At 36.1% G+C, this 52819-nt stretch overlaps 2 protein-coding genes across 4 annotated transcripts in view; both read right to left on the bottom strand.

The window, feature by feature from the left end:
* Positions 1-4529: 4529 nt before the first annotated feature.
* Positions 4530-38185, bottom strand: SLC30A9 (solute carrier family 30 member 9). Of its 2 annotated transcripts, XM_064710323.1 has the most exons (18): positions 37963-38185; positions 36056-36232; positions 33618-33680; positions 30772-30871; positions 29896-29988; positions 29584-29666; positions 28481-28539; positions 27697-27764; positions 26266-26368; positions 24788-24843; positions 23449-23584; positions 22977-23016; positions 22458-22529; positions 21893-22000; positions 20825-20990; positions 15322-15451; positions 12433-12546; positions 4530-10919 (listed from the first exon to the last, which is right to left on the bottom strand). In XM_064710323.1, the coding sequence occupies exons 1-18, from the start codon at positions 38057-38059 to the stop codon at positions 10875-10877; spliced, it is 1710 nt and encodes a 569-aa protein (XP_064566393.1). In that variant the 5' UTR covers positions 38060-38185; the 3' UTR covers positions 4530-10874. The 2 variants fall into 2 exon arrangements, with proteins under 2 accessions (XP_064566393.1, XP_064566392.1); XM_064710322.1 differs by lacking the exon at positions 33618-33680 and having other exon boundaries at positions 37963-38183.
* Positions 38186-47308: 9123 nt separating this feature from the next.
* The window catches only part of TMEM33 (transmembrane protein 33), a 9354-nt gene continuing 3843 nt past the window's right edge, over positions 47309-52819 (bottom strand). For both annotated transcript variants that reach the window (XM_064710320.1, XM_064710321.1), the window contains exons 6-8: positions 52536-52669; positions 50517-50600; positions 47309-49128 (exon numbers count right to left, since the gene is read on the bottom strand). In XM_064710320.1, coding sequence (XP_064566390.1) covers positions 48999-49128; positions 50517-50600; positions 52536-52669 — 348 coding nt within the window. In that variant the 3' untranslated portion in view covers positions 47309-48998. The remainder of the gene's footprint in view (positions 49129-50516; positions 50601-52535; positions 52670-52819) is intronic.

Genomic DNA, 52819 nt, shown 5'->3' with positions numbered 1-52819 from the left:
ATTGAAAGGAAGTACCCATCTACAATCTTAAAACCTGGATTTTGAAGAAGTGACGTTTAAATCCCATTTTAATTCAGAATCCAGTGATGGCTGAATGTGTCCTGTTCTCTTAAACGCTTTAGAAAATCCTGGCTCCAGATAATTTGTAGAGGAATTACAGTGACAAACATTCACCATGGCAAACCACTGCTGCTGGGCTGTGAAGCCAGGGCCAGCCCACAGGCTGGTGTCAGCCACCTGAAATGGTTATTTCCATTCACATGTATATGTATGGTATACACACATATATACTATGGTATATGTGTATGGTATATACACATATATACCATGTGTATAAATGATACACATTTTATAATGGTACCAAACAGTACCATTAGAAAACAGTGCTTTTGAGTGCCTGTAATGCTGCAAAATTAACTGGGGTTGGGCAAATATTTTCTAGGTCAGGGGCTTCAGCCTGCTGCATTTTTTTTTTGGTGAAAATCACAATAAGTGAGAACCATTTTCTAATCTCTCCACCAAAGTAATTTCAGGTAATTGAGAAATGGAGGTAGAAAATCTGCATTAATCCATCTGCAAACAATTATAATTAGCTTCTCTCTGAAAAACTTTGACTTCCCAGACTTTTGGGCAAGGGCTGGAAATGTCTGAAGGTAGATCTGGAGGCAGGAGGGAACAGGGATGGGCTGTGTGCAAACCAAGCAGGGTGAAGGAGCAGTACAGGCAGGAACCCAGCAGGGAAGGCTGGCAGGGAAGAAGAGCACCTAAGTAGGGGACCAAAGGCAGCAATTGGGTTTATGAAGCTTGAAAAGAGAGATTAGGTCTGACAGCAGGGTGCATGGAAGGGGATAAGCATGAGAGGCAGTGCCTGGGGCTGGGCAGGCAGAGAGAAGGGTGCAGAAGAAGTACCTGTGATGGGGAAGAAGCAGGTCTGGGAAGTAACTGCAGTGGAACAAGCAGCACAGATGGGGAGTGTAATTCAATAATGTTGCATTTTATCACTCTTCTACTAAATACATGTTAAATATACTGGTAAGGCAATGGCTAAACTGTGCTCCTGCTGTTCAGCAGTGCTGGTGCCCTCAGAAGCATGCCCATACTGGCAGTTCTGTCTCTCCTGAGGCACGAAATGCCCCTGAAGAGAACTTTGGGGTCCAAGTCAGACACTGAACCTCATGCATATGAAGGTATTTAGTTTTTGCTTCATTTGCTTTGAACAAGCTCAGCTGCAAGCTCATATTAGTGAAGTGTTTGTAATGTTACTTTAATAAGATTACTCATGTTGCAAAGAGTTCAGCTAGGCAGGGTTTACTCTGCCTCCTTCCCTCTGCTGAGGCACTGACTGAAGCCAGTGGACTGCCACTAGCTCAGGCAGCATGGACAAATATACAATGTCTACTGATTTGCAAAGTAAGTTTCTACTTGGAAACATTCACATAATTCCCAAAAGAACATCATATCTCAAAAATAACTCATCTTTTCCTACCTGACTTACTTATGCTCATCAGTAACTACGAACAGTACCCCAGGACTTCAGTACAAGGTGAATGTGAATACAGCTCCAGGAAATCATCACATAAACCTTAGTTATTGACAGAGCAAGCCAACACCACTGATGTGCCCTGACCGTTCCTTAAGGCCTGTTTAAATCAGAGGCTCTGTCTTGGTTATTTCCTAGTGAGTTCATACATAAGCAGCTCTCTTCCCTGCTGCACCAGGAGCCCCTTGCAATTCTTGGCAGATCTCAGTATATGACCTTGCCCTGTGAATACAAACACCTTCCTCCACAGACCCTTCAACATCTGAAGCATAAAAGCAGCTTCTACTGCAAATGTATCACACTGAGGAAAAAAAAAAAAAGCCACACCAGCAGATTAATTAGCTAAGTTGAGAGAAAAAATGTCTGACATGAACTTATACAGCAATGTTGGGAAAAAGCTAAAAAACCCTTTTGTCCTTAAAAACGCTTTAAACTTTCCCAATCATCTGTCAGATGTAATTGCCTCAACCTCGGTTGTCTTTGTAGGAAAATTGAAAGAAACAGCTTTGCTAATGACTCAAAGTAGTTTCCCATTAGAAAAGTTAATATTAAATTTAGTTCCCATTTAGGAAGAGGGTCAATAGTAGAGCAGAAAAAGTCTAATTAAACCTTTCAAAAATGCTTGGTAGCAATGTGATTGAAAAGCTGTAATTCTTCTTCCAAAATTATGTGAAAACCTCAAAGAGCCAAAACCTGAACTACTTATTGATGGAAAGAGGGAATTATTATTTGCAAAAGGATAATCCAAAGAAGCAGAGCAGCAAGTTCCAACACAGTCTCTTAGCAAACAGAATGTCAAGGAAACACCTGGGTTATCTTTCCCACCTAGAGCATCAGGAAGATTGTTCCAGGCTGAGACATTTCCATGAATAAAGTTGACCTTGGCACATTTGTAAACCCGCCAAATGCTAGCCAGAGTACCACTGCACATCTCCCTCAATGATTCAGAAGTGTCCAATTATCTACTCATCAGATGGAGAACCCAGAACACAGATTTTGGAATTAGTCTTCTACACCTATAACCCTTGTTTCGAACCACCTGGAAACTGAGATTGTACAGTAAAGGTCAAAACCAATGAAATCAGTGCACAGCATAAAGGGAAAGGAGCAGAATGGGTTCAAGCCACTGCCTTACTGGAAAGTCTTTCTTGCCTCAAGGTTTCCAAGCTGTCCACATTCATTAGCATCTTCTTTCACAGTATTTCATTTTTATTTTTGCTGAGATGCTGAGAAAGTTGTCTTTCATGAGACACATCAGTGAGTACAAATCTGCAGCCAATCTATGTACAGTTACAACATGCAGAGACAGAGGCTCATGTATGAATGCATTTTTATGTGCATCAAATTCAAGATGGATTTTCTTTATGACTGACTGCCTTGGAGAAAAATAAACCCTCAAATTTAAACCCTAAACTTAATGCTTTGTGTCTCCAGAGTAGCCTGATTTAATAGCAAACTGCTGTTGAATCAGTATTTGGGGGAAAAAAATTTCTCTAAAACACTGAATATCAGTTTACACTAAAGCAGTGAATAACATTTCAGTCACCTCAGGTGTCAGAAAGAGAACCTAGAAAAGATCTTACTAAGCCCCAATTCAGCATCAGAACTGAAATCTAAATTTAAAAAAAATAATAAAATCACAAAGAGCTTGGGTAAATCAATGCACGTAATTTACTGGGAGCTGAGTTGTCACAACTTCTGTGAAAGAAGAAACTATGTCCCTTTTCCTAGGGTTTTCAAAAAAAATTTAATTCAAACACTAAAGGAAGGTGTACTTTTCATGATCTTTAAAAAGTCCCTCATAAAATATTTGCAAAGACAGACAAAACTCATTCTTGAACAGGACTTTTAAGATCACCTTCAACCAGCTGACTGCAAGGTCCCACTTCAACCCATTACCCCCAATTTAACACAATTCTTTTGGAGTGGCCTTTCAATAAATGCCACAGACAGCAAATAAAGAAAGGATTTTGAAGATTCCAGATTACATTACATGAAATGACAGAGCTCTCTCCCTCTTTCGAAGTGGCTGTGACCACTTGCTTGGTTATTCCAATAGCCCAAAGACAGCCCAGTATTTGAACTTGACCTCAAATAGACAAGAGATGAGGCCTCAAGTCTGTCACTTCTCTGCTCAGATGGATCTTGTGTCATTTGGTTCACCAGAGGAAAAAAAGCAAACACAATAAAACCATAGGAAACCAACAAACTTCCCTTGAGAAGGAGTGTCTCTAAACTATGAAATGAAACATCTTTAGCAATAGGGACATAGAGTGCATAGCCAAAATCTTTCCTGCAATATGTTACGTGACCACTTTATTTCTGATATCTGATACCATACAGACAAAAACCAATTTTTCAAATTTCTCCACTTCCTCAGCCAGATTTCTGACATTTTTGACTCTTCTTTCTAACCACATAAAATTTTTTAGCCCAATTAGAAACAGTTCTTCCCATAACTGGATAAATAAGCAGTTTTATTGGTATTAGTGATAGAAAGTGGCACTTAAGTGTACCAGACAGTACATTAAATCCTTTCTAAGCTGACTAATTTCAAGCTTTTTCTTAAGAGGCTTGGACAGCTTTGCTGGGTTTGTGAAACTATGGTTACTATGCAAGCCTAACACATAAATCTAACCTCTTCAAGGAATTCTTCACACCCTTGGCTATACACAGACATGTCACCCATCTGTAGTACTACCTTTTTTCACATCATCCTCACACCTGGATCAGGACAGGCAGTCCAAACCGGAGCCAGTGCCAGTGGGGCCTTTGAGCCAGGCAGAAAGAGCTGTCCCAGCACTGGGGAAGGGACCATCCTCTTTGAGGGCAGGGAGTGAACAGGATGAAAGGCAGAGCTGCCAGTGAGGTTCAGAGAACAAACACAGAGCTTGGCCAGCCTGGGCATGTTGCTCCCTCACCAGGCACATGCTATTGAACAGTGTGTGCCAGCATTGTGAAGGCAGAGTCAATAACTAGCACGCATAGATGGACAGAACCTTTCTTTTGTTTTGCATCCATAAAATAGTTATATACAATTGGAATTCAGAAACACAGCAAACCATCAGCTGCCTAAAGCCAGTGTTATTGCTTATTTTTCCAATACATATAAAATTGCTTAAATTAACAGAACACGACCCTTACTGGCTATGTAACATTTTACTGAGTAATTACAACTTCCAGCCACGATACAGAATGTACTGAATTCAAGTATAATTACAAAACAAAGAACATATGCAGGTAATTATTCCAATGTCTACACCTCACAAATCAAAATGACTTCCCCATACTAATAAGGAGTAACCAAGACACAGAATGAAAAAGCCAATACACAAAATGCAAGGTGTGGGGTGGAGAGGGGGCTGGCGAATCTGATTAAAAGACTGCAAAATGGAAAAATGGATTTTGACTTTGACATTGTCCTTTGAAACCTCTACCACAAGTGAAAAATCCTCAGTGTTGACTTTCAAATTTAATACCATCTTGGCAATAGCCAAAATGCTTTCCAAACAGTTTAGGCATTTTTCACTTTTCACACAGTCCTTCAGCATATTTAATTTGAAGAGAAACTTACAAAATCCCTTTTATATTACATAATTTACACATCATGGCTTTTTTCTTCTGACTTTAGATTTGAAGCAGCTGATCACAACCTCAAAAGTTTTAAACACAGTCTAAATTTAGATTACAAAAACTAAATTTATGCTAGATTATGGATCTGTACTCCACTATTTTAACAGGCACCTCTTCCCTAGAACAGAACTTTAATGCTGGCTATACAAAAATTTGACTGGGCTTGCTGTTAGTGTAACACTTCTAAAAAGTAACCACCACCTTTCATTTTAATTGGTGGCTTTTATTTACACAGGAAAAAAATGTCCACAAGCGCCCTACATAATACAGAATATTTTCTGCCTATCTATTTTAATGTGCTATAGTGTCCGTGGTATTTAAAAAACATACATCCTTTTCACATTATATTTTGAATGTTTTATCTTCTTTTCAGAATGCGATTCAATTATCCACAGACATCTCAGCAAATTGGAAAATCAAGACTAATGTATTCATCAATGACTACAGTCCACTGCAAGGATTCTGCAGACCTTAGAACAGAGCACTTTTCCCACAGCACATTCAGTATGGTGCTTCAGTCATCTTCTGTCTAAAAGAATCAAGTAATCTTCTTTTTAATTCACTCCAGCTCCCACTTCCACAAATAACATTATTCACCCTCCACTTACCAAACACATACCTCACCAACAAAAACTGAGATTACAACATCACCCTTAGCAGCTTTCAGGGGACAAATAGGTTTGTACCTGCAAGGCTGAACATCATATCAGGACATAGAGGCTCTGATTTTCAGTATAAGAAAAAAGAGCTTTTGCTGGGGGAATTACTCAACTATCAGAATATTGGTGAAAGAAAGAAAACATCATCCTACCTAGTTTTAGACATTCTAATAAAATATCATTTCTTATTGTTCTTTTCTTCTCCAGTCATTACTTCTTTTTTCTGGATAAGTTTTTTAGATTATTTTCATCCTTTCTTATTTCCAGGTGCTCAATGTCTTGGGTCTTTTCCTTCCTTGGATTCTTTTCTTTTAATCATATACTTTTAGTTTAATTTCTTCGGCTTCAGCAAAGCCTGACTGCAGCTTCTATAGACCATATATCCACTTAAAGCTTCTGTTTTATTTTCCTCAGAGGACATACATTTCAAAAACTGAACTACTGTGCTTTAGAGTCTGGATTCCTATTTCTTTTTTTATGTAATACAGTCTACTTTTGATCTTAATGATTTGTGTCTCACTAACAAGAAAGGAAAAATTACTTAAGCTATGCAAACCCTCTATTAAAAACAAGTCTTTTTGGTACATCTCAACTTCTCATTTACATTATGCAGGTGAATTGCAAGAGAGATGTTAGTGGTACTCTCTATTCAGAGACAACAATAATAGAAGCAGCACAATACTTAAGCTAGAAGGGAAAAAAGCACACTGTCATTTTATAGTCACTTCTTTAAGCCTTTAGGTATGCACAGAAGGGCAGGTTTTGTACAGGAGTCAATAGTCATCAATTGTTCTACCATGCCAAAATGCCTCAAGAACATGTGACCATAAAAGGAAACATTTTTTTTCAACCCTTAAACAATATGGTGCTCTGGTTTCCTCTCTAAGGAAAACATCTAAGTCAAGTTTAGAAACATGATTACTTCATTGATAATTTTCAAAAATTGCCACACCTTGAATAGACAAGGCCATGAAAACTCTTTGCATGAAGACTGTTTTTGATGTACTCATCACTATTAGAGATACTTCTATAATGCATATTTTTTTCTTTGCTGCAGAAGAAAGAAAAAATAGCTAAAATTATTACAAGTAAAGAGGACACAGGACTGCGATCAACGTATAATAGACAAAACATACCTAAAAATATTCCTGTACTCTCCTTTTATCAAAGAAGGGGCAGTAGAAATCTCTCAAAAATCAGTCTCCAGACACTGATGAAAAAGAATCTGACAGGATCAGAAAACTTGGTTTTGGCTAACATGGTTTGTAGCTTTCAAAGCAGTAATCACTATTCTTAACTATTAATGAACATGAAGTACAGTACAAAATTCACAGACCAAGAGTAGAATTCACCCCTGCTTTTAAAAACATAATATGTTCAAAATAGCTTCTTCCTCAAAAAGTAAGTCACTTTAAAAAAACAATAAAATCTGTGTGGGAATTCAAGGAAGGAAAAAATAAGAGTCTAAAAAGCCCTCAGTTCAAGGATAAGTCAGAGGGAATAAAGGATGTAAACTTGTCCTTGTAAAAATGTGTTCCCCCCAGTACTTCTGGACCAGAACACAAACCACCAAGCAGTCCCTGTAGCACAGTAATCCACTGGGGTGTTCACTACTAGCACTGTATTCTTCATAAATGCTTTAAAAGGGGAGGGGGAAAGGGACACCACATCAAATGCTGAATTCCAGTGTATAATGGAGACTATACTTGAAGTTCATTGCTTGGGGAAAGACAATCACTTTATCCTTTTTTATCCTTTACAGAAGAAAAACCTCTATGGAAAAATGCATTATTAGTATCCAGCCAACTTGGACTTCAAATACATTCAGATCATTCAGTATATTGGAACACTACGACAAGTTTCTAAAACATTGCAAGTTTTACACAATCATGAGTCACTGCACAGCATGTAAGAATCTTCCACAAAGCAGAAAGGGTGGGCAGCCATACTTTGAACAAAACTTGAAAAAATAGAACCTGCAAGGGCAGTCTACAGAAATAAATTATTTTAAAACACCACACCTTAATGGAAAAAATCCTAGGATATAACTTTATTGTTAGGTAAATCCTCACTTATTTTCCTTAACTCTGTAAAAAAACCTATTTTGTAATTGCATTTGTGATAAACTAAAATTCACTCCTCCACACATGTACAGTTCTTTAATCTGAAGACTCCATAATGTAAATGTAAATTTATTAGCTAATTATTTTCCTCAAAAACATTAAAATAAAAGTAAACTAAGTAGTGGACCCACATTACCGCAAAGTTTTGACTTTAAAGGCAGTTAAAGAAAAAAAGCAGTAAAAATGTCATATCTGTTAAAAACAATTTGTGAATTTTAACATACAAATTAAAATGTAACAGCTTGGAATTACTATTCTCTTCGAACCTGGGAGGCTCAATGAATCAGTACTTCCATCCAACTGCATGACATGTAAACTTCCAAGGTACTGCCAAAACCAGTCTGCCTGCCTTTTTGTAGTACATCACCATCCAGGTCACTTTAACAGAGACTGGTCAGCAGTAATGTACCCAAAAACACTCAGGTCCTGGCATCTTGACTTTAACACATGGTGATGCTATAATCAGCAAACTAGGATACAATTAACTCAATTCTTTCTTGAATATAAACAAAAGGGGTGAATGGGTATTCTTCTGACTCAAATAAGGAAACTAAGGTCAAAATTCAGATGAATTACACCTCAAATGAATAAAAAAAACCCAACATTTTAATAGACTTTTGGAGCAGATGTCTTGTAAGAATATAAGCTCATACCTCCTCTTGAAAATTATACAGGAACACTTTGCTATTGAGATAACGTTTACTAAGCTTGCAGGGAAAGTTCTGCCCACTGACACCACTCATTCATCAGTAACTCCAGCATGCAAACCACTTGGATCACATTGGCTGTCTTCACTAACCTCGGCAAGAAGAACCTTTTCCCAGTTTTACTTCTCTTCAGGTTTTTGATTTCTGAAATATCTGGTTTATTAATATGTTTATTCAAATTCAAAATGCATATAAATATTCCAGGGAGAAGAAAACAGGTTATGCATTACCAGATTCCAGTGCTCTTCATGAATAAGACTAACACCAGGAGAGTGCACACTGAGATGAGATGAATTTTACATAGAAGGGTGAGGAGAAAGGTAAATTATTTATAATGTGCTAAAAATATGCTTTATTTATTTGATATGGGAGATTTCCAAATTACCCTTAAATTGCATTTTAAATCATCAGGCTTTTAAATATACTAACTAGTTTTGCAATAGGAGAAAACCAGATAAAGTAAGCCTTCTTTTGAATCAGCCATCATAAGGTAATATGCTATAAAGAAGCCACTAGTGGATAGGGATTATGGAAAAGGGTACCAAGAAGATCCTTTCACCCACAATTACTGTACTGTGAAGCCCCATCTGTAACTTAACTCTGGAATGTTTTTCTACTTAAAACGACCAGCATGCAAAGTGCTTTGCAGTTGTCAAAAAGGCATGTTATTTTAAACTCTCATTGCTCACTGGTAAAGAGACACCTAGTATGAAAAAAAAAAAAAATACTAAAATGCTATTAGTCAAATCTGTACATATTGGTCTCCACAATTATTTGCTGCAACACTTATACTATAATCTTAAATTGATTTTTGAAGACTTTTGTTTCATATCAACATTTCTTCTTTCAGCAATTCAGCCATTACTCAGCAACTGAGTTACTAGGATGGTCTTATTGCCACCTGTCATGCATGAGTAAATCTTATTTTACATTAAAGTGCATAAAGACTTTTCCTCAGTGCTACTTAAATACGGTCATTTCACTTATATTTCAACTCACATGTTCAGTACTCATGGCCTTATTAATAAATACTGGGTCTCAAAGAATCTGATACAACTTGAGTACCTACTGCAGAAAGCCTTGAGACAATAGTACACAGCTCTAGAATTTCACATTTCCAAGTTATAAACTAATCACTTATCTCTGGATTGTTGAGGACCACTGATAGAATTACTCTACTTTCTTAAAAAAGCAAGGTCAAGTTATACAAAAATTCAGAGGAAGTGGTTCTGAATTCAGGTAATATCTAAAGGCAAATAAATTAAAAATACAATGTATTCATTTGTTTAATTATAAATAGATCATTTTTTACTATTATATATTCCAGCTACATCTCTCATATCTTCTAGCAAAGCCCATATCTGGCAATAGAGTCTATTAAAATATAAAAAGCCAAAAATGCCAGGTAACTTTTAATAAGCACTACCATAAATATCTCCAAGATCACATCTGAAGATATTTACAAATAAGAAAACAAATGTTAAAGTAGGGAAAAAAACCAAAATTTAAAGAGAGGAAATGCACCAAAATTTGTACACAGTAATTTTTCACAGTAACTCAATGTACTCTGGCTAAACCATCCAGCTGGCTCCTCTCAGGTGAAAAGCATCATTTTCCTCAAGTGCAGTAATAATGGTGGCAAAAAAAAAGTTTCCAGGTCATGGTCATTGAGATAAGGCCAGCGCCCATATGAAACAATTTATGTCATAGAAAAGAAAAACTGTGAAACAATCACACAGTTGAAAAATTACAATTTAAGGTTGGCAGGTTCCACTGGAACAAACTCTTCCTATCTAATCTTAATATCTCCCAAGAACCTTTAATGATATCTTGAAAGAAACTAAAGAAGTGCAAACAGACTGCAAAGGGACACAAATGGAAAACTACATGTGTTGTATAGTTTCAGGCAGCTGTATTTGCCTAACTAAACCTGGTTGTTAGGTTGTAAGTTCTGAATCACAGTAAATATTCTTGGACAGACTCTCCTGTGGAATTTAACTCAAGTAGCTTTTTGAAACTGATTTTTCCATGGAAATTTTTGTCTGCAAGTCTAGCACTCTTCCAGAAACAGAAGCAGTGCTAGGAGTCCAGGAAGCAGAGGGCAAAGGAAGCGAGGTATGGTGCTGAGGTTCTGCAATCCCAGAAGCTTTACAGCCCTTCATGTCATTTCTTCCCACAAAGGCAGCAACCTGGAGACTTCTCCTGTTCAAGTCTACAGTATCTCCAAATCCACATGACGAACATCAGGATTTCGTTGCTGAAATAAAATTTAAAAACAATGAATTGAAAATTTTCAAATGCAATTTTGCACATGGTTACAAGTAATGTGTTTCTGGTATGATATTATCAACTAGATAACAAATTTCCTTTTTGGGTAACATAGGGACAATTTTAAAACGAGGAAGAGTTTCAATAAACATTGTCCGTATTATAAGGCATTTTTGGAGGGCTAAGTCATCTTTTTATTTGAAAAATACTTTTCAACATCATGGATAAATTAGTTCTTATGCTTTATGAAATATGGAGGAGCTCTCAATTTTAACAAGGCAGTAGAGTTTTATATAAACTGTTCAGATACACATGAATATAAATATCTCACTCTCTTAAAGTTTTAACAGATACTTTCCTGAACAATGGGTAAGATTGCTGAAATAATTTGTTCTCTGCCATGAAGCGATTTATAAAGATTCAGAACACTGTTTCTATGAAGAAATATGCATTTTCTGATATTATAGAAATATGTTATCACCATTACATGAATTGTACGATCCATGAGAAAGTCACGACTTCAAAGACATCCAGCATGTGAACCTGACTAGTATATTTAATAAAGCATATTCAATACCAACACAATCACTATATATATATATATTTATTTTTATATATATATATATTTATATATGCCTATACCAAAAAGCAGTATCCATGTTTATAAAAAATTTAGGCATGATCCTGCTCCTCAAAAACCATGCATGAAGGACTGATTCAGATGATGCAATTAGAATCAAAAATAATATTTTGATTCTTAAATAGGACAACCCTAGGGATAGAAACTTAAACTAGAATATTCATGAAATATAACAAGCAAGGACAGACATGCTCTTGAGTAGTGTCTCGTGGCCAGAAGGAACAGTCATGGCAGGACTGCATTTATCTGGGGGTCAGTATACTGGTAGCTCTGAATTCATACCAAGAAGGTAAGACTGACAGCCCCAATACACTTAGAAAATCAAAAATGGGAACAACCCTTTCTTGCATCAGCCAGAGGATATTTAAATTGCATAATGAAAAAAAAATATATAAATATATAAGACAGCTGAGAGGCTTTTGTAAAGTAAAATAAACACTTCAACAAGAGTCAAAGATGTTGAGTAGTAGTCCCATCACACAGAAATATTTGATACAATGCTAAGAACCAGTTAAAAAACATTTCTTTTTTACAGCCAGCCAAAACAGACTTCAACAGCCTATAAGTAGTCTAGCATTCTGAGAATACAGTCAAAAAGACACATTCAAGTCTATTGAATGAAAATTTTTTCTATGTTGGTATATAATGGAACAAAAAATTTAATAAATGGATCAGTGGCAAAGTAAGGATTTGCTGGTGGTCAGAACATAGATAATAATACTACAGCAAGAAAACCTGCACTTGTAATATCAACTTCCTTCCTTCACTCATATTTCCAAATTAAATCCCAGAGAGCAGATGCAGAGATTTTGTTTAAAATAAATCACAGAATACGCACTCACTAATAAGCAGTTAAATTTACCTTCAGGTCCTTCTCAAGTCTGTCTACTTCAGCTCCCAGCGTGTCAACAATATTCTCACCATGCTTAAGCATAAAGGCTTCTAATTCTTCAAGGGTTTTCACTTGCTGAATTTCCTAGGAAGAAATTAAATTTAAGAGATTGAGATGAGGAAAAGAAAATAAAGGAATAACACTCCAGAGGGTCTTGACATATTTCAAGAGGGAGGAAAAAAAAACCTAAACAAAACACTTCAGCTTTTGCCATTTACTCTCAAAACATCATCTGTTCTTGTGTCTCAAAGACCCAGAAGAGTAGCATCTAGTTGATGAAAACAGCTGGCTCTGTCATTACACCTGCATTTAATACAAAACCTTCTTCTATCTTCAATTGACTTCATCCTTAAGTTTCCAAATAAGTTTAAAGAATTTCTTTCATTTTCCAGAAGTTTCTGAGGTATTCCTCATAGCAAGGCAGAGCAGGGTACCCCTGTGTATTCTTTCTCCATTTTCTACATTCTTGCTATTCCATTACATTGCCTTCTCTGGGCATTACATTACCAACCCATCTGAAAGTCCACAGGGATTATGACAAATACTGCTGTAAATATGACTCCTCCATAATATCAGAAACTTGAAGACAGTTGACTGGAAGTCAGACTAAGAGACCAACAGCATAAAAAAGGGAAAGAATGAGATTAAGGAAGACAGGATTTTAAACTCCACTCTCTAAAAACACTACAGATATCAGCAGCACCAAAGCAGGTACTACAGTATTGCCATAGAATGACACAATGGTTTGGGTCAGAAAGGTCCTTAAAGATCACCTAGTTGTTCCCCGACTGCCATGGGCAGGGACACTTTCTGCTACACCAGGTTACTCAGGGCCCTATCCAATCCAGCTCTAAACAACTCCAGGGATGGGGCATCCACAACTTCTCTAGGCAACCAGGTCCACTGTCTCAGCACCATGGCCACCTCAGTAAAGAGTTTTTTCTTGTATCCACTTTATGTCCATCACCTTTCAGTTTAAAGCCATGAGCTTTCCTTAGAGGTCTCACACCAACCTGTCTGGAAGCCATTTGTCCTGTAGTTTATCTCAGCTGAAGTATGTTTAGGATAAGTATGTTATTGCAAAAAGGCAAACTATGAAACAACTTATTCTTCTTGTGTATAAAAGTGCATGACAGCAACTTCTCTTCCCTTCTCACTACTCCAATACTGAAGAAGAATAATGAATTGAGCAAGCTTAAAACATACCTCAACCACAATAATCCATGGCTACAATCACAGCAAGTCTAACAAGAAAAACACCAAGGTAATCTAAATGACAGCATTTCAACAAATACTTCACAACTGTAGAAAGAATAATGTTGACAGCAGTGCTAGTTGAATGAGTTGCTTGTTTGAAAAAGTATAGGTCAAAAGGCAAGCACACTGTCTGCCTCTGACTTCAGATGGCTGAAGCCTTCTGAAAGGAGCTATCCTTCAATGACATTTTTATAGCTGACATAAGGTTACCATATGTAACAACAATGACCTGTGAAAGAAGTAGTTGCCAACCTAGAATCAATCAGGAAGATCTTTCCCAACAATACTCGAGGTATTGAAAGAACTAGTGGAGGTTGTATGCAATTGCCAAAGGGAATACCAGGTAAAGAATAAAAGCTAACAAAGCCATGAAAAGAAGACTAGTGTACTAAAAACTGCAACAGCAAAGCAACTGGCAATATAAAACCAGGCAAACTTGCAGTGTCTCAGTGGTACAAAGCTGATAGCACTCTTCCTCTCAAAATGTATTAAATTGAAGTCCTGTAGATAGATGAATAGGTCAGATATTGCACTATACATACACACACCTAATTCTTATTTTGACATTAACAGGATTTTAAAACTGGGACACTGACTTAATGATTTTAAAAATTATAATGTAAAATTTAAAAGTAAACATAACTTCTAAGGCATGCTTAATGGACAGACAAAATGCAGATATCTGCATTTCATTTTGAAAGGGTAGAAAAGAAATTTTGTAAATAAATGTACATAAGAAAGTTACCAGTGAAAACAAAAACATTGTCTTGTCAAAACATTTTGCTCACTTAAAACTCTCCTTTTAATTTAGATAAATAATTATTTTCTTCATATTTCATAATTTTGCCATATAGAATACAGCAGAGAATTAGTTGTCGCTTGAAAAGAGAGCTTAAGAAAAGCTACCCTGAACTATATTGAAATCAGAGACTGACCCTTTCTAGAGATGGCTAATTCTTAAACATCATCAAAATGCTAAATTATAATGCAGGCAATCCATATTCACACCAAGTCTGAACAGCTGGACCTGTAAACCCCAGCACAGCACCACCAACACCCAGGGCAAATGGCTCTCTCAAAACAGATGCCTATTTGCAGATGACAGCTTCTAGTTTTAACTGCAGATCTTGTAATTCAATGAATGTATTGGAATAATTATGTTCTCATCAATTTTTTTTTTACAGATTTGCATTTTCTAAAAAAAAAAAAGAATCCGAGAATGATAGAATATTGAGAGTGGAACTGACACACAAGGGTTATTGACTCCAACCCTTATATAAATGGCCAGTGCAGGGAGCAAATGCACAACCTTGGCATTATTAGCACCTGGCTCTGATCACATGAACCAATTTCAAAGGTAATGAGTTAAAAAAATAATCTGCCTTCCTCCTTCTCAGGCCAAAAGTAGGTCTTCAGCAGCACATAATACAGATCTCTCTAAGTGCATTTAAAACACTAACACAAAGCAAGAACATCTGCAACCCTTCAAAGGAAGAAGTGAAATGTATCTCATCTACTTTCAAGTCTTGGGTTTAGAGGTACTTGAAATTGGAAAGTAGGTATCAAATATTGGGGGTTACAAAAGCAATTTTTTCTACATACTTGTAGCAGCTGTTCAATATCTTGTTTTTCCAGGTAAGACCGAGTAACAACACGTCCATCAAAGTCTACTTCTGCCTTGAATCTTACTTTGCTCATTCCCATGTCTGTGGCTTTAACATCATGAATTGCTCTGAAACACATACATTTTTAAAGACAATGTAAAACAACACAGAACAAACCACTAGCTAGTTTGACTTCTCATGTTAACAATACTGCCACCACAAAATGATCCTGTAATTTTAAAAGGTCAGTCTTTAACAAAATAACCTCATTTTGCCCACCCACACTTCCATTAAATACTGATTTATGTTTAACTGGTTATATCACTTCCACAGATTTCTGCAACACCAACATATCTGTAAATCACTGCAATAAAAGACAGACAACCAGAAGCATCACAGATTCAGAACTAGACTAACAGTATATTTAAAAAATTCCACAATTAAAAATGTGAAAATTTCCCTATTCTGTGTTAAAAGTTAAAGCCCAACTTATTTTCCACTGCAGAGAATTTCTTGTGCATATACATGACACTATTCAACAGCCTTTAAGTACCCTCAATTCTGAGGAAAGGAACAATAACCTGTTGAGAATTATTGAAAGGACACATTGCAATTACAGAAGTGTCCTTTCCTAAAGTTGGTAAATGCATAATCTTTTGGAGAGTTTTCAAAAATACATCTGACTTCAGAAAAAGTTATGGATATTGTGTTTGGAACTCATTTTTGATCCTTCAGAGCTATTAATCACAACTTGTCAAGATACACCTATTTGTAAATGCTGAAAATCTCTATTTATTTAAAGGTTCCTAATAAATACTAGAACATGAAAGCTCTAATGTTTATAATTTTGGTCCCTTGAAAAATTCTGGGTTTCTGTAGCAGAGTTTTGCTCCAGCTTGTTGGACAAATTCTAATATGTGCATATAGTTAGTAAACAAGATCTTAATTTTTCTAGGATAAGAAGCAAACTGAGGACCAAGACATACTGTGATAAATTTCAAGAGTGAAATACACACAAAATAAAATACTTGACTTTTTCCTCATTATATTAACAAAAACTCAGTTTATCTTCAATGCCAAGAAAATTTTAAATTGCCACTGCAGAGCAAGTTTTCATATTTTCCCAGCAAAGTCAGAAAAAACAAGTGGACACTAAAACACAGGACACAAATCACAACAGGTTCACATTTTTTAAATTCTTGCTTCTAGCATTTTCAAAGTAAAACAAGTATAAAAGATTTCAAAGACTTTTAGTTTTATTAAGAGAAAAACGCATTCTTGACTATTTGGTAAATTCTAACACAAGAGATTCAGCAATGCAGCTCACTTGATGGAAAGTACCAAACTTGACTAAATTGTGGAATGTCACAGAATCTGTAAATTTAGCATGCCCTTTGTCTTAAACAAATTTACTCTTCCCAACTAGAAATGCTTCTTTGCATCTGAATGTTTATAAATCAGAAATAAATTCACAGGCAGTGCAGGAAGAAGGCAGAAGGCATTATGTTGGAAGGAGCCTGTTAGAATGAACAGCCAAAACAGAACAGGAGACAGAAACTACAAGACAAATAATCACAGGAAATTTTTACAGAATACTTCTTGTAATACTCAGGGTGGAGGAGAGGTAAGCATATTAAAAAAGAAACAGAACACGAACTAAATAGAGAGAAACCAAAAAATACATCTTAGCAAATATTTAAGCAGATGAAAAGAACCATCAGCTTACTGGTACCAATAAAGACTTTCCAGCTCCATTCCAATTCACACAACTGTTTTGCAGGAAGTTATCAAATCAAAACAGTATTAATCAGAGCAAACTACATGACATCAAACTATCTTATTCCAAAGAGGGTATTTAAAGTAACAGATGGGTTAATAAAGAGAATTTGGAGCCACGTGATTCAAAAATGTCGAAGACATATCAAGTGCCTATCAGAACTAAGCAAGAAGATAACGAGTGGTATTTGAGATTCTCATTAAGCAGTAGCCTGATAAAATTCAGTTAAATTAAGCATATTCTATAAATATGAAGGAAAACAGTCTACCTTAGTGCACGTAATCTGCCCAGGAAAGACAAGACAGTGAATCAGAAGGAAAAAAATCAATAATCATTCAAAAATACAGGTGTGTAAGGTAAATCTTAAGCTACAAAGGTTGTTTATGGAAGCTTCTGGATGGTTAGTAGAAACCATAAATTCTAACTAGGGAAAGGAGCAAGTTTCAAATTAATGAAAAATTTGTCAGAGAACATCAAGTTACTGGGTTTGAGCAATTGGTTGTAATATTTTTGGTTTTTGTTCAAACCAGAATGACAGATTTTCCAGCACAACAGAAGCACAACTACACAACAGCTGTTACAATGAAGTAAAATTAAAGATGAAACTGTCACTGAAAATAGCTTATGTCTAGGAATCTGTGATTAAATTCCATAAGAACAGAATCAGGACAGAGTCTGTACCACATCACATATTTTATTTCACAGTTATGAAGGGCTAATCTCCCATAGTTCAGTTAAGCTGAACACAAGAATGATTTACACACCAAAGGTGTCAATGAGAGTTAAGAATTGAATGTTTGTATAGCAAAAATAAAATCAAATCATTTTCCACCTGAGAGCAACTCTGAAAGCCTATTCAGGATCATGAGTTAAATATGGGACACAACTAGAAATTACTAAGAAAAATGAAAAGAAATGAGAAATTATAAAGTCCAGCAAGCTGAAAGGAGAAGCAGAAGAAAAAGTCACAGAGTGTGATACAAACCAACTTTTTTAAAGTATATCAAAACCAAAGGATAACATGGAAACAAGCCTGCTACTAGACAGAAATGGAAAATTGTTACTGATTAAACAGAATAGGAAAAATCATGCAGTAATTGTCTTCTTAATCTAAAAAAGCAAGATTATATTAGTACAATAAAGCACTTCCCTACTTAGAGCAGAGAAGCATACTGGATATTTAAATGAAAAAAAAAATGCTTCTAATCCAACAGGTTCCACAACTTATATTCAAGAGTTAAAAGAACTAAGAATAACTGTGGAGGCAAATTAATTTTTCATCTAGCCGTGCTGATGAGAATTAAAACAAAAACCAGATTAACAACACTGTGCCAAAATTTAAGAAGAGTAAATAAGTCCACCTATTTAAGTGAGGACAGTTTCACCTGACAACTGAAGGAAAATAGTTAGAAAGGTGGAGAGAAAAATTCTGTATTAAGAACACTAATTTCAGTCATTAAGATTTTAGGGAATATAGATCTTGTCAAACAATCTTGCTATAAAAAAAATTAAAGAATCAAAGATTTAGTTGAAAAAATATCACCACCAGAGAGACTTATTTTAATAGGACAGCAGTCAATATTGCCTGATAATCAAATACTTTGTAATTAGCAGTGGATCACAATGTTCTGGCAAGCTACTGCTGGAACAGCAACTTAAGTGTGGTGCTAACAGGGGCTGAGGGAGTAGATCTCAGAGCCCCGGGATCCTTTTGTCCATTTGGATCTAAAATACTTTCTGATGAATACTGAATGATTCCCTAAGAGATCTCCTCCTGACTTGGCAAAACACAACTGAAGGTAAACATTGCAAACCATGCCTGAAAGATTAAGGGAGGAATATTCTGGGAGCAGCAACTGCAAAAAACATTGCATTGAGAACTGAAAGCCCTGAAAGGTTGAAATAAAAAAGCAAATATTAGTCACTATTAGAAGCAGGCCAGTAATCTGGAGCTTTTTCTTTTACACTTGGTTTCAGAAGGATATGTAAGGCTACAACACACTACTACACATCTCCATTTAAGAAAATGTGAGTTTGAATGTTCAAGAAAATGCTGACACTCCTAGAAGTCCAAAGCTTATGTTGAGGAAAATATACAGGTAGCCCTTTGGATAAATACTTAATATTAAAAGGCTTCCTCTTCCTCATTTCAACTTCTATGATTTCTTTTTTCCTTATTTCAGCCTTAGGTTTGTTTTTTTCAGCCTTTTCTCCAAATCATACCTACCTATACCTGGTAACAAGCAAGGGTAATACAAGTTTACATTGCAGAGAACTGAGATTAAGATCAGATGTCATCTTAGAAGAAGTACATTACCCAAGCTAGAGACAGCAGACTTGTGGTAAGAACTCAGTCAAAGACAAACTGGACACTGAAAGAAATCAAAGCTGGTAACATCATGGATCTAAGAAAGAGATAACTGAAGACAAAGTGAATACAGAGAGTAGGATAAGCACCTAAACATGTTTCAGCTTCTAACCTCAAAAAAATCAAAATACACAGTTTCTCACAAGTCTTTATTTCTTTTATTATTTATGCTTTTTTTTAAAATTAAAGTACTTCTTGTTTTTAAAAAACGTTTACAGCAAGAAGAACATGAACTAAGTCTGCTCTGTTGGGAAGTTAGAGCCACCTACAAAATGGAATACATTATAAAATGGTATTTGGCCTAGGAAAAATTTTATTATTTCAGCCTGAGACAAACAAAAGCCACCTGTGCACTTTGGAAAAAAGAACTACAGAAGTCATGTACATGTGAACTCACCTACTCTAACATCACACTGTTGACACATTATTCACCATTCAGACTAATCCAGGGCCACCACAAATACCTAATTTACTGACATGTGTAAATTGTAACAAATAGGATTCTTGTTCGGTTTCTGGAGTGAAGGGCATGTCATCCACACTTCTTGCTTGGAACTGTGATGGTGCCAGCACTTAGTTCCTTTCAAGTACTCTGGTATCATTAACTAATGGATATGGAGTTTTTCCCTCTACAGCTCAAAAACTACTTCAAATTAAAAAAGCACTACAATACTTCAGCTGATTTACACAGAAATATATTCCTAAATAAAGATCTAAAAGAAAACAAAAAGAAGTTTGCTTCTAAATCAAGATTAATAGGGTAAGGCTAAACAGCTCATTGAAAAGCATTTAAGCAAGATTTAAAATTACTATGAGCTATCAGTTTACTACAAATTGTAGACTTGCTAAGACGGAGAAATTAGCAATGAGTTAATTTATAAGCATGTAACATGAAGAATCCATGGCATTATGTACTACTGCAGCATGTCCTGCTGACTGCTACAGAATTCCACACACTGAATATAAACAGTAACAGAATTTAAATATTTAGGTGCTAATAAACTATTCAAGCAACATAACAGTATCATTAAAGTGCTTGAATTTAATGAATTTGAAAATAGTTTAAAGTTTGTGATGGCTTTCTCATTAGGTCATTGTCAATCCCTGTAATTAATGTAACAGTTGGAATGTATCTGCAATGCTATTTTAGCTGTTGAACACCCAAGAGGTACAAGTATTATTTTACTAAAAGTTTTAGCACAGAAATAGAAGTTAGCAATAATAAAGACTCTAGAATCCCAATACAGAAGACTCTACACTAAAAATAATCTTACCAGATTTCTCTCATTACATGTTGTTTTCTTGCTTTTTGTTAGTTGTTGCTGACAGCAGAGACTGAGCTGTAGAGGTTCTTACCTTACTACAGGATCATTCTCCAGGAACTCGGTGAGCCGCTGCAGCTGCTCAGGCTCGATGGATCGTCCCAGCAGGGCTTCAGTGTTAGTGTAGATTAGAAATGCTGACACAGTTCCTAACAAAGTTCCAACACCCAGAGACCCCACACTGTCATAATAGGGGTTTCCTAAACGAGATACAGCAAATTAGTTTCACAGTGTTTCTAAAACATAGCAGAGAATTCTAATTTCACACTGAAAAGAGTTCATAGTTTTGAGGGGTTTTCTGGATTTTGCTTTTTAGTGAGATTTTTTTGGTTGGTGTGGTTTTTTCTTAGTCAATCATTTATTTTACTTTTTTCTTCTCTTAATTCAGTGGAAATTTTTTCCTATTGAGGAACATGATGAAGCTGGAACAAAACAATTTATCATAAAACAAAGCCTTAAGTCCCTCCTGTCCCTTGACCACTCCTGTCTCCTGCAGGACTAATAAATGAGTAAACTCTTGTCTGTGTTTCTGTATTAGCAAACATAAATTTATATACAAAGTTATATACACTGAAACATAGGTAGCAGCACAAAATCCAGTGGTTTTCTATCAGTAACTCAAAAATTTGCAAGTATTAACTTGCAAATTAATGTTTCTGGAATACAGTACTTAAGTTTCAAACACTTACTCATGTTCAGACCTATAGAAATAGTACTGTGTTTTTAAGTTGATGAAGGAAACTAGAAATTAAATTTTAAAATTCCTTCTATATAAAAAGTGAAACTTGCAATTAAGTCATTGGAAGCCACAAGAAACAAAATTCCAATATTTATTCTCTTTAAAAAAAATCAATACTTAAAAAGAGATGAATAAGTAATCATCCCTCTTTAGAAAATTTAACTATGCAGCAAAGATGCACTTTGAACCACTTGGCATACACATCATCTTACCTTTAGTAAAAAACAACTTAGTTTGTATGACAAAACAGCTCAAAGACCTGCTTACAGAGACCAAGTCAACCAATATAAACTAAATGCTCTGTGTTCATATCCATACATGGGAAAACATCCACATTCTGCCTGCCTCTGTGCAGAATTTTACCTGTTAAAGAAGTCAGTCCCATACAGGTAGCAGCTACAGCCACGCTCAGGACTGCTGCAGCATCCTCCAGTAACACCACGTTGGTACTAGGATCACGACTCTGCACAACTGCACACACAACACAAAAAAGTTACATTGCTCTGAAAATTTAGCTTTACTATGTTATGCATAGCACTTAAACTATACTAACAACAGCAATTTAAAAGAATAATTTATGCAATTATATAGGTGTAAACTGAATTTTTGCATATACTCACAATTCTGAAAGCATTTATACACAAACAGAACAAGCCCAATTATGGCAGCTTCTCAAAAATGTTAGAAAAATTAAAAGGGGCATTTATCATGAAAAATACCTGCACTTAGCCAAGTGTTTAACAGCACTCTTAAATCAACAGTTCTCACCTAATTTGTAAAATGTTATTTGTTAGTAGAATAGAAAACAGATCAATAAAGGGAAAATTAAAAGGGAAAACAGAAAATTGTTTCTATCATTATAGAAATACTAGTGAACAGACTGTGTTTTAAATAACACCACATACCTTACTGCTATAATGATACTTACCATATTGATAAAATGAAAGACCCTTGGCTCGAGCACTCCTCCGAATTTCATTTATAGCAACAAGCAGGGTGGCTGAAACAACAAAGGTGTTGCTGAAAATTGCTAGAGGCAGAAGGGCTTGTTTCCATTTTGAAAAGAGGAGCTTTTGGTTATATTATCATAGCAACAGATCATCAAGAAAGCTCTGATTGTAGGTACTTTGAATAAAGTATAGTTACTTTTTTTTCCACAAGTGTGTCTCCCACACAAATCAGAACAGTTACATTCATTGATAGTTTAATACCAAAAAGACAATCCATGTCTACTTTCCAAATTTTGTGTTCTTCAACTTCTTACTATACAGACATATATAAAAAAGTTTTCACATGATTCTTTTTCTTTGTTTACAAGTATTTGCAACAGAGCTCAAAATTTCACTGTGTAAGCAAAGATCAATTATTACTGTAATTACTGACATTTGTAAAATGTTATTATCTTAAGAGATTACAAATACTTAAATAGAAACTTGAAACTGCATACCTCCTTCTGATACCAATGATCCTGCTAAAATGCAGTATGCCTGTATGGAAAAAACAAGAATCAGATATGATATGATATTATATTATATGCATATTTCTACAGATCTTTTCACCACAGGCTATCCAAATGTAGCATTCCAGAACCACATTACCCACCGTGTCATGTAATTATCCCTAAACAGAAGCAAACCAGTAATAATTGGATCATGCAATATATTCCAAAACAGGCAAGCAAGACCTCTTGGAGTGGGGGGATATGAAAGGAAGATGCAGGGTTTAGAGAACAGCTCATTTTGCTGCAGGATCAACTATAGTTTAAAGATTTTTTTTTTCTTAAAACACATTTTCATCAAAAATGGTTTGAGTTAATTGTGCTGAGACTCAGACTGACTCAGGAAGAGCATTTCAGACTATGCCACTATTTTTTATTGAGTCACTGGTGTTAAATAGAATACCAAACAAGATTAGCTTACCCAGAGAAGAGATTCTACAGGATGAGGGTGGAGTAAACCTATGATCCCATGATACCAAGAAAGTCCTGCACCCATCATGAAAATGCCTACTCCACTGATCAGGGAGGCAATATAGCGCATATTTGTGAAACCATACCTAGAAGAAAGAAAAGAAAATTATTTTAGGAATATAAGTTTCTACATCTCCACAAACATGCCTCATATTAATTTTTACATGTCTTAAATTATCATCATATGAGCTGAGATCTATTTAAAACAAAGCTGCTAAATCCAACCTAATCCAAGGGGAAAAAAAAAACCTACTTGAAAAACGAAAAAGACCCCAAAATAAACAACATTTGTACCACTTTAGGATTTTAGTGAAATGCTACTTCTAAATATGAACTCTAGTTTTGTGAGCAGCCAGTCTACATAATTCATAAAGTTAATTTAATGGGAATAAAATTTACACATCTCTCAGTAGTTCAGCTAACTACAGGCATCCAACACTGGCAGTTTTTAAGTGCAGTGGAGAAATTAATGCAATATCAGAAGTTTGTGTTTATTCCTTTTTTTGGTTTTAACACCATCTACAAACAGCGCACTTCTTTTGTCTATATTGAGGAAAAAGGGAAAGGAGCAAGAGGGAAAAATGAGATATGATGAATATTTGCACAAGTTTAAGATTTAAATTTTTCAAATTTTAATGATGCAATCAATGAAAAAAAGCATAACTAATCCCATAAATTAGATGTATTTTTGAAGTAGTTCTTAAAGAATTAATGACTTGTCCAAACATGTGAGGAATAAAACTGCTCAACACTGAGAAAATATAATGGAGAGTACTGCTTATAACATTCATGAACTTGTAAGAACCTATTAAGTAATATTCCTATTACTAGATACAAACAAAGAGCAGTTTATATCAAACACATCTCCTTATGGTACAAGTAATGAGCTTGCATAAAAGCACTTTGTTGAAAAAAGGAAGAGGACAGTAATTTTTATTTTTTATAAAATCTCGTGATTCATATGAACGGTGTTTAAAAAGTAGATATATTAGTTGGAAGAGGCAGAAGAGCCCAGAACACCTTAGAGAAATAATGACAATTAAAATAAAACATAGCAAAAGTGTACTACAAAAAAAAAAACCAACACATGCACCAAGCCATTGAAGCTCCAACTCCTGGAGCTTGAAAGAAAATCCTTTTCTTATTTTATCTGTTGTAAAATCAGATATAATATGCTTCAGAAATGACAGAAAACAGCAAATTAAAAAGAACAAGGTGATGCACAAACAAGAATTGATCTTAACTGCTATATATAGTTAGCAAAATCTTTATTTACTCAAAAAGCTTACGGATGACTAGGGTCAGGTGTCCTTGCAGACTGACTGATGCCCAAAGCCAGCAATGCCTATTTAAGACAAGAGATTTAAAAAAAAATTTAGAAACTTTCTGTATCAACTGAACATGAAAGGTAAAGGCAGATGTAATTTGCTGAACTGCATATATGTTTTGCTACTGATATCTTATTAGAGCTGGAATATAATCCTCAAAATTTGTAATCTAAATTTACCACTCCCAAAAAATTGTTAGTTATACCTACATACATAATATATATGCAATTATATGGTGTGTGTATACATAATTACTGTTAATTATAATTTTAGAATCACAACTGAAAATGAACATTACATGCAATCACAAGTGTTGTTACTGTGCTTCAGTGTGAAGGAATGAAGTTGCTCAGGGAACAAAGCTATTTAAATAAATCCCTCTTGAAGAGAAACTATACTGAGACTGAGGTGTAGAAGGGTGAGGACAACATTTAAAGCAGTAACCTTACACTGCAACTTGTCAGCATATTTTGAAGGAAGAAATAACCTCTTGCTATCTAAATTGCCTACCTGGGATATATTTAATTAGGCATGTATTAAGTAGTTGATGCAGGAAGTTATAAACCTAAACCTGAATTTTGCAAAGCATGTGTTTTGTTTAAGACTATGGATAATGAAACATAGTAACAATTAGTCTTAGCAGCAGCAAGCTGCTTTGAGGAAGCAAGGCTTCTCCTGTGTTTTTCCCAAAACCACACACTCAATTATTTGGAAAAACAAAACAAACCCTCCCCATCTCAGTAGAACTTTCAACTTTGATATTTAAAAAACAGAATAGCTCTTCAATATATATAATACCACATCAAACTTGGTTCACCTGTACATTGACACACTTGGCCAAGTGAAAAAATGCACACTTTAATACTTAAATTAATGGGGAGGCCAGCCTTAGCAGTTGAATTAGAAAACACTGGAGAAAACAACATTAATTTTATCCCTGCACATTAATATTACATATCCAATTCTGAGCCTGCCACTCTACTTCTGAAAGTAAACATGCCACATATGTGGCTACTTGTGCTGTGACAGGCTGATAGGTAATCAAGAAATAGAAAAAGAAAACAAGATGCTCAAATTTTCATCATTATTCTACCTAGAGATGAATAAGTAACACAGTCTGTCATTGTATTATAGTAACTGACAGAAAAAGCATTTCTAGTTAACATTTAACCAAAACACAAACCAAAATAATTTTAGTTTCAAATACCACTCATGATCCATGAAGTAGCTGAGTACAGTTCTTATTGCAACTCCACTCTTTCAACTTATTTCTAAAAACCTTCAAAATCTACATTCTGACTTCTCCTTTTAACACTTATACAAATTTAGAATCATCCTATTTTGTTTATTCAAGTGCATTATAACTACTGTAAGTATCTGTCTTTATTCCCAGTTTTATTACAAGTACTAACTTGAGCAGAATGGAAAAAAATACTCACCTGGTTACATGTGTCTGCTAAAGAATGTATGGCTTCTGAAAACATACTTGCAGAACCCGTGTAAACCCAAGCAAGCAACTTAAAGAAAAAATTCAACCCATTTCTGAAAAGAAAGAGAAGAAATAACAGAATATTTGATGTTAAATATTTCCAGCAAAGCCAGAAGTGCAGTACAATCATGTGTTATCTGCCAGAAAGGGGTCAACTCAAATATCAGTTTAATAATTAGAGAGCTGTGCAAACAGATAATTGATAGAGATTTTCTGCATGGTTACTGTGAAAAAAGTCCTTTCAGCTAAACTTGATAAAGATACACAATTTATTTTTCAGAAATCATTAACTTCTAAGCAGTTCCAAATAAGTTACACTTCCTGAAAACTACCATCACACTCACTACTCAGAACAACTAATTGTCTACCAGTGGGAGAATACAAGTCTTTACAACTTCCTTATCTATTGTTTCAATGATTTGCCTCCTACACATCCTCCACCAATACTGTAGTGCAAGGTTCCCCACTTCATTCTCAGTCTGAGCCATTCTCAGTAGAATACAGATGTGAGACAACACACAGGAAGACAAGGCTGTCACTGGCTTATATTGTAAAAATTATCTAAGGAATTTCTCCATTAAGATGTTCAGTGTAAATTGTAAAGACATTTTTACAACTACAGGTTTACTGGAGTAAACATTGTCTTATGTTGCACAGAGGTAACTATTAACTCCAAAGTCCAAGTCTACATTCTCACTTCAAACATTATCAGAATCAGTAGGTTAATTGCTACAAACATATTGCATAGAAAATAAGACTAGAGAATTATAATATCCTCATCTATATTTTTAACATGAGTTTCACTTATTGCCAATTTTTAAAATATCTAAATAAATTAAGTGTTATAAGAAACTATTAACAACATTTTCTAGTGGCATATTTTAATGTGTGCCAGAAATTATATTCAAGGTAGAAGAAACAAACCCAGCAGCTTCTGAGAATGCAGCTTTCAATTAGAAAAGAAATAACAGTTTACAGAGAAAAGTGAATTCTTTTCTGTTGGTCATTTAGAAAATTCTTTAAAATGTATGAAAAGCTTCCTCTCAAGAAGGAGCAAGAAAAATGGACAACTTTAAATACCTGCTGCTTCAGATCCTACAAAATTTTGGTTTTTACTTTAAGAAACTATTATAGGGTAATACACTCCAAAAAAATTGCTCTTCTCTCATCAGAGATATATTCAATGCCTGACCTCCCTGTATCGATCAATGTATTCACATAAATTCTCTTCTATCTCTCAATAAACAAATAAATCTATTAACTTTAGTTACAGACACAGGCATTTTTATCTTAAATACACACACTGTTACTACTTCCAGGATAATATAAATAAATTACTTTTTATTGCATAAACAAGACTTTTTTTTTTTTTTTTACTTACATGCAAATAGCTACCATTACCACCTTCCCTGGTCCCTTGAAAAACATAGCTGCTGTACTGGAGCGTGGCTACATAAAGAAATAACAGATTATTTAATAATTAAATCTTGATCTCATGAGACACCAAACATACAAATTAAATAAAAAACTCTGCACTGCCCTGTATTGCAAAAGTTCTGAAAGGCAACTAATTTACTACTAAATGTTCAGCCAAACTGCAGTTGGATCTTATGTATTTCTACAAATAGTTGGCCATTAAAGAGATAATCTCCAATGAAGTCTCCAGCAGAGGCCACTGCAGCCATAAGGCCCAGAGCCCACTAAGGAATCATTCTGTACACCCAACCACCTAGATCTAGGGTGTGTGTCTGCTTAGGCAAAAGGTAAGGGCCAGCAGTGCATAGACAAAAGCAATCATCTTCTGGGGTCTTTTTTCTTAAAGAAACTTACTTAGGTTTTTTAAATTAACAATATATTCACTACACATAGTAACAGGTTATACTTGGAATCATGAGTTGCATGATTTTGACAAGATTTTTGACAGCTGCAGTTTTGACAAGAAGGCAAGAAAGAAAACTCTTTCTGGTGGATTACATTGTCACAGTAGGAACCTATTCAAGCTGTCATCGCAACATTTACTACTGCATAACAATCAGATATAGATATAGTATATTACAGTGCAAAAAAATCTTCCAGTAATATTCAGTTACACAAATTTTCCTTCAAAAGGTGTCATAACACATTTCACTATACTTTTCTAGCCAAACACTTGAAAATTACCTTACCTTAGTATTTCCAAAGAACTCCTTGTATTCCCACAACAGCCTTTGGTTTCTAAACAGATCTGCAGTACAAAATTTGCATTGTGAATATGTATTAGCAACCAGTAGCTTTAGGAAATGAAGTCTACCTTTTTTATGCAGCAGCTGACTTCTAATAAGAGCTAGATGATCTATGAAAGAATTCCTCCCTTGATGTTGTTAATCAGAAACACATGTTGTTATACACTCATGCAAAATGCCAAATACAACCTGTAATGATCCTATACATTGTTACCATTTCTACCAACAAATGATAATGCACAGAGAAAAAACTCAAAATATACTTCTGCAAATTCATTTTATTTATATCCAAAAATTATTCTCCAGGTCAATAAAAATTTTGAAGCTCCTCACTAGACTTTCAGTACATTTACAGATACCTCAACAGGTGTCTGCAGTTTCAGCCTTTTCTGACAGAAGGGTGTTCTACTGGCACACTGTTCCAAAACAATTTGACCTCTTATTTTAAGGTACACAACCAGACTAAGTATCTTGAAGCAGTATTGCCTCTTGTGTGATTTTTACTGACTAGACATATCCAAATACATCACGAACTACTGATTTGGCTGTACATGGTATTCATAATACCAGCAAGGATAACAAAAATAATATTACATAAATTAAAAAATATGATTTGGGAGTACTTCTCCCCTTCTGAAACACAAAGGCAAGCTGATTTCTTCTCAGAGGAAAAAAATTAATGAATAGTGGCATGGTGTAAAGATTTGGATCAGTTTTAACTCTTTTCAAAATTCTCAATTAGATAAAATGCAAAAGCATTGAAAATGTAAATTATCATCAAAAAACTGAAAGCCCTCCCTCAAGAGTATGTCTACAGAACGCCAAATGCATGTTCTTCCTGTAGCAGAAAGGTGATAAATTGCAAGATAGTAACAGACTGTATCTGCACAGATAGTAACATTTTACTCTAAGATTATGCCGCAAAACCTAGCCAGCAATTGCTAGTTACAAATTTACATGCTTTCAATAAAGTAATGCTATCTTGTAGATTCCTAACAATCACACTTCTTGTGACATTTGAAGGTATTTGAACACTACATACTCACTTTCTCTGTACTTGATCTCTGCCTCTTTACGTCGCTTTCTTTCTCTGGCAAGAGCCTCTGGACTACCCCAAACTTCAAGAGACCTGCAAGAAGTAAAAGTATCTTAAAAATGTTTCTATTCATGCAACATTTTTTCAAGCATAAAACCATACTGTTGAGTTTTTTATACACAATGTAATTATACATTATACATAAATCATGATATAACATATGTTCAGATAGAAAATGGAAAACCTTACTGCCCTTTCACATTGCAAACCTGACTTTTAAAACTCTTCTCTCTCTCACATCATCCTTTTCAAATGTTCTTACTTTGCCTCTACGTCCGACCTCAGGTACACCGTGAAAGTCTCAGTGTCATCATGGGGACTTCGTCGTTTAATTTTTCTCAGCTGGTCTAAATCACTAAGGAAAGTGGACAAAGAATTTAGTGTAAGAAAAGGAACTTATTGTTCTAATTTGACTTTTATGTCTGGGTGATGATCCACCATTTTGATATTACTAATTACTAAAAAAAAGTGAAGTTGTCTAATTCAAACAGAACAGACAGACAACATGAAGAAAGTGATCTCCTCCATTGAAAACTACTGTTTTTCACATCCAGAAGTCCAAATCATGTCTTCATACTATGAAATACTACACACTGAAGACAAAGAATTAAAACACTAAATAATAAAACATTCAATGAATGATCTGTATGTAACTGATAATGCACACATATGATAAACACGAGGCTCCATGAATTAGCCTCCCTAAATGGAAATCAGCAGTCATGTGACAAGAAAATTTAATCCCAAAATTAACACTCCCAGCACAAACTGCAAAAGGCTGAAGATAACAAAGCTACTTGGGGAAACAGACAAAATTTCCTGTGCTGAGCTACACATTAGGGCATCTAAACCATTATGTAAAAACAGGAGGAACAGAGGTGTCTCCCTCCAAGCAGATTTATGGTCTCATGAGTACAAAGCAACTACTTTAAGAAGCAAGTACTGAAACATGAATATTAAGTGCAAGCTCCTAGTCCACTGTAAAACTAAGCAAGAACTAGCTTCAGCCACTTACAATTATGTACACCACAAAAACATTTAGAAAAATTTATGCAAAATCACTCTACAATCACAACTACTTCTCATGCACATATGAACAAATATTCAGAATTTAAATCTCAACTCAAATCCATCATACCTGGATTTAAGACAAAACTCATTTATTGCTCTGACTCCAGTGATGAAGTTATTCTGTGTGTATTTTGGTCCATACTCTCTTTTTTTAAGGACTGGTTTCACTTTAAAAAAAAAAAATAGATACACAAGTCACTCATAGAAACTATAGCAGAAACTTCAAAAATTAATTCAATCTAGTGTCATATTGTGATATCTCTTTGTGGAAATCTGGAAAACAGTGTCAGTGATACAGAAAATTGCCAGAAAGGTATCCTCCTCATTGTGGAAATGAGCAAGGTAGAATGATTTACCTCCAAAACTGCTACTTTCTAAGCTGCAGTCCAGGGTTCTCAAACCTAACTGCCACAGTCAGCTACTTCTCCAACTTTGATGTCAGAGATGGTGCTTGGCTACATAAATAGCATTCAAATATGGCCATTTGGAAACCCTTTGAAAAAAAAGCTGTTTCATTCAAATATTACCATTTGGAAACCCTTGGTCTAAAAACTGAAATAGCAACAGACTGCTCCATTTATATTTTTTCCAATAATTAAGTCCACTTTCTGCTGTTAAGACTTTTGACCTTTGCAGAGCATACAGAGAAATGAGACAGACTGTATACATTATTTTTCTCAACTATTATGTTCAAATTTAGTACTCTTAACATTGGGCATTTACACCAATTAAAAACATACATGATTTATTTATAATGCTTTTTATGTCTGGAAGATGTGCTCTCATCACATCAGATTTTTCATGCACAAGGAAAAGAATACCACACATATTCAGAAAAATTATAAATGGAATTTTAAATTTATGCTATTATTTTCTACTGGTCGTACGTACATAATTTCATCTTACTCTCAAAAGTAAGTCACTGCACACTAACATGCATTAAAAACACATTTATTGGAAGTCAAGTTACATTCAGAAGAATATAACACAACTAACAAACACTGTAATGTAACTAACATTACAGAATACAACTTAAAACAAAAAGCTCAGATTCTACTGGTGAGAAGACTTTAGGAAACACTGAACTTCTTATAAATGACAGGATTGATATGATTTCCATAGCTGGTCCAGAACTACTCCTAAAGTCACAGGATACTTACAGAAAGATAATGCTTTTAAAGACTCTGAGAAAATTTTTCCCAGAATTCTACATTGCCTTATTTCTGTGTTTTGATGCTTAACAGCAAAATATATTGCTGACTCCCCATGACACACTAACAGCACAGGTATTAATAGTTATCATAATAATCTGATTTCTCTCATCCAATTTGAACTTGAAGAATTTTTTAAGTCCCTGAATAATCACATCCATGCCACAAAGCTCCTGAGTGAAAGTGATGAAAAAATCTTTAAGATATTTCCTAAAAACAGCACACAATTTACTGAGGTTAGAACAGACTGATCATTTTTAATAAAAAACACTTCCCATCTTTTATTTAAAACAAAAATATGCCCAACTCATATTAACCTCACTAAAAAACAACACATGGATTTATCAAAAAACTTACTAACTCACCTTTCAGAAATACAGGTAAATTTCACTAAAATAAATCACATATTGTACATTGTATATATTGTACTATAACTGTATATTGCACAGCATACCAACAATCCTCCTCCTAGTTCAAATAACTGTATAAAACTGTAGTAAATGTGGAGGGAAAAAAACTCTATTTGGTGTTTCCAAAAGAAAAAAGATGATGTAACTAAAACCCTTTAAAAAGCACGCTTAAGATTAGTGAGCATTTAAAAATGTTACTGTCTTTCTAAGACTTAGTAATATTTGGAGTGGTAAGTTTCTAAGCCAGAGCAGCATTTTAAGACTAGAATTCCACTTTCTAGACACTAGCAAAATCCTTGACATAAACATTTCTCCTTGCACATCTTTAATTAAGAGAGAGGAAACTCTTACTGGAACATATATCTATTTTCACAATTATTTCACAGAAATTTCTCCTATCTACCTTGCATTTTTTCTCCGCAGGCATACACTAAAACACAATAAATCTAAAGAAACTGACATCCTCCTGCACCACTGGGGTTGAGAAGGTAGAGAAAGCAGGAAAAGATTAAGCCTGGGAAGAGTGAAGGGTTAGAGGAAGGTATTTAAAGATTTAGTTTTTATTTCTCAGTACTGTAGCCTGATAAAATAACTGACTTTCCCCAAGTCCAATCTGTTTTGCTCATGATAGTAACTGGTGAGTGATCTCTCCCTGTCCTTATCTCAACTCATAAGCCTTTCATTCCATTTCCTCTACCCTATCCAGCTAAGGAGGGGAGTGACAGACCAGTGTGGGTGGGCACCTCGTGTCCAGCCAGTGCCAAGCCCACCACATTACTGCACACAACTGGGAATTGTACAGAACTCAGATTAGGCAGTTCATGTGGTCAAAATATATTTAGAAGCAACACTGATTAGATTAACTCAGTAATAAGAAAGAACAGAGGAAGACTTAGAACAAGGAACAGGGAAGATCAAGTATTCAGCTTAGCCACATTAAGTCTGAGAGGGAGAATGGACACAACTGAAAACACACAAGGAGGACAGACTGCAACAGCACATGAAAAAACAAATCAGTCTTCTCCTGATGAACTCTGCAGCTTAAATGAAAATTACAAACAAACACAGAAGAGTGAGTAATTAGAAGGAATAGTGCTATGCTTGGTTTTTATGAGTCATTTTGAAACAAACTGTACCAAACAAAGCTGGCACACAAGTGTGCTTTAAAATGCTATTCACATAACTTGCTTACACAATTTTTATGTCTGGAAGAGGAGACACAGTTTCCTTTTTTTTTTTTTTGACTACTAGCAAACAGCAGGAAAATTCCAATACACTAAGTATTTCTTTACCTTTTACTTGGATTGGCTGTTTAGGTGAAGACTGCTTTTGTCCTGCATTGGTTGTATCTTGTCCTATACAATAAAATTAAAGTTCACTGTAAATATAGAAGTACCTACTTTTCTTTTTAGTTAAGAGTTTGACTAACATTAGAATATATCTCAATATTGCACTGCACCCTGACAATTAGAAAATGTATTTGCCAGATTTCCAACATTTAAAACTCTCAAAAGACAGAAATAAAAAAATAACAAAAGCAAATATATTTAATATAGTATTGATCAATAAACTTCTAGCAGCTTGCAGAAGAACAGCAATTTGTAACATACTTCACCCAAATTTAAAAAAAAATATTTTTTTTAACAGTGCACTTCTGGTTCGGGACAAGTTTTATGCAAAACTTTAGGTTAGTAAAATATAATAAAGCCATATAATTAATTCTATATGGCTTATGGCTGCTATGTATCAGAGTGTTTCAGAGCTTCCAAGCTGGGATTCAATTTTAAGTGATGGAAGGTTCTTCATTTACAAAAAGTTAGCTCCTTAAAACACAAAATATTTAAAGTAAAACCCACAACTCATAGGTAACAAGCTGGAGCTAGAACAAAAACAAAGTCTTTCAGCTGGTTTTGAAACCTGAGGATATGATTCTATTAAAAAACCCAACAAAATATAACTTACAATAGCGAAATGAATCTTAATATTTGGAAAACTACAAACTGCAGTAATTTTAGCGAGATTTCTAGTTAGAAATCAGAAGTACTACTTGGAAACTCGAGCAAATATTGCATCCCTGTCTCACACATCTCAACACAGCTTTCAGAACAAAAACCTTAGGGTTCTAACATGTCAAACCAATATACTCACTCTTTTGTGCCCTACCACTCTATAACATTGGAGGTTTGCCAGACATTCATAATCATTCACAAAGTTAAAAATTACCTTATTCAAAGTGATATACTTTTTTAAAGTGAAGATTTTTTAGCAGGTTAGTGTTAAGTAATGAGGTACTCCTAGCCTAACATGGTACTTAAATTATTTCAAAATCAGATTCTCTCAAAGCCTGTACTACATTACTATGTTTCAACAAGGCAATTAGTTAATGCCCTAAAAGCAACAGAGAACTACAGCTAATAACAATTCAAGGATGCTTTTTCTGAAAAATAACACTTACAAATTTATGAAGTTGATCTTACTACATAGCAAATAAGGTTGCACTATAACTAACTAGCATTCCTTAAACAGTCATCCCCTTCACTTGAAAACAAAAGAAACAAAATCCCTTTGTTTTTTCTTTCCTTTATTTTCTTACCTGGGAAAGCACAAAAATACTAAGATTATATCCATGCACAGAGATCTATGTACATCAAGTACCCTTTCAAAGTTTTCTACCTCAGCTTAGAGTCAGAACAAAATCACAGTGCATCACTGAGGAAAAGGATACAGAACACTTCCATTCACAATCAGTTTTCCAGACGAGCAGAGGTTGATATAATAGAACTTTCAAGACTGAATAATGTTTAAGAATCACTTTTGTACTTCCAAACATCAGAATGTAATCCTCTTAGCTGGCTACAGTTACTAGCTTTTAAAGACTGTTGCAAACCCCAGGAATTTACAAGTTACTAAAGAAGGAACAAATAACTGCTATCCTGACAAGGAGAAGGAAATTTTCTTTAGAAGACCACTCCATTGTAGACAAAAGCACAAAGAAAGAGAGCTTTCATTTTGAAAAGCATCTGTTATCTCCTAAGCACAGCCTTCCGAGCCTGTATCTGTGCAGTCCCACAGTTAACAAGCACCAAAAATAGAGGATGTTACAATGAAGCAAGGACAAGACAGTTCTGAATTTCACAAGCACCTAACAAGCACCAGATCGACAATCAAAGAGCAGGGAGGGTCAGGTTATGCACACTGTATCAAATGTTTAACGTGAATGCTGCAGTTCTAACAACTGTCAGATTAGAAAGCTACAGCAGATGAAACAGCTCAACCTTCTTTACCAGTCATTTATAGCCTGGCCTTGACATGTCCACAATGCTCAACAGTGGCACTCATTCAACCTTTATCATTAATTCCTTTAACACAACACACCAGAAATACTACCAAAATAAATCAAATAAGCAAGCAAAGTTGTGAAAGATGAGTAATACATCCCATTTCATATCCCTTAAATTACTTAAGCCCTTTCAACCTCCACATTTTTTCCACCGTCACTTTAAATTTGATTACGCTAAACTTAAACCCTTAAAATATCAGAATGACAAAGAAATAAATTTCAGCATTTCTCCCTGCTTATCCACTTGAATTTCATATAGAAATGCCTACAGCCCAAAATACTAAGAATTCTGCAATCGTAATATCATACAATTAAAAAACACCCTGTTATCAGTAAATATGTTAAGCTTTTACATTTTTATAAATACTCTTTATTGTAGATTAGTATTACCTGTTTCAACTTTATGCAGGGTTTCTCCATGGGGTGATCCATTTGTATCTTGTGATCCAAGATCTTTCTTCTGACCATTGGAGGTATAAACTCTCACTTGACTCATCAACTGCACAGGCAGGCGATTACATGGCAGAATATAAGACAGGCTCCCACTTTTCATTGAAACTTTCCATCCTATCAAGGGGAAGAAAAAAAAGCTGTTTCAGGCAGCCATTTTGGAAGGAAAAAGAAGGAAAAGCAGTCCTGCTCTGGCAGCAAAATTTATGGAAAGTGAGCTTTTAAGTACTGACATGTGCTCATCTTACCCATGTTTATGGGTAAAATTACAAAATGAGAATACATAGCATGCTTTCACTACCTCCCTTCAAACATCCACTTTTAAATTTCATTCTAAAACCAGAAAGTTTTTCCCACACTCCAGTATGCATTTTTCCCAGAGACCTCTGGATGATCTTAAGGGTTAAAAAAACACCAAAACCAAAGCTATTTGACAAGATCAGCTTTGTGACACATTGTCTCATTCTAGTCACACTGCCTCAAAGTCTTTAAAAACCATATATTGATAAAAGAACAAATCCAGATCACTACAAAATTATTCGCCACGGTTGCCATTTCATTTCACTCTGTAAAAATCATGGCTTACCAATGAAGAGAAACTGAACTGTGTGCAAATTTTACAGTTGCTACAGAAATCACATAGAAAAGCAAACATTGTACAAAACATTTTACAGGGAAGTGTCTTAGATTTTGCAGCATTCACAAGAGAGAAATGACAATATAAATATGCAAAAAGTCCATTGAGAAACCACTCTGGGTAGGCAATCTTCTATCTCAACAGATTAGCCAAAAGCAGTTTCTTTTAGGGAGCACAATACTTCTGTAGAGAGGGTAAATAACACCTCCAACCAGAAATGCAGCAGGGAAACTGTCTGCTTTGGAAAGCACTCACTAAGAAATAAATACATTTTTAAATTAATTAAGAGGTGCCAGTAAATAAAGCCATACAAAGCATGACCACTTAACCATGAACAACACAGCTCTCACAAAAAAAAAAAAATAGTATTTTACAAAATTGTCCGTTCTGTAAAACTCTCAACAGCTTTCCTTTTTTTTTTATATTCTGTACACCTGCACGTCTACATGCACCGACCTGAACCTTACTGAAGGAAAAATTTCCCTAAAAAAGGGCAGCACTTACTGACAGCTGTCACAACGTGACAAAAGCCCTCAATACCGAGCTCAACACAGTTCACTGAACTCACTGATTATGAATTTATAAAACCCTACAGTAAACACGTGGTACAAGATGAGCAGTGTTGTTTCCTACGCTTTGGTGATGCTAGAGCAGTTAAAAACGGGAAACTTAATCAGCACATTTAGAGGGCATTTACCTACTAATTCATGCACACACAAATCGCTAAAAAAGAAAGAGCATTTGCTGCAATTTAACCATGACTACGCAAAAAGGGGGAAAACTGCTGGGAATTCAAATTCCATGGGATGTGTGGCCTCCTCGGACCAACACCAGCCCTGTAAACCCGGGCTATATTTTATGTAATTCCTGCAAACTTGGGCCCGGCACGGGCATGACGCGCCCGCTGTGCGTCAGACGGGGCTGGCAGAGCCCGGCCGAGGACAGCCCGGCCCCGCAGAGCGCTCGCAAAACGCCTGCACGTTTTCCTTCTTTTTACCGCCGACCCTCGGGAAGCAGCCGGCGCTCCCCGAACCGCGGGTGCCCGCAGCCGGGAGCGGTGCCACCGCCTCGGGAGGGACCCGGGCTGCCACCGCCGCCTGCGAGCGCCGGCACTCGCGGCGCCCCAGGCGCAGGCGGAGCTCCGTCACAGCTCCCGACGACCCCCGGCCGGCGGGGCGCGGCGCAGCGGCCCGGGCCCCGCAGGACTCACCGTGGCAGGCGCGGGGCCGCGGCGCCGCCTGGCACCGCAGGTACAGGCGGTAGAGGCCGCGGCAGCCCCGCCGCTGGGCGGCCAGGGCCGGCATCATGGCGGCGGCCGCTGGGCAGCGGCCGGCAGGCGGGCGGCGATTCGCATCGGCGGAGGCCGGCGCGGCTGCGGCGGAGCCCCGCTGGCCCCGGGCGGCGGCGGTGGTGGCCGGAGGCCGGCGGTGGGCGGCGCCGCGGCACCCGGATGTGCGGGGGCACCGCCGGGCCGCGCTGACTCACCCGCCCCGCCCGCCGCGCCTGCGCCTGGCCCGGGAGCGGGGCCGCGGCTGCCGGGAAAGGGCTCGGTCCCGGCTGCAGCTGCTCGGGAGTAGCCCCTGCTCTGTTACCGTGCCTGGTGGTGGGTAATGCATACGGCTACGAGTAACAAACGTACAGGCGTTGAATTGCTTAGTAAAGGTGAAACATACATTAGAGAATGTTTTAATAGGGTCACAGAAATAATTAGGTTGAAGAGACCTCCGAGATCATCGAGTTCAGTCTATGACCGAACGCCTTGTCGACTAGACCATGTCACAGCCAGTCTTTTCTCGAACACCTCCAGGGATGGTGGCTGCACCACCTCCCTGCACAGCCCATTCCAATGTCTGGTGACCCTTCCTATGAAGAAATTCTTCCTAATGTCCAATCTAAGTTTTCCCTGGCCCAGCTTCAGACTGTCTTCTCGTCCTGTCACTTGCTACCTGAAAGACTCCTACCCGGCTACACCTCCTTTCAGACATTTGTGGAGAATGGTAAGGTGTCCCCTGAGCCTCCTTTTCTCCAGGATAAATACCCCCAGCCCCCTCAAAAATTCCCCACAAGACTTGTGGTCCAAATCCTTCACCTTGCCTTTCCCTGGACATAGACAACATTAAAGTATGTACACTAAATCTGTTTGCATGATTTCTAGATGAAAATGTGGTCCCCTAGCCTAAGCCATCCCCTAAAATGCACTTCCCAGATCAGTGCTGATAAAATGAGATTTTAAATGATGTCTTCCTCCAGGGAGAGTGTCATGTGGCTGATCCTGTACTCCAGGGTTGTAAGGGCTGCTGTGCCCAGCTGTGATACCTCCTGGCCTGCTGACCTACAGCCTGGCTCAGGACCATGCCTGTAATCTGCATTACACTCTTTTTTATAAAAGGGTTTTTTTCCAGTATAGCGTCGATACTGGCTTACATGACTGAGAAAATGTCTCAGGCTTCCTTGTCTTCATTTGCACACTGGGAGGAACATGGGAGCTCACCAGAAGTTAGGTTGACAGGGAATTTGGATAATGAATGTACTTGATAATCCACAAAGCATTTGATCACTGAGGAGGGCTATTACTGTGCCTGTCTTTAACATACACAATTAGATTTTAAAACAAAGTTTGTTGGCACATCTTTACCGGCTGCCTAGTGAGCAGCATTGCCAAAACAAGTTTTCCTAGAAGCCCAGGGGAGGCAGATTGAGGTAGAATATATTTCCACAGAATAATTAACACTCATCTTCCCAGAAGTACAATTGCAGCCATACCAAATGAATCAGAAGTGTTGCAACAGATGCTGTATCATTAAATACCAGATGTACAGCACTGGAGTTAAATACTAAATTGACTGCAAGTTGTAAAGTAGCACAGGTGAGGTCAATGTTGGAGTCTAACATGTAGCTGATGTATTTGCTGGCTGCTTGTTATTTTGGCAAGAGCCTAACAGTTAAAAAAGAAAAAGGAAGTTAAGTGTCCCTATTTTTTACCCTACATAAAGATGTTTGAAAGCATAGAGAAATTCTTGAAACATTTGTACCTGAAGAGTCACTGCTATACTCCAGAAGAGATGCTAAGTTTAGGTTTATTGTTTTCTCTCTAAAACCAAAGAGAACCACTAACTATTTCATATTCTTTTATCCATCTGAATAACTGAATTTGTGTCTGGTTTTGGCACTCTAAGTATGAAACAGGAAGGAAAAGAATAAAACTGGAACATCATAGACAGATTAATAGATATTAAGTGTGGTTGTCTACCAGGATTTACACAATCAGCTGCTGTACATGACCCTTTATATTGGCAAACACTGAAAACTAATGGAGACAAACAGCAAATAAAAGAGCATCAATAACAGCCTACTCTGAACGGGACAAGTACACATAAAGCAATTGCTAATGAAGTACCAAGACTCCTGGCATGCAGCTGCAGCATCCTAAGAAAAAAATATCAACCTTATTTATGAGCATCTCAACCATTAGTTACCAATCACTAGCAATGAACAGAGAAACATCCTAAATTGCATGGTATTTCAGGACACCCAAACTGGCTACTTTAAGCCTGTATTTCATAAAATCAAGTTAGTAAAAAAAAAAAAGTCTCATTTACATTCAAGTTGCTAAATGCTAAACTAAAAAAAATTATTATTTCTATATACCATGCTTGTACATGGGCTTTTGTGCCACCTGAACCTCTGTCTAGGGGACAGTTATGTGAAGATCTTGGTATGTTGCTCATAAGAGGGGGAAGACTTGCTACCATATCAGTCATTTCCTCAGGCCTGCTTTTGCAAAAACTCTAGAACCCTTTTTTATACAGCATATTACCTTGCCTACAAAAAATTATAGGGTTAAGTTGCCTTACCAGGTCTTCAGGAAGAACAGGGACTATGGTTACAACCTTTTAAGATTTAGATCCTGTTTTATGGAGACACTTGAAAAGTTTACATAGAACTGGTTGCAGACCAGGAAAGACAGGTGACTGGATTGAAATATAGGTCTTTGAAAACTTTTTTTCTCATCCCTGTTTATTTAAAATAACTCAGTAACTGACTCTACTACTCTAGCTACAACAGTCCATCATGGTTCTCCAGTATTACTATCTAGCAAGAAATATGTGATATGTAAAGCCTAATAAGAAATGAAGGATTTTTAGTGTTCCTTGTATGAAAAAATGAAGTAATATAAAGCAAATTTGGATATTTTTTAATCTGAAATTCATTAACAATTTCAAGTTCATACAGTGGAGAGAGACTTGCAATCTTCCCAGATCCACTGGAAGAGCTGATGATATTGACTTAATATAGTTTAAATTACCCTTCAGGACTCCCATCATATCCTGCCTTGTGGGTCTCTCATATAGCATAGCAAAGGGAAAAAAGGAAAAGGGAAAGACTTTTGATTTTTGTACCTTTTATGATCCTACACATATACAGTTAACACAAAGCAGCTACATACCAATAGTACAAAAAAAGGGTGAGTACATAATGTCCAGTGATCCCAAACAGCCTTTTTCAGGGAAACCATTTAAATTCACAGAAAATGAGACAATATTTTGTGTCAGGCAGGTGCACGAGGAGAATGACTCTTTTGAAGCAGGGAATGGTGCATCTTCAGAAGCTTGCGTAACACCACTCTGAGTCATGCAGCTCTGCAAAGCCATTTCATGGTCATTAGGTCAAAGATCTACATAAACCAAAAGTAAATATTTTCATTTCCAGCACATGGATAAGTGTTTCCAGTTACTCACATGCAGTTCGTTCACCTTAACATCAGCAGTCTGCAGTTTCTTAAACTGGGGGCAGCAGTCCTCAACAAGACAGTTCAACCCTAGCAGCAGCTAGTAACTGCCAAAGGACAGTAAGTCCTGAAGAGGCTTATTCTCCTGAGAAACTTAAACTGAAAATTACTTTCCTGTAGCCAACAGGCTCAGGAGGAGCACGTTACATTACTAAAATGTTTAGCTTCATAGTCGCAAACCAGCCACTAGAGGTCAGTGGTTTGGAATAAAATTAGTACATGGAGGAAGAATTCAATTTCATTTCAAATAGACGAATCATACAATCAAATAAAATTTCCAGCCTCTGAGTAAGGGAAAAGAACTCTTAAGGTTACCAGCACTTACCTTCATCCAAAAGCAAGAAAGCTAGCTTAAAATTCTTAAAAACAATACTAGGTACATAATACATAAAATACTGAAACAACTACTCATTCTCTACAGTAATATACAGACATGCATAAGAACACAGGACTGGAGGAAGCTTCTTTAATCAGTTCCAGTCTCTTGCTCCTTGTCCTAAAATTTCTAGCATGAACCAAGCAAGGACCAGCTTAAAAGCAGCTTGATTCTTTTGCTTGTAAGGAACAAAAAAAGAATTACAAGAATGTGAAATAACCTCAATTAGTAGTTTCCAAGTGCATAAAGGCAGTATATTAGAAACACCTGTGCAGTGCAACAATCTTCTTTAACAACTATTTCCTTTACAAATGTAAGGGAAAGAGAGAAGGATGCCAGAGGACGGGAAGAGGCTGTTTCATCATGAAGTGTTTAGTGTATTACCATTTCCAAAAAGGGGGAAAAAACCCCAAAGTACTATATTTTATTTAGTCATTTATCTACTGCTGTAAGTATATATACACATCATCCATTCACAGTACATACATACTAATACAACTGAACATCTTACCTCTGCCCCATAGTGATGTTAAAAAATGTGAGATAATTAGAAATGTGAATAGAGCCATTGGATGCTCAAATGCATGCTGAACTTGATGCTTGTTGCTGTACCTGTAGTTTTCTAAGGCTTCAATGTTTCTCTGTATTATACAGTTACACAGCTGAAAATGCCACTAAACATATGAAAATTCAAAAAGTCAACCTCAGATTTCCATCTACCATTACAAAAAACTTGTCATCCACAGCTTTGATTTAAACTTTATCACTGAAAGGATTCACAATTATTTTTGTTGTGCTTTAGTCAGAACATAACTGAAGTTGTTACAGCAGAAAGTATGTTGAAAGGGATCGTAGTATGGAGACATCCATTTGGTCAGATTTTCTAGATTTAAAAAAAAAAAAAATCCCAAAGTGTTAAAATACTAAGTTACATTGTGTTATAACTTAAAACTAAGTTATATCATGTTCTATGCAAACATACATCAGGACAAAACTCATGAATTGCACATACAAGGTTCTTACCCCAGATTGCAAAGAAAAATATAGCAAAGCACCATGGAAAGAGAAAAACAAAAAAACAAAAAAAAAAAAGGCCAAGAAGCCCAGATTATTTCTTTCTTTACTTTTTCACTGCAGAACTTTCAAACATAATAAGAGATCACATAATTCCACTGCAGCTGTTTTCCATTTTAAGTAAATCAAGATTAGACTGTCCGCTCCTGTACAGTGTGGCTATTTCAACAGTATTTTAATGGAGAATAAATTATACATCATTTACTTGAAAATTTAAGTACTACCCAGAGGATACTGATGGCATGAAACCATGAATGGTGAAATGGGGTTTGTGAAAGCAACAGAGCATCCAGCAGGATTTCCAGACATCTTTGTATCAGAGAACTGGTGTGACTCTTGGAGCGTCCTGCGTAGGACCAGGAGCTGGACTTGCTGATTGGTCCTGATTGGTCCCTTCCAATTCAGTATATTCTATGATTCTGTGATTTTCTGTGTTCTCATTATTTTTCTCCCCATTCTTCTACCTTCTTTTTCTATTGCATTTCTACTTTCATGAAAACTATAGTTGATACTGCTTTAAATCTTACAGATAATCTAGTCCTGCATCTTTTACAATTTCTGATTTTCAGCTTCATTTTCCTGTGAAATATCTGAACTGATGCATCATCTTCATCTAACATCCTTTTAACACTGGCAAAGTAACATGAGTTAATATTCATAGGGACACACATAACAAATGAAAATACCATTATCTGCACTTGTTCAGGGAAAGCAGTTTCCTCAAGCCAAAACAGGTATACAAATTTCTCTGCAAACACCTGCACTGAAAACATGGCAGTAGACTGGGCACATAGGTATATTTTTTCCACAGGACTTGGTATTATCTATGCCAGATATGAAGCAGAATAGTTCCAAGAATTAAAGGCAGGGATCAGCTCTTTTTTTTTTTTTTTTTTTTTTGGTATACACCTTAATCTTCCTGTTTCTCTAGAAAAAGTAAATGAGGTGCTGCAGTAGCTCACTGCATTCTGCACTATTCTAAACACATACACAAAAAAAAACCAACACCCAACATGCACCTGAAACACTTAACACAAAGCTGTTGGTCAGTAACTCAAACTCACTCAGAGATTTGAACTTAAGTGCTGTTTTGCAACACACACTGGTAATATTTAAAACCCAGAAGCAATACACAGTTTGATTTCAAGAACATCAACAAAACAATAGGTATCAATACAGAAAACTATTTAATTTGTTTCAAAATAAATAATTGACATACAAAGCACATACAGTGAAAAAGGGTCACAATAAATTACAAATGGAACTACTTGCTCATTCACTGAGAGAAGCCCTTGGTATTTCCAATTTCATACCATCAAATTTATCATTCTTGCTGATTTAAGCACAGCACTGAACAAATATGGATCCCAATGCTTTCTTTCACAGGTACTGGTATGGATAATTTAATGCAGTGATCCAATTTGAAAATCAGTAGGGACCAGTAAATCGCTGCATAAAAGAAAGAGCGAATGAGGTGCTTTTTCCTTAGTGTCAGCAGCCTGCGATTATTATGTTTATTAGATTTTCTTGAAAGGGCTTCACATTTTCTCAAATATGCAGGAGAACTATATTTCCCCTCTGAGCCCTTACATTAGCATTTTGTGCCTCAGTCCTTGAATACAAGTAAAAGATGAATTTTTCAATTAATTTTAAAAGTTTATACCATCTGGATGGCACAGAACTAAGCAATGAAACTCCCTTACCTGCACAACATCTGCCATTATCACAGAGCTAGCTTCTACAGAGAAGTTAAAAAGTAATGCTGAGATTTTATGAAAAAGATTTTTGAATCCACATTCAAGATTAAATTCTATTACACTATCCATACTGATATCTTTCCATCTTTGGAATAAAGAATTGCTTAAGGTTCTGTCCTTAAAAGGTGATTTAAAACAGCAAGGCCTGACTGTTCCTGTGACTTTAAGAAAATTATAGCACTACAGAAGTTACAATATAAAGATACACTAACCAATTTCAGTGTATATATAGTTTAATCACAAATAGGTGTATGACAGCAATTAAAAATTACAGACAATTAAAACAGATTAGCATACCCTACTACCATCTAGTACATTAAGGGTTCAGGATCTTACTCTGCTGCTAATGCTAATTTTTTGTCAGAGATGATGATACAAGGGCCACACCTAGCACTGCACGTGAAAATCAATTTTGACTTTGAAAGAACGTGTTGTTCTAGCACACTATCTTCTTTACCCTTAATCTGAGCACTGTAAAGTACAGCACTTTTTATCTGAGCAAGGTAAGGTACAGTACTTTTTAAAGTATTTAAGACCATAGTTACAATAATTTTAGGAGCAGGACTAAGAAGTTATATGTAGAGCAGAAACAAATCAGTTTCATCTGGGCACTTGTCCAACTCTTTTCTATTTCCTGCTCTGCCAGAACTCCTACATCAGGCAAGTGCTCCTTCCTTCCATGTCTCCATTCCTGTCTTTAAAATGGGTAAGAACTTCCTTAATAAACACAGCATCTGTACAGCAAATGTTGCAATACAGGTGCCTAATGGTAAAAGGGTCTTACACAGACTGTACAAAATAATTGGCCATGTTATTTGTTTGGACAGTACAATCACATACATAGTTAGCAGCTCCAAAACTGTTGCAAGAAATAGTGGCTCATAATGATAATAATTTTTATTTAAATCCTTACAACATTCACAGATACTGCTCCACTTAAACACCCATCAAATAAAGGAGCAAAACATAAAACTGACAGCACAGAAATGACAATATATGTATAAAATGGAATAAAAGGCAATAAAGGACAGCATGGATGTATTGGTGAGTTACTTTGTGAGTAAGAATTCCTAACTGGCATTAGCTGCTCCAACAAACCCAATGGCTCCTGATACTTTATCTACATATGAAAACAGACAGGTGTCAAGCTGGAGCATCACTTCTATAGAAAGCTTGTACAGAGCAAAGGGTTGGTCTACCCACAGAATGTGTCAAACACTGTTAACATACGAAAGCTAAGAAGACAAAAAGCAATGAGCAGTATGATTTATGCCAGTGGAAACAGTTATCACATTAGGTAGGAAACCTTTCAGTAATACAAAAACTCCTCTGCTTCATTTTGGGATTGGCAGGCACTTTATGGTCAGTCGCAAAATTTCTCAACAATCACAGACTTCTGTCACAGCCTCTGCATCACAGCTAGCTGTTGACAGCATAGCAGCGTGAACATACAGCTCCCTTCGCCAAAAAAACCCCTCAAGCTATCAGGATACTACCAGCATTTTACATTTAATTTACTCATTAGAATAGAAACAGTCACAAACTGTGGTGAGGAAGCAGGCTCAAGGATAGCATGTTTTTACCAGCACTGAGGAAACTCGATGTTATCACTTAGGCAGCTGAAAGGCTACAGTAAAAATCAAAGTTGATGCAGAGCACAGGTCAGTTGCCCTATTTATTTGGCTTAAACATTATTCTTACAACATTGTTCCATGTTTTCTCGGCACATAAGAGAAGTAAGTTTTACCAGGCCACAAGCTGCTCATTTGTCAAGCAAAGCTAAGAATATGCTACTAGCAAAACCAAATCAAATCCCTTTTATGGAATTTCCTCCTCTTGGTTAAGTTCTACTTCACAGCACCTACTTCCAACTCTTTACTCACAGCATTGTCATTCACTTACTCCTTTTCATCCTCCTCCTGCATTCATTGAGTTGGATCTCTATTTAGCATCCTTCAGTTACAGCTGCATTACACTGGATCCAGTTTAGACTCCTCTCTAATTTTGTACCACCATACAATTAGGGAACAGTAGAATGCACCCATAACAGCAGTCAGACCACAAAAATTTGCTCAGAAGTAATATGTTATTTTGCTTACTGTAATTACAGATTTATTTGCCTTCCACTTCCAGGATGGGGGATCAACTTAGATGACCAAATTCATTTTTACATTGCAGTGGTGCCAACAGCTGAAGAGAATCTGATGTCACCATTCAGAAAACACATCATGCAACATGACAGAGGGTCTAGAATCGTGCTGAGAAACTGAAACAGTAGTAAGTAGGTCTGGATTTTTCTCTGATTAGATACCATTGTTGCAGTGCTTATTCTTGGGTTCGATTTTGAAGGAAAAGTCATAAATTTTTGCACTTTAGAAGGCAAAAATTCCCTATAAAATAATTTAGAAATGCACAAGACATTATATCCCAATTCAGAAGCAGCAGTGGGAATATAAGAACATGCACACATACACACAGGACAGCATTCTGCTCAACTTCTAGGTTCAAGCATCAGTAAGTTGTGTTAAAGAGAGAAAATGAGCCTGAAGAGCCTAGCAAGTTACATTTAACACTCCTTTTATTGCAGTAGAAATTTTAGTTTTTATCAAATCCTCAAATTACAGGATATACACATAATCAATCTCATTGCAAGTCTTTAGCAGCTGTAGAGCATTAACTGCATGCAGTTGCTTCTGCAGTGTGCAAGTATTCTATAAACAGCTAATCACATTCAGAGAGCAAGACAAGTAGTCAAAGAATATCATATTCAATTACCAAATGGTTCATCAGTACCAAGAGGTTGAGCAAAAAAAATGAAATAAGTTCATAAATACATAGCTCTGATCTAAAAACTAATACAACTTGAAAGTTGGAATGATATCCATATCACAAACTCAATAGTCACAGCAAAATACTTTGCTTCAAGACTGTTTTTGAAACTGTTTTCTCATAAAGTTTCGCTGACTGTGGAAGAATATTTGAGTGCTACAGAATTTTACAAAAGGCCAATGAAAGGTCTTTATGCAATTAGAATACCAACACTAACTACAGAAAATTCGGCAAATATTTTGCCTTGAACTTCTGAAAAGAAGTTGTATTCACACAGTATTATTTTTCCATGACCTACCCTTCAGCTGCTGGGTGAATGCATAACCAGTGTTATTAATTTATGCACTTAATTTAATATTCATTTCTGTAATCATGACACTGGCTTCAGATCAGTCATCAGATGGATTTATGCCAAGAAACCCTACACCCATTTGTTTCAGAAGCTGCCTAAACAGGTGCAATTCTTTATGCAAATTTCACATCACAATGAGGGTCTCAGAAACTGGAATAACAATTTATACAGAGGTACCTACAGATTAATTTTCTAAAAAGCTAACATGCTTCAATTACTGCAGTCTCACATATGTGTGGACACACGATCAAATCTGCAATGACTGCAAATGTTACTTCATGAACATTGATTAGTTCATTTGCGACATGTCTAAAAGTTTAAGCATTGCATCTTAGTCTTAAAATCCTACAGGTCAGCAGTTTGGCTTGGTAAAACAACTTGTTATGACAAGAAAACTGCACAGTTTTCTGTGATCAGTCTTAGTATTTCTTCCAACAGCATAACGTAAGATCATGTCACAAGGTAGAAACGTGGGAGAGTTCTTTTAAAGTATTATTAATAAAAATAGCCTCTCCTTCACAAAGGAGTGTTATCTCTGTCAGCTTGATGGATTTTAATCCCTTGTGTTAACTTCAAAGTGAGCCATACTTCCACACTGAATCTAGCAAATTGGACAAAATAGTTCTACAGATACATTTAGTAAGCAGAAGAATACTGTCCAAAGTGTACTGCATAGGTATATGTATCAACTGCTATCCACTGGAGACATCCTAAAGTAGCTATAGTTCCAACTAACATAAACCTAGAGAGCACAGATCTCTTATAATAATTTTCAATCAATCTCACACAATCCTTGATTTAAAAAACAAAACAAAACAACAAACTTGTATGATAGGGCATCTTTAGGTAGGATGCAGCTACTTTTTTCATCAATTAACAATACAGCATGGTTAATTTAAGTTTCTATTATTTGTTTTTGATATGCTAAATTTCATATTATCTCCAAGAAAAGCATTTATGTATTTTTATACAGCCTGGAGTGAAATCAGTGTAAAACCAGGAATTTCCAATCATCAGCAGAAGTGCCAGCTGCTCATAATGTTCACAAAACACGAGTGCCTGAATTTGGCTATGCAACAGTTGGTGCCAATCTGCTTATAAAGGAAATGCCACTGAGGCATAGTCTTCTTACAAAAACAGGGCACGAGGGCTTCGTTATTAAGTGTTCAACAACAATCCTGAGCTCGGTGAAGAGAGTCCTGAAAAATCAGATTTAAAGATAAAAATCAGTTTTAAAATTCTACAGCATTTATCAGAAGTATTATTCACATATATCTTTTTCATTAACTTCTTTTCTCAGTATCACACTCACACATTTTAAGTTAAATTCCTTAGACCAACTCAGTTCTGCTTCCAAGAGCTTCAGAATTCTTGACTTTTAAACATTAACATTTTAGCTAACTCTATCCTCAGCTGGAAGTTACTAAGCTAGAGACAGCAGAAAAATTCCAGCTTCAAGAAAAAAAACAAAAAAAAACCCAAAAAAACCAAACAAACAAAAAAAAATCCCCCCCCCAAAAAAAGAAAGACTATAAAAGCTACACAAGCACTCTAAAAAAGAGAAAAGGGAAAAATGCTTTATCACAAATAGTGTAAGGAGCTGGGAGGCTATTGTGTTTGCGCTACTTCTTGGCAATATGCAAGAACCCTGCACTGCAGAAGCAACTATCAGAAGACAGACATGAGAAATAAAACCCTTGGCACCAATTTCCCTTACAACTACAAAAATGACAGCAGAATATTTTGGATACACTAGTTCTACTGAATGTCAATTTTAGTATTGTACAGCTTAAATTATTTTTAGATACCAAAGTAAAAAAGCAACTTCATAGATGTTGTTGGTGTTGTTAAATATATGTAGTAGGATGGAACAACTGATTTCCCACAAAAATAGGGAATAGAAGACAATTAAGCTTATGATTCTCACACTTGTCTTTGCATATCATGGCAGCCAAAGCCACTCTCTTGGCACTCTAGCATGCCATTTTCTGATCAAGTGCACTGGAAAGTCTGTTCACAAAATCTTATGCTAGGCAATGCTCATAAGAAAATATCTAAAAAGCGCTCACCTGAGAAAACACGTATAGGAATATTTATGATTTCAAAGTCTAAGGCAGTAAAGTCTAAAGCTTGACCAACTGTCAAAATCAGTAAGGTTTTATTTCAAATACAATTAGCTTTATTTATGGATTTAACTAAAGATAGTAATGAACATGTTTAAGATCATCCACACAATTTTTTTTCTCTCATTATTACACAAGTTTTTAAGTGCTACCTAGAATCTAAAAATAAGGATATCTCTCTGATAAGAAAGACTTCTATTCCCAAAGCGTAGTTTTAATTACACAAGCATGTTCTGAAAGCTCCCATTCAAGAATGGTGGTACTTTTCTGATCACTTACATGAAATAAATCTGACCTTTAACCAACCAGTGTTTTATTTAGCATCCAGATGTATTTCATATTCTACAACTGCCATTTGCAGACGTAGTATTATGAGTTCTGCATTCATTTTAGAATGAGAAGTTTCTGAATGCCTAAGCACCATGCAGTTAAACACAAACTTCCAAAATCAATTTAGCACTTACCGACAGTATGGATTTCGCCGAGAGGAGTAGCGTAATGTAAGAAACCTGTAGTAAATGAATGGCTGCAGCAGACTCCCTTGTCCACTGAAAGAGAATAGTTCAGTAGAGCTTACTAGTGACAAACAAAAAACCAAAACAGAACACCAAACCCAAGGAATTTTTAAGAAAATTTTTTAAAGAAAAGCAAGTAAACTACACAGGCTCAAAAACAAGTTAAGATTTGGGTCATATTGTGTCAGAAAATCTAGATCTGACAAGCAAAATTACATAACTATACACTTAAAAATGCAGAAACATTATAGAATAAAACTGCTCAATGAAGCAGTTAAAGAAGTGCTGTTCTTGTATTGATTTTATATTTATGAAGTGTTTTTATATGCCTCATTTCTGGTGGTGTGCAAAGAATTACAGGAATGATGGTGGACACCATAGCAAGAAAACACCTGTTGGTAAGCCCAGAAACTAGCTGACATAAGCATTCTAGTTACAGTGACCCTATTCCATCTAATTGCAGCACTTTGAATATCTGGACCTATTTCTAGCATCTTTTGCAAAACTTTTCAGAACACACTGCAGACAATTACAGATGTATAATGAGACTATAATGCCAAGCTAATATCCAGTTATTTCAGTTACAGTGAAATTAGGCTTTGGTATTTCACAAAGCTGCTGTTTGACATGGCTGTGTTGCGAAATAGTGGAAACATAGCACACAAACCATACACAGTGAAGCACAGAAATGCCCTAAGTTTTAGTGACTGAAGCCACTTTAAATAACACATTATTGAAAAATTCTGTTTGAATTTAGGCATGATGGTAAGTTCCAGTAAGTAGAATTCCTTCAAGTATTAGCAGCATCTTTGGCCAAAAGAAAAATATAAAGTGAAAGTGAGCTACAGGAGGGAAGAGAGAGGAAATCTTGAAACTTATACAGTACTGACAAACAATTTAATATGCTACAACATTTAAAGAACAAAATCTCACAATAGCTGCATTTAGCAATTAAATTATTTTAAGTTTGGCATATGACCTTTTACAAGGTTCAGTATCTACCAGCTGACATATCAAGCAGCAATATTTTTCCCATACTACATTCTCCACAGAGGCAAAAGGAAAAAAAAAAAAGCTGTACAAAGTTCAAAGCACTTGAAAGTTTCAGTTACTGGATAGAGTGTATCTGTCAGCTGGTAAGTGGTCTCAGATGAAATGCAATCCTTGAGGGCTGACGCATTGAAATGTTCAGTTGATATATCAAAAGATAAAGACAAACTATGCATCCCATCCAAGAAGGTAAAGCCTCCTTTCTACTGTTTATGAAACCACTCATGAGAAATGTTCCACTATGCTATAACTTGCATAGAACAAAGGCTGCATTCCCCCTCCAAATATTAAAAGGCAATGACCCAAACTTCTGTGACTGGCAGGTCATTATGCCTGTACAACTTCAGTAGGATTCCAACATGTTCGAGATCCCTAAAATGACTTCAACAGGCAACACAGCAAGAAAAATCAAATGGAATTAAAAAACCCAGAGGCGTCACTGCTCAGAAGCAGCATAGGAGAGAATGCAACCTACTCCTGCTTGCACACTTTCCGCATAATGAAACTTTGCCATTTAAATTTCAGGAATCTAATTGTCAAAAACAGGAGTTCATTTTTAGTGAAGCTGAAGATCTTAATATTCTACTAAACGAACCAAAATTAAACTTACTGAACAATGTGCTGATAGAAATGTAGGCGAATTCAAGTGTTAAGCCTGAAAATCTCCCATGTGACTCATCACCCACACTATGAAAGGGAAGGTTTTTTGGTGCTCAGTTACATCATAGTGAATGCCTTTTGATGTCAGGATGTACCAACTTAAGAAGCCCAAGAATCACTTAAATTTTATTTGAAGTTCAAGCCTCTGTCAGCCAGAACCATACAAATGGAGTACTATGAGCCACATAGAACTCATTTGCAAAAAGCAGTCTTGTGTAGCAAGTTTCTAATTATTTAAATATTTACCATTATTCTTACCTGAAGAGCATAAAAACTGTAGCTGGCATCAGGAAAATTTCATTGCAAGCAATGAATTTTAGAATATTCTGTTGATTAGCACTCAGTTTCTCTAAGAGATTTCTCAAAAAGGGCAAACTATTTGAACTTCGTGCCTTTAAAGAAGAAAAAATTATTTACAGAAAACATTGAAGTTACATCTCTCTCCATAAATACCAAGAAAACAAAATGCAAACAACTGCTATTTACCACTCATTTCAACATTTTAAGACTTCATCAGTTTTGAGATTAATATCCTAAGGAAA

Source organism: Zonotrichia leucophrys, chromosome 4 (assembly GCF_028769735.1).
Source record: "Zonotrichia leucophrys gambelii isolate GWCS_2022_RI chromosome 4, RI_Zleu_2.0, whole genome shotgun sequence".
Lineage (NCBI taxonomy): Eukaryota > Metazoa > Chordata > Aves > Passeriformes > Passerellidae > Zonotrichia > Zonotrichia leucophrys.
This window is presented reverse-complemented; position numbering and strand designations above follow the sequence as displayed.

Coding starts and splice junctions, on each gene's coding strand:
- SLC30A9 (XM_064710323.1), bottom strand. CDS start 38,059: ATGATGCCGGCCCTGGCCGCCCAGCGGCGGGGCTGCCGCGGCCTCTAC. Junction 27,765..28,480: donor AGTTCTTTGGAAATACTAAG/GTAAGGTAATTT, acceptor TTCTTTATGTAG/CCACGCTCCAGTACAGCAGC. Junction 22,001..22,457: donor TCTTTCATTTTATCAATATG/GTAAGTATCATT, acceptor TTGTGTGTGCAG/TTGTGCAGAGTCGTGATCCT.